The 72089-nt window shown below is 36.8% G+C and overlaps 2 long non-coding RNA genes and 2 other non-coding genes across 4 annotated transcripts in view; all 4 read right to left on the reverse strand.

The window, feature by feature from the left end:
• The window catches only part of LOC145612631 (uncharacterized), an 894-nt gene extending 2 nt beyond the window's left edge, over positions 1-892 (reverse strand). Inside the window, exons 1-2 of the long non-coding RNA XR_014106667.1 lie at positions 663-892; positions 1-190 (exon numbers count right to left, since the gene is read on the reverse strand). The exon at positions 1-190 is cut by the window's left edge and continues 2 nt beyond it. This is a non-coding gene — a long non-coding RNA (uncharacterized LOC145612631). The remainder of the gene's footprint in view (positions 191-662) is intronic.
• Positions 893-2494: 1602 nt separating this feature from the next.
• LOC145625679 (small nucleolar RNA R71) lies at positions 2495-2600 on the reverse strand. Its single transcript, XR_014110588.1, has one exon. It is a non-coding gene; the product is annotated as a small nucleolar RNA R71 (small nucleolar RNA).
• A 14216-nt stretch (positions 2601-16816) lies between these two features.
• LOC145625962 (small nucleolar RNA R71) lies at positions 16817-16923 on the reverse strand. Its single transcript, XR_014110852.1, has one exon. It is a non-coding gene; the product is annotated as a small nucleolar RNA R71 (small nucleolar RNA).
• Positions 16924-41018: 24095 nt separating this feature from the next.
• On the reverse strand, positions 41019-44745 carry LOC145612640 (uncharacterized). Its single transcript, XR_014106671.1, has 4 exons — positions 44496-44745; positions 44296-44382; positions 42302-42343; positions 41019-41358 (listed from the first exon to the last, which is right to left on the reverse strand). It is a non-coding gene; the product is annotated as an uncharacterized LOC145612640 (long non-coding RNA).
• Between the last annotated feature and the right edge of the window lie 27344 nt (positions 44746-72089).

Genomic DNA, 72089 nt, shown 5'->3' on the forward strand with positions numbered 1-72089 from the left:
AGAGCGCAATGAAATATACTCACATTTATATTCAAATAATAGATTGTTATTGTACAATAAAAAAAATTACAATGAAGTATTAAGTACCAAAAAAAATTACAATGAATTATACAGTACAAAAAAAAAATTACAACATTAAAAAATAACAATATTCCAAAATTAAAATCTTGAATCCAGCATCAATTAACACCTGCATCAATTAAAACCCAGAAATTAATAAAACTCAAAAAAAAAATGTGAAAAAAAACCCAGAAACTCATGCATGTATACGGTCACCCGCAAAGGATGAAACAGAAAGAGAAAAGGCTTCAAAAAAAAAAAAGAAAGAGAAAAGGATGAAAACCCAAAATTTTCGCCCAGTGAAACCCAGTAAATTCGAAAATCAAATAACCCAAAAATTTCGAAAATTAAATAAACCCAATAATTTCGATTATCAATTAAAAACAGAAAAATTTCGAAATAAAAAACCCAAAATTAAAACAGAAAAATTTTGAAATCAAAAACCCAAAACAAAAAAAACAGAAAAATCAATTTCGAATTCCACCAAAAATAACAAAAACCCACCCACCATAACCACAAACACCACCAAAAACCACCACAACCCATGAACTCCACCAAAAATAACAACAAACAAAATAAAAGTAAGAAAAAAGAGAAATTACCTCGAATTTCAGCAAAAACCCCCGAAATTATCTTGAATTTGTGTTTTAAAGGTCTAATTCGACCATGAAAACTCTAGATCTAGAGTTCTCATGGTCGAATTAGACCAGAAAACCCATATTTTCATCATGAGGAGAGAGTAAGTGCAACAATAAGCTTGATGGTTAATGGCGGTGGTTGTTGATGCGGCGGTGGTTGTTGTTGCAGCGGTGGACGAGACGAACGAAGGAGAGAGGAAGATACCACAAGAGGGAGAAGATTAGGGTTAAGGAGAGAGAAAGAGAAGAGAGATCAGGAGAGAGGAGGAGGTCGACGAGAGAGATTCAGTGTAGAGAGAGAGAGAGAACAGAGAGGGGGAGTAAGAACGAAGGAGATAGAGAGAAGGAGGAGAGCAGGAGGAGAGGTGATAGAGGAGAGAGAATATTAGTATTAGGTATATAAAGGAAGGGGAAAGAGAATGGTGGGCTTTTTTTTTTTTATTTTATTATTGCCACCGGTTCAAAACCGGTGGCCTTTATCATTTATGCCACCGGTTCGGTTTGAACCGGTGGCAATGTACATATGCCTAATCCCGCCCATTTTTTAAGCCATCGGTTTTCAAAAACCGGTGGCCATTGAGCGGTGCCTTTTTCAATTTTTCTACTAGTGATTGAGTAGTGTATAAAATTTTGCATATATGAATTACATGTATGTATTTTGCTGTAAATGATATAGGAATTGTATATAGTATTTTTTTAATTGAAATTATATATATATTAAAAACGAATAATATTTTTTTCAAGAAAAAAAAAGAGACCATCTATTTGAAATAGGTGGTCTTAGTTTTTGAAAAGTTGAGACCATTTATCTTAAATAGGTGGTCTTAGTTTTTCAAAAACTGAGACCATTTATTTGAAATAGGTGGTCTTAGTTTTTGAAAAAATTGAGACCATTTATTTGAAATAAGTGGCCTCTCTTTCTAAAACAAGAGACCACTTTTGATGAAATGGTCTCTTTGGCCAAAGAGACCTGTGAGCTAGAGACCACCCCTACGGTAGTCTCTTTGGCCATTTTGATATGGTCTCTTTGGCCAATTTTGTAGTAGTGATATACTCATATTAGGTTGGTCAAGTGTTTACAAATTTAGTTTAGCTCTAGGAAAGGGTAGAAAACGCCTACATTTTCCTAGTGTCAAAATGGCGTTGTTGCTGGGGAGTGATATTTGGTGCTTTGTTATAGTTGTTGAGTCTATTTCATCTTTAATTGAAAAAAAAAAAGATTTTTCTTTTTAGGCCGTGCTACTAATCATGTCTTTTGAGATTGTATGTATAAAGCACGTGGTCATTCACTAGTTCCATTTGATCCGGAGATTGAGATGACTATTGGAAGATTAAGGGCTGCTAGACGATCTTTGAGTTCTAGCACCTCAAGTGAAGATGAACCACAACAAGAGTAACAAGCAACAATGGGAGAAAATCCAAGGGTGCCGTTGAATGAATTGGGGATTCCCGACCCGGTGCATATAGATTTGAGAGTGGGATTTCTCCACCTACAACAACGGCAAATGATTTTGATATAAGGCCGACAATGATCATTTTGATAGAGAGGTGACAATTTAGTGGGGCCAAGCATGATATCCCACTAAATCATCTCAAGGAGTTCGAAAAATATTACAATACTATCAAGGTGAATGGAAATTCCCAAGAATTCATCCGCCTCAAGCTATTTTCCTTTTCTCTAATAGGGCGTGCCTTGGAATAGCTAGACAAGGAGGTCAAGTCGAATTCTATAAGGACATTGGACATAGTTACCAAGGATTTTCTATCCTGTTTCTATCCACAAAAGAAAACGGAGGAGGCTAGAGTTTTGATTCAAGGTTTCAAACAAAAGCCAAGTGAGAGCCTCTATGAAGCATGGGAGAGATACAAAGAGTATCAAAGAGAATGTCCTCACCACGGAATTCCTACTTACCAAATTATTCAAATATTCTATGGAGGCCTTAGTCCTCAAGGGAAGTCATGTTTAGATGGAGGAGCCGGAGGTCCCATCATGAATAAAACGGAAGAGGAGATGGTAGACATAACTGAAGACATAGTGAGATACTATAGAGATTGGCAAGATGGAGAGAGAGAGTCGATTAGCTAGAGTAGCTCTTCGATGTACTTGGTTGATTGATAAGTGACTTTTATGTCACTTTTAGGGTGTTTATTGAGTCGTATTCCGGCTTATTTTCCAATAATTTCACCCTTTTTATCCTTTATTTCTTTTATTTACTTATTCTCGTCTTTTATCTTTATTTTTAATATTTTTGTACCTTTTAATAGTTGTTAGTTTATTTTCGTATTTTTAGTTAATAATTCCTAGTTTCTCTCATTTTTCTTATTTTATTTTATTTACATTTTTTGTTTTCTTTATTTTATTTAATTTCTTTTGATTTTATTTTTAAGTTATTTTATTTTATTTTATTTTATTTCGTGGTAATACCCTCGTGTTTTTGGTTGCAGGTGTTCCGGGTTTCAAAGTCATATTCGGGTTCGGAGGTCCAAGGTTCGAGGCACAATTCACAAGCACCATTGCTGCCCTCTTGCTATCACCTTAACCATCACCACCCATTTTCTTAACCTCCACCACCCACACACACCACTCAAGGCACAAACCACACATCTCCCCCGCTTCCATCAGCCACGCATCTCACCTTAACAACCCCAACACCAACAGCAACTGCAACAACAACAAACGCAATCCCCCTGCTACCAGCTCCACCACTGCTGCCCCCTTCACCACACAGCAACAGCAGCAAACACAACCACACTCATAACCTACCACAATCAACCCACGCATCCACCACACCACCAAAACCGCAGCAGCCGCAATTAGCAGCCCCCAAACTCACCAACACCAACTCACACCACCTCTAATAGCGACCGAAACCACCATCTATCTCCACCATCAACCACATACCTCAACCATTGCAGCCTTCACGCAAACCACCCAAAACCCACACCAATTAACCTTCTCCAATCACCGCTGGTGCTTAACCCACATCGCACCACCACAATAACAGCGACACCACCCAACACCAGCAGCAACCCGCAACAATTGCAGCACCTAACCAGAAAAACCGCGTCAATTGAATCCGAATCCGCAACAATTGCATTCCGTAAGCTACCCAGACCTTCGCGGCCGCGCAACCCTGTCAGAAAGCGCACAAAATGGAGTCCAAAATCAGATTCGAGGCAGAAGCTTTGCGCGACCTGTGTGCGTCTTCTGTGCTGGCGCGCAATTTTGGGTCAATCACGAGCTTTTCATGTGATTTTTAATGAGAATTGGACGGCCACGATTTTGGATGCTAGATGACGATGATGCTGATGAACGGTGATGATAGTTGTGTGATGATTGATGATGGAGTTTGGTGTGGCGTGAAGCAGGGGATTACATCTTAAGATTGAAGCAGCCAAAAAAATCGAATAGGAAGAAGATTGTGGGTCTGATGGGATTTGGGGGCTTTTGGGGTTTTATTTTCTTTTAATTTTATTTCTATTTCCTTTTTCTTTTGTTTATTTTATTGTATTTTCTATTTTATTTCTCTTTTCTTTTATTTTCTTAGCTTGTATATAAATACCCCCTTTGGGGTTATTTTCAAGAAAAGTTGTCAATCAACATTTTAATTTAGATAGATTAGATTAGTTTAGCCTTTACTTTCTCTCTCTTAGGGTTATTTTAGGAGTAGTGTAGAGAGAGAAAGCTTGGATTTCCATAGAGTTTTTGAGAGGTTGAAGAAGCAACTTTGTGGAACTTCTTCTCATCTATTCAATGAGCATTTTATAACTTTCTCTCATCTTTATTTCTTGCTTAATTCTTAGTTTTTGCTTTTTGTTTATTGATTTGAGTAGATTAATTAGTTTATTTGTTTAATCTTGTTTTTATTCTTATTTTACCTTGTTTTCCATGTCTTTCTTCATTATGTTAGCTTAGATTTTGTTCTAGGGAAATGGATGAAGGTTATGTTAATAAATTGAATGATTGATTGTGATTAGCATGGAATTGTTTCTTGATTATTGTGTATGGATGATGCTTTTATGTATTAGAATCTTTATAGCTAATTGATTCTATGTTCTTAATTGTGCCTTCAATTGATTGTGCGAGAGTGAGTTGGTTGAGAGCCCTAATTTCTTCCATACCTTTGCTAGGCTAGTTGCACGATATTGAATTAGTTTAGTAGGATAATTAACATGTTTAATTGTGCGAGAGTGAGTTAAATGTGTTGATTGGTCCTAATCAAGGTCATTTTCATCTAATTGTATGATGTTATTGAATGTATTGATGTAATTGGATTCCACTTTCCCTAGTTTTAGTTATTTGTTCTTAGTTGTGTTTAGTTGAACCTCTCTCTATCTCACAAGCTTTCCTAGTAGTCTAACTAGCAAAAATTGATACACTTAGTCCTTTTGGGTTCGACCCTTTACTTGCCACTAACTAGTTTAGTGTAAGTTTAGGTATTATAAATTTTCTAATTTGGTTAGGGTTAGTAGTCCCAACGACCTACTTTTACCCGCGATCATTGATCATCTAAATGAAATCAACAATCTCTCCTCACAATAACAAACTTGGGGAAGGAAATGTCCGCTATCAAGCCAAAGTTGGAAAGTGCTACTTCCCATGTCTCGTGTCTTCCCTCCCAATCATAGGGGAGAGGTATGTTTTCTAATCCTCAACCCTCCCCCTCTTCTAGTAACATGCCTAGTGGATACTTGTTTTGTGATGTTTGTGGATCGCATGACCATGATGCATCTAATTGCCCTTATGCATGTATGGATGTTTGTGATGATCAAAATGGAAATGTCAATGAGCATGTGAACTATGTGTCAAACAATAATGATTCTAGGTTTGGGAATCAAAAAGGCGAATGGAATAGGAATTAAAACAACCATGGAAGTTTTGACAACTACAACCAAGGTGGTGGTAATAGGAAGCATGGGAACCAAAATTCCCAAGGTAACTAGAACAACCAAGGTTATAGTGTCCAAAATCAAAACCAAAATTATGGTAATCATAACCAAGGTTATGGTAACCATAATCAAGGTAGAGGTAATTGGAACAATAAAAATAGGGAAAATTTTGAAAATAACTCTCAAATGGGTCCCCCACCCGGATTTGCTCTAAAGATCCAAAATGAAAATTCCTATGTTCAATTCTCTTCTTGTTCTTCTAGGACTAATTTGGAAGAAATCATTGAAAATCAAACGAAGTTGTTGAACACTTACATGGTCGTAGGTGACAAGAAATTTAATGAAATGATGACTTATAATAAGATGCTTGAAAACCAAATTTCTCAACTTGCTAATTCTTTGAAAGACCAAGCTAGTCTTTCTTCTTTAACTTCAAAAGGCCTAGATCTCAAGAGACCGGTCAATGCTATTGTTATAAGGAGTGGTAAGGTTCTTGAGGAGAGTTTACCTAAGAAGAGTAAGACCAAGGAGGCTACAAATGAGGTTTCGTTAGAAGATGAGAGAGATGGTGCATCTTTAAGTGAGGTTGATATTGAGAAACCTAGTGAGGTGAGAGTGGAGAAAGAAATTGTGAAACCCAAGCTTCCTTATCCACAAAAATTCATGAGACACAAGTTAGATGAACAATTTGGAAGATTTATTGAAATGCTTAAGCAACTTCACCTTTCTCTACCATTTACCGAATTTGTCACCCAAATGCCCAACTATGCTAAATTCCTCAAAGACATTTTGAGCGGTAGGAGGACTTGTGATGTTGTAGAGACGGTGAACTTGACCGAGAATTGTAGTGCAATTATAATGAACAAGATGCCACCTAAGCTTAAAAACCCTGGAAACTTTTCCATCCCTTGTGCCATTTACAAAATGCTATGTGACCTATGTGCTAGTGTTAGCCTTATGCCATATTAGGTATACCAAAGATTTTAGCTAGGGGAACTTATACCTACCAACATCACTTTGCAATTGCCCAATAGGTCAATTAAGATTCCTAAGGGTAAGGTGGAGGATGTTCTTTTGAGGGTTGGGAAATTTGTCATTCCGGTGAATTTTGTGGTGCTTGAGATGGACAAAGATTCTAAAATTCCTATTGTTCTAGGGAGACATTTTCTTGCTACTTTGGGTGCTATGATAGATGTGAAAATTGCTAAAAACTCACTCAAAGTAGGGGATGAGGTCATAAAATTTGACTTGAATGATAGTATGAAGTATCCAAGTTCCTCTTTAGAAAATTGCATGTTGATTGATTCTCTTGATCATGTTGTGTCTTCAATGCATTAGCAATTGCTCACTTCTAACGATGCTCTTGAGAATGTTTTGTTGAATAAGGAAATGATAGGTGCTCCTAGCAAGGAGATGGCTTTGTATGAAGATGTGCTCAACGGAGGCCTTGAGGGGATGTTGAAGAGCAAATGTGTATGGGCATTCTAGCCAAGAAGCATTGGAAGTGGCAACATCAAAGGAAGGTAAAGGTGTTCCAATGGTTGAGCTTAAACCTCTTCCATCACACCTTAGGTATGAATTCTTAGGACCCAACTCTACCTTTCCCGTGATTGTTAGCTCTTCTTTGAGTGAGCGCCAAGCTCAAGAGCAGTGTGGTGTTTTGAGAAAGCATTAAGGTTCTTAGGTTATATACCATTGATGACCTCAAAGGTATAAGCCCTGCTTTATGTACACAATACATAACTCTTGAGGAGGGTGCTCTACCTTCTATTGAGAGGAAATGAAATCTACATCCCCAAATGGGAGAGGTAGTGAAGAATGAGATCACCAAACTTTTGGATACGAGAATTATATTCCCCATCTCAATTTCTAGGTGGGTTTCTCCCGTTCATGTTATCCCAATGAAGGGAGGTAAGACTGTCGAGAATGAGAAAGGTGAGCTCATTCCTACGAGGACGGTCACGGGATGTAGGATGTGTATAGACTATGGACGTCTAAACACATCTACAAAGAAAGATCATTTCCCCCTTCCTTTTATTGATCAAATGCTTGAGAGACTAACAAGTCACAAGTTCTATTATTTTCTTGATGGTTATTCGGGATTTTTCCAAATCCCTATCCACTCAAATAACTTAGAGAAAACAACATTCACTTGTCCATATGGTACATTTTCCTATACGAGAATGTCGTTTGGACTTTGTAATGCTCCCGCAACATTTCAAAGATGCATGATGAGTATATTTGGAGATATGTTGGAGGAGGAGATGGAGGTTTTTATGGACGATTTCTTCGTAGGAGGTATTTCATTTGAGGCATGCCTTAAAAACCTTGAGAAATGTCTTGCAAGGTGTAAGAAGGTGAACTTTGTCTTGAATTGGGAAAAAATGTCATTTCATGGTGGAGGAAGGCATTATTTTAGGCAATAAGATTTCTCACTAGGGGATAGAGCTGGACAAAGCGAAGATTGAGGTTATTGAGAAGCTTCCACCTCCGGTCAATGTGAAAGAAGTGAGATCTTTCTTAGGACATGTCGGGTTTTATAGAAGAGTCATTAAAGATTTCTCGCTTATTGCAAAGCCCCTCAATGGTCTTCTTAAAAAGGATGTCGAGTTTGTATTTGATGATAAGTGTTTGGAGGCATTCAATAAGTTGAAGAAGGCTCTAATATCTACTCTTATTGTTCAAGCCCCAAGATGGGACTTACTTTTGAGTTGATGTGCGATGCGAGTGATTCGGTAATTGGAGGTGTCTTGGGTCAAATAGTGGAAAAGAAATTTCATTTGATATATTATATGTCCAACACTCTAAATGGTGCTCAACGGAATTACACTGCAATGGAAAAAGAATTTTTGGCTATTGTTCATGCTTTTGAGAAGTTCCGTTGTTATTTGTTAGGTTCCAAGACCATTGTCTTCACGGATCATGCAGCTCTCAAGTACCTTTTTGCCAAGAAAGAATCCAAGCCTAGGTTTATCCGGTGGGTACTTGAACTTCAAACCTTTGACACTGAGATTAGGGATAAGTGAGGAGCGGAAAATTTTGTGGCGGACCATCTCTCTCACCTAGAGGATTCTCAAATTCATGATGATGGTTCTCCTATTGAGGATAGGATTTTTGATGACTTCTTATATGCTATTGAGGAAAAGGAGCTCCCATGGTTCGCCAACTTAGTGATCTTTCTTGCATATGACGAGTTTCCACCTTCCTTTGTTAAGAATCAATGAAAGAAGCTCAAGAGAGAGGCAAGACACTATGTGTGGGATGATCCCATCTTATTCAAGCGAGGAGTCGATGGCTTACTTACACGTTGTGTTCCAAATGTAGAGGTGCCTAGTGTTTTGAAAATGTGCCACTCGGATCCGAGTGGTGGCCATATGGGTGTCTCTAAAACCGCCACTAAGATTCTTCAAAGCGGTTTATGGTGGCCATATCTCTTCACGAATTCATGGGGTTTTGTTAAGACATGCGACCGTTGTCAAAGAGTTGGGAATATCTCCAAGCGAAATGAGATGCCTGAACAACCCATACTCGAGTTGGAAGTGTTTTATGTGTGGGGTTGTAGACACCCAAATGTGTCTCCCCAAAACAAATCCCAGTGATGAAAACCTTTCATATCATTTTGATTATCGAACAAAGCGAATGTGTGAAAAGTCTAGTGGTGAGGATGTTTTTATTAAAATATCTCTTCTATAGGTTTTTGGAAATATTTATTTCTTACCCTATTTATGAAAAACATGCATTCTAGTTTAGTTTGGTCCATGATATGGGTCCAATAATGGTGTAGTTGGATAGGGTTGAAAAGACCTTTCCAACGATATATTATAACCCCAATTCCGAAGAATAATGAGGAAGTTATGTCAAAAATACTAAACTAGGCCCAAACCGGATTTTACCTACGACCCAATGCTCATTTGGAGGGTCCAAAGGTTTAATCCTATTCCTTAACTAATTAGGATTTATTAGAAACTTCCATAAGTTTCTAAATGATCATAATTATCCTTTTTGAAAAGATAAAATCAAAGAGTTTGAAATTGAATAAAACTGTCCTTTTTTAAAATCCTAATTCTATTCGAATTTAAAGATGTTCAAAGACAGTCAGATAATATTAATTCTGAGCTATAACGAAAAAGATATGAATGGAATACGAAACTCTATCCAAAACTGACACCCTTCCAATATTTCTGACATATCTTTTTATCTACAAAAGACTTTAATCTAATTCTAATATGGTTGGAAAGTGGAATTCAAGGGATTTCCAACGACATATTATATGACTGATTTGGACTTTTGGATCAAAATATATGATAAAAACATCATTTGCAAAAAAGCTGTCCTAGCGCCAAACGAGAGGTCTGTCGCCTGGAGACAATACCTGTTGCCTGGCGACGAGCTTATTGACTGGCGCTGCTCCTGTCGTTGGCGACAGGAAGTCTTTTATTCCGAATAGGAATCGAACCCTTTTCTATCGTTTTCTTGATATTTTTTCTATAAATAGGGGTCGTATCTCCCCGTTTTTAATAATCTACATCCACAACAATCTCTCTCTCTTTCTCTCTCTAAAAGCTAGAAGCTTTCCCTCTCTCTATTATTTTTCTAAACCTTCCCTCTCTCAAAATTCCTCATACATTAGTTTTAGACACACCTAGCCAAGTTCGAAGTTTCCTTCGCCCTACACGTGAAAGGTTTAATAATTTCTAAGGGTTTGATTCCAAATCCCTATATAAATTATTTAATTTATTTGTTTTATTTATATTTTCCTTGAAGCTACTAACACGTGCATTTTTTAATTAGAAAGAGTTATGAAGCATAAAAGTAAATAATTTAATTGTTTCATTGATCTTTTGATATAAAAATCACGCTTAGATTATTTTGTTGATTCCTAGTATCATGTTATGATGTTTTATTGCTTCCAAGTATCATGTCTAGGGTAATAATTAAGATTTCTAATATCACGTATGTTTCTATGATACTTCCTATTTTTTCCGTTATATCATGTTCGTATCATGTTAGGGCTAAAACTTTGATTTTAAATGTTTAGTGACATGCTAGGGTTTGTTATTAATCTTGTTAGTATCATGCCTCAGATCTTGCTATTGTTATTATGCTTTAACATGATTATTTTAATTATGAATATAATTATGATGATTATAATTAAGTTGCTTGATGTTTATAATTGTTATTGCTTTATCACTCTTTTTATGCATGTTTAAAGGGAATTTGTACTTGTAATCACACTTAATAAGATAATTAATAACCTTGTTTAGGCTAATATGATTATAATTCAAGTGATCGCCAATAATAGATTTGTTTGTGCATTAAATTCAACCAAGATAGATTAAACAAGTTTAGGGTTAATCTATGGATTGTATGTTAGTCAAAAAACGCACATGAATACGAGAAGAATAATGTAGAGGCCTATTATTAGGGAAGGTTCAATCTCTTTAAGGTTGGATTTGTACCTTCATCCCCGAACTTCAAGTCATGGTTCTAGACCAATTGGAGATAACAATCTCCTACATCGTTAAGGTGTGTAACCTTCACCGTGTGAACGGTTTACTAGTCCCTAAAACTTGTTCCTGACTCTTTTGCTCTAGCTTCCTTCCCTTTGGACGCCACCATGCTTAAGTGTATGATCATATAGTGGGGATAAAGTGTGGGATGGCTTGAAATATTCCCTATAGTTTTTTGGCGACTCCACTGGGGAGGATTTCTATTTAAATTCCTAAAATTTATTTTGGCAAATGGCATTGATTTAGAATGAGTGGATGAGACTCGAAAAGTTCTAAGTATTTCATGTGCGTAATTTTGATTGACATTGTTGGCATAAGCATGAAAGGTTCTCATTGGAAAGATCATCCTTATTGATTCAAAAACATAGGATTTTTACATGAAAGAATCTAGGGAAATATCATTCACAACTAAAATCGAAATAATGCTACGAAAAAAACTGGAAAATTCTAGAATAGAAAGCTGCCGAGGCGTGTACGAATTAGCGCTGAGAAAACAGCGTCAGCGCCAAACGATGGCGCTTTTGCCTGGCGATAGTGCCAGCGTCTTGCGACGACGTTATTTTTTCGCGCCGAATTCTTCCACTACCGAGCTAGAAATCTACCTTCTTATTTTGACTAGTTCTCTAGTACTGTTTGCTCGGTTTTACTTCCTGATTGAGTTTTTCCCTTTTTTTTGAAACACATACGTGTTCTACATATGTACATAACCCTTTGGCCTGGGAATTCATGCTCTATCTACCCAATTGAACGCTCCTAGCAACAAAGGGTACATCCAAGATTATTAAATTCACCAAACCATGGAAGCGAGTTTAACTCGCGGGGTCCCATCCACACTCGCCAACCCTTCCAAAGGTAATTCTTCCGCGTGGTGCATCTGGACTCATGACCATGGACCTTATTTGACTAATCCATATCCTGAACTTTAGAGAACTAGAGCCATGGTTAGGTTGCAAACTCATTGCATCATGCTGTGACTATTTGACTACTTGTGCATTATTTGCTTGTGCATACTTACATGTGATTAAACTAACCATTTAGTTTGACTTGTAATTATAAATATGCTTAAATAAACTAATCAAGGAATAAAGGACTTTTCTTGATTAATTGATTAATTAATTTGAGCTAAAAAATATGTCTAAAATCGAGTCATAGTTCCTTTGAGTCAACCCGGATTTTTTTTCCCGTATACTACACAAACGTCAACATGTTTTGGTCATAGCCGGAGTTATAGAGAGAGTTACGAGTCGTACAGCCTATGGATCTGTAGCCCTGAGTTTTAACTTTGATTTGGCGTTGGTTTTGTCCCAATTAAAGTCAGAGATAAAAAGTTACGACTACAATACTACAACCTATCCAGTTTAGTGCACATACATGAGGTCTTAACTTAGTCTTTGTTCGAGTATAGTCACATAGTCTAGTCACATGGTTATGACACAAGTCTTAACATGTCGCCTAAACTCACTAGTCTTAGCACAAATTTTGTACATACTCTTTTCACACCATGACAATGTTTTAGGTTCATGCATGAGTCGTTTTTCCGTCATTTGAGTTGAGGGACCATCCCATTTCTATTTCCTTCCATGTTCTCTTCCCATCCATAACATGTTAAATAGATCTTAAGTAAAAATAATTTAAAAAAAATATCGCTAACTTCCCTTTCCACAGCACTTGGTCAAGGAGAGAAGGGCGATTAATTAAGGGCGATACCTTTGTTTAAATCTCACTTTTAGATAAACTGATAATGGCGTCGCAGGAAGAAGTTAATGAACTCAAGAAGGATGTGGCCATCCTAACTGAATTAATGTAGAGTATAGTTCTTCAAGTCAATGGACCTGTAAGGCAACAACAAATGGAGCTCATGCAAGAAAACTAGAGCAAAATATCAAGTGACGATAGATTTAAGGGCATTAGCTCAAAAGGGGTCTCAGTGGACAAGGAAATTCTTCTGCAGATGTTCAATGCTAGTTACATCCCTAAGTTTAAGCCAACTAACAATCTTTACTTTCACATATGGGTCTTTAAAACTATAATGAACATTAAGGGGATTGATAGAAGTATTTTTCATTCTTTGTTCTCACTATCTTTAGAAAATGTTTGTTAACAATGGTTCTTTTCTCTTGAAAAAGAGAAAACCTTTTCTTGGGATTCCATAACAAACGCTTTCGTAGATAGATATAAATGCAATATCCAAGACGAAATAGACCACAGACAACTTAAGATGTTAAAACAAAAAGAAAACGAAGGGCTCACTTCTTTCTTCAACAAATGGAGGGAAACTTCTTCTAATATGGTTAAGGTTCCTACCGATAAAGAGTCTGTAAGAATGCTAATAAAGAACCTCTAAGAAAAATATGCAAAGCACTTAAAATACCAACACAACTTGAAATACTTTCAAGGCTATGTATAATATAGGCATTAACATTGAAGATGACCTTCCGAAAGATAATAGTGTGACAGGAAAGAAGAATAACCATCCTTCTTCTTCCTCTCCCATTAATGAAGTACATGCTACGAACACCTCTAAACCACAAATCAAAGGTCGAAAACAGTGTTCACTCCACTTGGTATGAGTTATGAAACAACTTTCAAAAAGCTACGCCACAAAGGACTAGTCATATCATAGGACCTATCAAAGACCCAGTTCCAAAAGCCAAGCCACCTAAGTAGGATCCTATTAAACACTGCAAATATCATCAAGAAAGGGTCATGACACTGAGGAGTGTTGGAAACTCAAAGAAGCTATTCAAGACCTTATCGATGACAATAAAACTTCCGAGATTCTAGCCATCGCAGAAGATCAAACATCCTTCGATCCTTCACTCCTTATCACACCTGTAGGTGAGCCCATGATCGAGATAGCTTATATAACCTCTATTGAAGAAGTGGCCGTGATTGAGGAGGATGAAAAAATTTTCTTAGATAATAACGGGGGAAATTTGTTAAGTCTAAAATAAGATGTTCGAAAACTGCAAGATATCATTGCCATGCTCATGAATGTGGTAGAAGGACTAGGAAATCGAATGATGGTTATCGAACAAAATTCCCACTAGGGATTTAATGAAGAACTCAATGCTTCTAAGCCACGGGCAAAACAGACCATTGAAGATTACACACCAATAGGGATGACTTATGATGAAGCTATTGACTATCTTTATGATGAAGGTCTCATTCATCCCGTTGGCCCCCAGTCAAGACCCACCACCTAAGAAACGATCTCCCAATTAAGATCCAAACTCTTATTGTAAATATCACAGAGGCCATGGTCACACCACCGAAAAGTGTTTTACCCTCAAGGATCGCATTCAAGACCTCACTGATTCAAATCACCTTAATGTTCCTCTTAGCAAAAGGAAGGCCTAGAGTAGTGATGTGTCTATTTTATATAGTATTTTACCCCCGTCCCTTGGTCATAATTAGTAGTGTTTTTGGCTCTTTAGAGCCACTTTTATGACTAATTGGTGTTTTCTAGTGTTTTCGTAGATTTGGTTGACTTTTGCAGGGATTTATACTTTTGGAGTATTTTCCCGAGATATTTTGGAGCAATCACGAACATTGGAGAAGCACGACAAGATTTTATAGCCCAGGGTCGGTTAGAGCCATCGAACCGTTGATTAAGGGATCGGTATAGGAGATACCGGGGCATTTGGATCGATTATTCAAGACCGGAAGAGGAAACCCAGAATGACCCGAAGAATTGGAGCCCAATCATAGTCCAAATAGTGGCCCAAGAGAGCCGCCCGGCTAAAGAGGCTGGCGCCCGGAGGTGCGCCCGGCCGGGCGGGAGAAGCTAAGGCTGGCGCCCGGTAACGCGCCCGGCCGAGCTCGAGATTGGTATTGACGAGCAAAAAGGCGCGCCCGATCAGGCGCGTGTATTTATTAGGAGACGATTAGCGTCGTTTTAGTTTGTTTTAGTTTAGGATTTGTACGGAGTATAAATACTCCTCCGTAATACGATTTTAGATCTCTCTCTCACTCTCTCTCTTCTTTTTTTCTTTTTACTCTTTCTTTACTCTCTGAATTGTTTTCTTAGATTCTCTCCCTCTTAAACTTTGTTCTTAATCCATTCTGAATTCCAGATTTGTTTGGTAACTATTTCTCTTCTCTTAATCTTAGTTGTTATTTTGTTCCTTTAATCATGTCTTGCTTATTTGCTTTGATTAGTTTAGTTTCTATTATGTGTGAGTAGTTTAATTCTAGGGTTTATGGGGATCCATAAATAATATGAAGGGGTAATTTATTGTTGTTAATTATCCATGCTATATTAATTTCCTATTGATTGATTTAATGCTCTGTGACTAGATTAGGCCTGATCTTTTATGCATGAGTTTGACAATATTGATTCGAGATTCGAGAGATGAGAATTGATGTTTAGGTCTAGTTTCAATAGGCGGATTAATTTATAAATGGTTAAGTCGAGATTCGAGAGATGACATTTAATACCGGTAGATTAATTCTGTGATTGTAATACGTAGAGAAAGCCCTTTACGATCTGGTTATTTGATGCATTTATGATTGACTATTATTGATTTTTGATATTGTATGATAATTTCCTATTGAATTGTTTTAACGCTTTACAATTATGGCAAGTAAAAGTATAGCAATATTGAATTGATGAATCGAGCAAATGTTAATTCGATATTAAAGACTATTTTCAATAGGAACTTAGATCTAGTAAATTGCGAGAGCCTGTTAGATCTTTATTGATTAATAAATTGCGAGAGCATGTTAATCATGTTATTTATGCAATGTCAATGATTGATTATTATGTTTTACCCTGGAGTATTATTTATTGGTGAACCTGTGCCCTAGATCCTTTTATATATTATTTTCCCCCTATTCTCAATCTTCGTAGTTTAGTTTATTATTCAAATATAAATATTGGTTACTTCATAATCTAGATTATATTAGTTAATTAGGAATAAAAAGACTTGTTTCCCTGTGGAGTTCGACCCACTTCCCTATCTAGTTTAGTTAGAGGACTTAGGTATTTACTTTTGATTAGGGGATACGACTTTACCATGTAAAAATTTGGCGCCGTTGCCGGGGAAACGGTTTTATTTTTATTTCTGATTATTTTTGTAGTCTAGGTTATTTTCTTTTTTGTCTCAGAGAACATTAGTTCTCTGAGGCAGATCTCATATTTGCTTATAGTTTTTGTTTATGCCCAGGTGTTCCAGATCAGGGTACATCCCATTCGATCTTGAGATCGAACGTTCCTTCCATAGACAGAAAAATCTCTACAAGCAAATCCTGGCGGATTCTGGGGATAATAATAATCACCGAGACCCTCCAACTGGTTCTAGCGATTCTGAGGTATCATCAGATCCAGAATCAGAGATGATGGCTCCAAAGAAGCTTAGTGATTACTCACAACCAAAGCTTACAGATTTTCCACATCTCATCCCCACTCCGGCTCTTGATGGTGTTCAATTCGAAATTAAACCTCAATTTATTACGATGATAGAGAGAAAGCAATTCAGTGGAGCTAAGGGTGAAGACTCGAATCGTCACATTGCCGACTATTGTCAATATTGCAATACCATCAGGCAAGCCGGGGTCACTCAAGACCAAATCAGGGAGATTCTCTTTCCTTTCTCTTTAACTGGAAAAGCTAAATTGTGGTTTAATGTCTTAAATAGAACTGCACTTGGTATAACTGACTTGGAAACTCTGGTTTTGAATTTTTATAATAAGTATTATCCTACAGAGAGAACAGCCGTACTACGGAGTGCGATTCAGAACTTTGCCCAAGAAGCCGATGAATCTTTATATGAGGCTTGGGAGAGGTTCAAGGACCTACAAAGAGACTGCCCCCACCATAATTTAGCACAATGGCAGTTAATCCAAGCCTTTTATAATGGCATTGGAAATTCTTCTAGAATAATTTTAGATTTTGCAGGTAGTGGGAGATTTATGAACCATAATGTTGATGATGCAGGTCAAGTTATTGAAGATATGGCGATACACAATTCCCAATATGGGAATCCTAGAGGATTTGCCAACAAGGGCAAACATAGTGTGGACTCTATATCCTTTTTGCAAGCTCAACTTACCTTTATATGCCAAAAATTAGATAATCTGAGCACTGCTAATGTAGCTAATGTTTTCGCGATTGATAATAATTCTAATGAGGCTTTCTGTGAAAATTGTGGTATTATAGGTCATTGGGAACAAGATTGTAGGAGTTCCGTGGAGCAAGTTAATGCCTTTCAAGCTTATAGGCAGAATAACCCATACTCCAACACCTACAATCCTGGGTATCGGAATCATCCGTACCTTTCCTACCGGAGTACTAATGTTCAAAATCCACCACCACAAGAACCACAGGCGCCACAGCAACAGCAGCAGAAATATTATCATCCCAATGCTGGCCAGAAGAACCAACCACAACAACCCTCCTCATCTTCTGACCCTTCTTTGGTGGAAATTAAAGCAATGTTGGTTAATATGCAAAAGCACATGGAGAGTAGAGATGCGACAATTGATCAAATTCTAGCACATAATAAAATTGTAGATAATCAAATTGCGCAACTTTTCGCCACTTTACAAGCCCGCCAACAGGGAGCTCTGCCGCCGTAGCCGACCAGGCCTACGGATCAAGCATATGCAATTACTCTAAGGAGTGGTTCAAACTATGAAGGGCCCCTATGCCCAGAGATGATGAACCTGATTTATTAAATAATGCTAATCTTGATTCCGTTAAACCAAACAATGTAGTTAATAGCCCTGCAGGGCTAAAGGATAATACTAACATATCTAATTCTACATTGCAGGGTACGACTCCAGAGAAGGTGGCTACTCCAGATAAGAGCAATAATGCTCCAAAGCCAATTATCAAACTTCCATTCCCCAATCGTCACTTGAAGACAAACTTGGATAAGAAGTTTGGTAAGTTCTTGGAGATGGTGAAAGATCTGAAGGTGTCAGTTTCCTTCACTGAACTAATCACACAAATTCCTTCGTAAGAAAAATTTATGAAAAAAATATTGACAAGGAAAAGGTCTATTAGTGAGGTAGAGACAGTAGCTTTCACTGTAGAGTGTAGTGCCGTACTTCAAAATAAGTCTCCACTTAAATTAAAAGATCCGGGTAGTTTTTCTATCCCTAGTCATATAGGCAATCTAATGATTGATAATGCATTGTGTGATTTGGGTGCTAGCGTTAGCGTCATGCCATTATCTGTGTGTTCCAAGTTAAATATGGGTAAATTAAAAGCTACCAATATAACTCTACAAATGGCCGACCGTTCTTTCAAATACCCCTTAGTTGTTTTAGAGGATGTACCCGTTAGAGTAGGTAAATTTTATATACCTGTTGATTTTGTTGTTCTTGATATGGCTGAGGATGTGCAAACCCCAATTATTTTGGGTAGACCATTCCTTAACACTGCAGGAGCAATCATAGATGTGAGAAGTGGTAAGTTAACACTATCAGTAGGGGATGATAAAATTGTTTCTAACCTGAATAATGCCCCTAAAAGCTCTATGACTGAGGAGAAATGTTTCAGTGTCAATGTGGTTGAGAATTATTCTAACAAGCCCCAAGCTCTTGAAAAAGATCCGTTGGAGGCGGTATCTTGTGTTGCATCCCTTTCATATGAGATAAACAAATGGCAGAAGGAAATCGATGCAATAGAAAGAGCACTTTACACTGTTGGTCTTGGTTTCGAGGATGAAAAGGTGGAACCGATCAAGCAAGTTGTGCGATTAGAGCCTACGGTAAGTGTTCCGCCAGATCGAGTTGCAAGTGTTAAAAGCAATGACAATTTGAAGCAATCCTCGATCAGAGAAGGATCTTTAGTGCGTAGCATTGAAGATCTCTCAATCCAAGTCAAGGAGGATCCACCAGATAAGGTGATTTGGCGTCCCACAGGGCATGTCAAGAAGCCGCGTCGCAGCCAAAACACCGTTAGACCGGGTGAGAAACCACCCGATCAAGTGTTAGGCCAAGGGTCCTAGTTATTATACTTGGTAAGAAGGTCGTGCGGGACCTAGATAAACCAGCGCTTTGCGGGAGGCATTCCTTATTTTTAATGCCTTTAAAACTAGTTTTTTCTTTCCTTTTTCTTAAGAGAGGAGAGATGAGGGAATTTAATGAGTTTTATGAGTGTTTGTACAGGTTTGAAGGAAAAGAGTTAGCCAAATTTTGGAGAAAAGACGAAAATACAAATTCGACGATTTAGCCTCGGGCCCGACTGGGCGAAGCTCGCCCGATCGGGCACGAGAGCAAGGCTTCAAAATCAAGCAATTTCGCCCGACCGGGCGATGGGCACCCAATCGAGCGCGAAACTCGTCGTATACGGACTAAATTGTCCGCCCTATCGGGCAAGCCTCGCCCGATCGGGCGCGAGAAGGGGCGAAATTTGGAGCGATAGATCGCCCGACCGAGCGAAGGGCGCCCGACCGGGCGCGAGAATTGAAGAATATCGGGCATTTAGATCGCCCGACCGGGCGCGAGAGCACAGCGTAATATACAAATTAGATCGCCCGACCGGGCGAGCCCCCGCCCGACCGGGCGCGAGGCCCCGACTTCCACTTCTTCTTCTTCTTTCTTCGTCCCTTTTTCTCATTCTTTCTTCTCTCTCCATTACTTTCTCTCTCTAAAACTCAAATTCTCTCTACCTTCTCTCTAAGATTTCTTTTTTATCTCTCACCCAAATTCAAAACTTTTTACATATTTGTAATCCCCTCTTCATACTCTACATTTCCATATAAAAATTTTCAGATTTTATTCAAAAAAATTTCATACCCATTTTCTACCATGGCTTCAAAGAGGGCTAGGTCTATTTTCGGTAGGAGCTTCAGCTCGAGGGAGGAATACAACCCGGATTTGCAACTTCCGTATTGGCCGACGATCCGTATTGCGAGCCGATAGCAAAAGGAGCGGGTAGAACACTTAATCGGGCATGAGGTAATTCCTTCTCAGTGGTTACACCGCCCTACTTTTGAATCATTTGGTTTGTATGATTTTGTAAAACGATTTTTAAATGACATTGGCATGAGAAAATTTGTTGATATGCACTATCCTACATTCCGAGAACTTACTTGTGAATTCTTGTCTTCTTTACAAGTTATTAGTAGTAGAAATGGGCCGAATTTAATTTTTAGGTTGCACAATAGATATATTAGTTTAACTATTGTAGAATTTTGTAAATTATTTGAATTAAATTCTGAGTTACCTCACCAATGGCATGCGGACTATAAAATGGATGACATATATCATGCTTTGACTGGTTTGCCTACTTTAGTTGCCAACGCTAGGGGGGAAGCACTACCACCACTAGTTCCACCACCTCAGCCTCAACCCAAGGTGGCATTCTCTGCACCTCTCATGTCTCACTCCATCCCTCATGTTGACTCTGACCTAGTTTGGGACCTTCAGAGTATAGGTCAGGCCTTAGGACCCATCGAGAATTCCCATACTGACCTTATGAGGGTGGTAGGCTCCATAGACCAGAGGTTAGGGTACTTAGAGAGGAACCAGGGTAGAGCCCTCTACCCTATGTACGATGATTATGCTCGTCGGGGCAACATTCCCGACGACGCTATTCACCCTGATTGGTTTCAGCCTCCACCCCAGGGATACGATAGGGATCCCACTGCCCATGGTATTTATACTGACTATTCCTCCTTCCATGGGTACGGCAAGGACATTCCTTTCGGGGGACCGGCAGGGGGCAGTTTTTATGCTAATTATTTTGGTGGTAGTTCTTCTGGTGCAGGTGGTGCAGGTGGCAGTAGAGGTGCAGGTTTTGGCTCTATGGATGGGGATGATCAAGATTAGCTATGCTGGGCTAGTTCCCAAGCCAATGAGGACATTGTCTGATTCTTGCTTGGGGGAGATTTTTGATTTGGTATATTTCTTTTTCTTTTTTCTTTTATTTTTGGTGTGTTTTCTTAGGGTAGATTTATTGCTATCTAGGTTAGTTCTATTTCTTTCTTATATATGACAAATACAAAAAAATTGAAAAATAAAAAAATCCAAAAATATGTTCCAATGAATTGTAAATTATGCTTCCATGTGCCCTTTAGTTGAGAAAAATTATTTTGATTCCTGGTATTTGATGATAAGCATTGTGAATTAAATGATGATGATTTGAAGTTTGATTGCCCTGAAACCTTAACATGCGTCAATTTTGTCCAACTACTTGTGAATATAGTGCTTGACTAGTTGATTTGGTTAGGAATGTGTGATAGTTCCATAGTTCCTGGTATGTCAATGAATTTTAGTATTGGTTTGCAACTATTAGTAATTTTTATATAATTCATTATTATGCACAATGAGGAGGACGAAGGCATTTGTTCTTTTAGGTAGCCTCCAGATGATTGTAGATACATTTTTTCCCTTCTTGCTACCCATGTTGTTGCCTTGACTTTTTTGTTGTTTATTAGCCACATTACAAGCCTATTTTTCCCCATTGGTTACTAGTCCCAAGCTTGGCTTGGGGGATCTATTAATGAGTGAGGTGAGGGAGTTTGTAGTGTGCTTATTATTTGCACAATTTGGGTGGGTTTTTGAGAAGTTGTTTGGTTTTTTATCATGTTTTTTTTTTGTATGAGTTTGAAAGTTTTATTTTCTTGGAAAAATAAAGCATAATGTTATGGAAAAACAGAGAGAAGTTCAAGAAAAAAAAAATGTAAAAAAATAAGTGAACTTCAAAAGAAAAGAAAAAAATTGCTCAATGTTCAAATGTTCTAGTTGGAGGTTGAGGAAAAATTGAGCTTCAATGAAAAATTCAAGTTTGGAACTAAAGTTTGTTTATTCACTCTACTTCTTCATAATTATTTTTTTATGAGGGAAATTGTAAGTGTTGGGATTGTTTATTATGATTGGAGTATATTTGGTTGATGTTAGAGTTGGTTATGTAGGAGATGTTGATCATTATTTATTTTGATCATGGGCTTTATTAGGATTTGCTCCCTTAAGCATAGCTTTGCTCTCACTTGTTCCCAAATGATTCTTACCCTTTACCCTATCCTTATATTACAAGCTTTGAAGACCTTCCGACCTTTGTGCATAGAATTTTATGAATGTGAAAGTGTTGTTTATCAATGCAAGTTATGATTTGACATATTTCGAGTTGACTAGTAGTCTTGTTTTATACACACGAGAGTGTGAGTTGGGAGGGCATTGTTCACATAAAGGGGTTGGATGGAGAGCGATCGAGTACATCTTTTACTCGCCACAAAAAGGAGAGTCGAGTGTGTGAGCACCAGTCTTGAATTCTATATGCTCTTGTGGTTTGCTCTATTTGACAATTGTTAGGGAAGATTCGTAATTAGATGGATTTGATTGGTTGACTTTGAAGCATGTTTATTTGATTTACCCTGGATCGTTTGTGCTTGATTTTTACTTTTTGGGGTGAAGCATATTTATTGATTCATTGATGAGATCTTTGCTTAGGGACAAACAAAGGTTTGGCTTGGGGGAGTTTGATGTGTCTATTTTATATAGTATTTCACCCCCGTCCCTTGGTCATAATTAGTAGTGTTTTTGGCTCTTTAGAGCCACTTTTATTACTAATTGGTGTTATATCGTGTTTTCGTAGATTTGGTTGACTTTTGCACGGATTTATACTTTTGGAGTATTTTCCCGAGATATTTTGGAGCAATCACGAACATTGGAGAAGCACGACCAGATTTTATAGCCCAAGGCCGGTTAGAGCCATCGAACCGTTGATTAAGGGCTCGGTATAGGTGATACCGCGGCATTTGGATCGATTATTCAAGATCGGAAGAGGAAACCCAGAATGGCAAGAAGAATTGGAGCCAAATCGTAGTTCAAATAGTGGCCCAAGAGAGCCGCCCGGCAAAAGAGGCTGGCGCCCGGCCGGGCCGGAGAAGCTTAGGCTGGCGCCCGGTGACGCGCTTGGCCGGGCGCGAGATTGGTATTGACGAGAAAAAAGGCGCACCCGATCGGGCGCGTGTATTTATTAGGAGACGATTAGCGTCGTTTTAGTTTGTATTAGTTTAGGATTTGTACGGAGTATAAATACTCCTCCGTAATACGATTTTAGATCTCTCTCTCACTCTCTCTCTTCTTTTTTTCTTTTTACTCTTTCTTTACTCTCTTAATTGTTTTCTTAGATTCTCTCCCTCTTAAACTTTTGTTCTTAATCCATTCTTATTCCAAATTTGTTTGGTAACTATTTCTCTTCTCTTAATCTTAGGTTTTATTTTGTTCCTTTAATCATGTCTTTCTTATTTGCTTTGATTAGTTTAGTTTCTATTATGTGTGAGTAGTTTAATTCTAGGGTTTATGGGGAACCATAAGTAATATGAAGGGGTGATTTATTGTTGTTAATTATCCATGCTAGATTAATTTACTATTGATTAATTTAATGCTCTATGACTAGATTAGGCCTGATCTTTTATGCATGAGTTTGACAATATTGATTCGAGATTCGAGAGATGAGAATTGATGTTTAGGTCTAGTTTCAATAGGCGGATTAATTTATAAATGGTTAAGTCGAGATTCGAGAGATGAGATTTAATACCGGTAGATTAATTATGTGATTATAATACGTAGAGAAAGCCCTTTTCGATCTGGTTATTTGATGCATTGATGATTGACTATTATTGATTTTTGATATTGCATGATAATTTCCTATTGAATTGTTTTAACGCTTTACAATTATGGCTTGTAAAAGTATAGCAATATTGAATTGATGAATCGAGCAGATATTAATTTGATATTAAAGGCTATTTTCAACATGAACTTAGATCCAGTAAATTGCGAGAGCCTGTTAGATCTTTGTTGATTAATAAATTGCGAGAGCCTGCTAATCATGTTATTTATGCAATGTCAATGATTGATTATTATGTTTTACCCTGGAGTATTATTTATTGGTGAATCTGTGCCCTAGATCCTTTTATATATTATTTTCCCCATATTCTCAATCTTCGTAGTTTAGTTTATTATTCAAATATAAATATTGGTTACTTCATAATCTAGATTATATTAGTTAATTAGGAATAAAAAGACTTGTTTTCCTGTGGAGTTCGACCCTACTTCCCTATCTACTTTAGTTAGAGGACTTAGGTATTTACTTTTGATTAGGTGATACGACTTTACCCTGACAAGTAGTAACAATAATAACATAGGCTGAAAAGGAAAGAAGAATGGCAATCCTTCTTCTTCCAAAACTACCCACTTAAACAACGTTAGCACGTTTAACTTGGATGAGGTCCTTGCCATGAACAAAAGAGAGCAAAAGAGAACCTTTAAACTTATTGCCATAAGTTATGACACATCATTCGATCGCCTTCATGCTAAAGGTCTCATAACTCCTATTGGATCTATTTAAGATCCCGCACCTAAGAAGAGGTTACCTAATTTGAATTAAGATGCACACTGCAAATACCATCAAGGTAGGATACATACTACTGAGGGCTGTTAGAAGCTAAAAGAAGTCATCCAATATCTAAACTAAAATAACAAGCTTCCCATACCTCTAAACGGCAAGAAGTCCGAGTGATGATAAAGCATAAGACACGAGGCGAGCTTCAACAACAAGATTTTGTGACCTCTTTTTCTTTTTATTTTTCATTTTTCCTTTCCCCAATAAGTCTAGCAGTAGGCACCTTTTATTTTCCATAGATTTTTATTTTGTATGTTTCTTTTCTCCCTTTAATAAAATGAGAATTTTTTTTCTTGCATATGATCATTGCATTGCATTGCCCAAAAAAAATTTATATATATAAAAAAAATAAAAAAATCCATTTCGAACTAAGCACAAGGTATAGACATGATTAGAGGCACCTCTTGTAGCCATGTTATACCTTTTACCCTTCCAATATACAATCTTTTCTAGATAAACCACTTTAAGCCTCGTCCAACATAGACCTTTCTTTCTTCAACCCACATCTACCTAACCTTGGGATGGGATAGTGTGTAACTTATGCAATTTTAAAAGAACAAAATCTTGAGTGAATAAAAAGATTAAAATAGCAAAAACAATAAAAGTGTACAAAAGGGAAAGTGTTCCAATGTCTTTGACATGTCTTTGATATGAACACGTCTCATATTGCCTCTCTTATCGAGTGCTCGGTACCGTGCCTAAGAAACATGAATGCCAAGTGAGTGATAGACCACATGATCGGGATTGCCCACACCTATAGAAAAGATTCAAATATGAAAAATGCAAAAGCAAAGAAGAGATAAAAATGTAAAAAAAGAGATTTTAAAAGTGAGAAAAACACAAGCAAAAAAATTCAAGGATTCAAATGAAAGGTTGCACACCTTGAGGGTTTATCTAGGGGCTTTAGCCTTTATCCCTTTTATAACCTTTAGCCTAACCACGTTACAAACCTTAAAAGGCCTTTTTAAGGTATATACACAATTATGCGAGGTTCGGCTAGAGCTACTTTCTGCCTGATTCCTAACGGATACGAAGGCAACCTAACATCGAGGTGCAGCCGTAAAAAAAATGCATAATTGATCATATCAAGGGAATCTCCAATGCTCATCCCTATTCATGTAAAGCTAGACTTCAGGGCTTGATCCCTACATTATTAGCCTACCCAACCTAAGTGTCACCACCATTGGACTCTTTTCAATATATTTTTTAACACACTTAGCCCTTGCGGCCTAACTTTAGTATCACTATCACACACATCACGGATACATGACCAAATATACTTCCCTAGGAACCCTTTGTCATGAAATCTTAACACAACGCTGAAGCATGCCTTGTCATATCAACATCACTCATCAATCATAATCATCATGGCATCATAAAGTATGAAGTACTTAGCCTCCACGCCTAAGTTACCTAAATACTTTCATTATCGAGACGACTAGGATAGTCTAAGATGTTGCAATCCTTGTACTATGACAGATAATGTTAACGGATTAAGCTCATTCAACATGCACCATCAAACACTTCGATTCTTTTTTGCGTCCTTATCTTTTGGGAGAAAGTCGGTACCCTCCACAAAAATGACAGAAATTTTTGCTTTTTTGCATTTTGAGTCAAGCACATCATGATACAATGCACACACGAGTCATGAGTCACATGTGCCAATTCATCTTAGGTCAACATCAAGTAAGTCAATCACCTTTGGTCAACCCTAAGAAAACATCAAGTCTTAGGTTAATCCTAAGAAAAACACTAGCAAAGTCTTTTGGCAATCTTTTGATTTTTATAGGATACAACCATTCAGCAAAGCTCTTGTTCACAGCCAACCGCACGATAGCAACAAACATTCAAGTATGAAAGCTCTATTGTTCAAAGACGCGTGGACAATCCTTTCAATCTCTTTTGTTTTGAGACGCGTGGACATATCAAAAATCTCTTTAACTCAAAGACGCGTGGGCATATCATTCAAACCTCTTTGTTTAGAGACGCGTGGACATTTCTTTCAAGCTCTTTTGCTCAGAGACGCGTGGGTATATCATTAAAAGCTCTTTGTTTAGAGACGTGTGGCTATATCTTTCAAGCTCTTTTTTTCAGAGACGCGTGGACATATCAAAAATCTCTTTTGTTCAGAGACGCGTGGACATATCAAAAAAATCTTATTCTTAGAGACGTGTGGGCATATCATTCAAAGTTCTTTTGTTTAGAGACGAGTGGTCATTTCTTACAAAAGCTCCATTGTTCAGAGACAAGTGAACAATCCTAAAAAAGAAGCTCTTTTGTTCAGAGACGAGTGAACATCAACAGCGGCAAAGCACGACCACAAAATTAAAACAACAGGATGACGTTCCCTAGCTTGTGGAAGGTTGTCACAATAACAAATGCAGCAACAAATCGATTACCCTCAGAGACGTGTACTCGACGGTGCAAGATACACGTTTCTTAACTATCTTATCTGTTTGAATAACTAATGCTAGTTAGCAGGATTGCAGAATGTTCTGAATCATTCTCCGTCCATATCATTACTTTGACTTTTGTTTTAGAAACTTGCATTTCTCCAAACTCAGTCAAAGTGGGGGCTTTTGTAGAGACCCATATGTGTCTCCCCAAAACCAAACCCATTGATGAATACCTTTCATGTGATTTGATTATCGAACAAAGCAAAAATGTGAAAATTCTAGTGACGAGGATGTTTTTATTAAAATATCTCTTCTTTCTGTTTTTTGAAGTATTTATTTTCTTACCCTATTTATGAAAAATGTGCATTCCAGTTTTGTTTTGTCTATGATATAGGTCCAATAACAGTGTAGTTGGACGGAGATTGAAAAGACCTTTCCAACGATATATTATAAGCCCAATTCTGATAAATAATGAGGAAGTTATGGCCAAAATACTAAAATGGGCCCAAACCGGGTTTTACCTACGACCCAATGATCATGTGGAGGGTCCATAAGTTTCTAAAATATCTTAATTATCCTTTTTGAAAAGATAAAATCAAAGAGTTTGAAATTGAATAAAACTTTCCTTTTTTAAAATCCTAATTCGATTCGAATTTAAAGATGTGCAAAGACAGTTACATATTGTTTTTGTGCCTCCTAATATTTATCCAAATATGTTATAATTGGATAGATCTTGAAATTATCTTTCCAATAATATAATATAATATTAATTTCGAGCGATAACAAAAAAGATATGAATGGAATACGAAACTCTATCCTAAAATAACACCCTTCCACTATTTCGGCCATATATTTTTATATAAAAGCTATTTTAATCTGATTCTAATTGGGTAAGAAAGTACACTTCAAGATTTTTCCAACGACATATTACATGACTTATTTTGACTTTGGGATCAAGAGATATGATAAAAACAAAATCCCTAAAAAAGTTGTCCCAGCGACAAACGACATGTATGTCACCTGGCGATGAGCATATCGTCTGGCGTTGCTACTGTCGAGGTATTTTATTCCAAATAGGACTCGAACTCATTTCTGTGCTATTTTCTCTGTAAATAAGGGTCATATCTCCCCGTTTTTAATAATCTACATCTACAACAATCTCGCTCTCTTACTCTCTCTAAAAGCTAGATGCTTTTTCTCTCTCTATTATTTTTCTAAACCCTCCCTCTCTCAAAACTCCTCATATATTAGCTTTAGACACACCTAGCCAAGTTCGAAGTTGCCTTCGCCCTAGACGTGAAAGGTTTGATAATTTCTGAGGGTTTGGTCCCAAATCATTATTTCAATTATTTAATTTAATTGTTTTGTTTATATTTTCCTTGAAGATACTAACGCATTTATTTTGATATTAGGAGGAGGTACGAGAAATTGAAGTAAGTAATTTAATTGTTTCATTGATCTTTTGATATTAAAATCATGCTTAGATTATTTTATTGATTCCTAATATCATGTTTGGATGTTTTATTGCTTCCTAGTATCATGTTTAGGGAAAAATTAAAATTTCTAATATCACGTATGTTTCTATGATTCTTCCTATTCTCTCTTTATATCATGTTAGTATCATGTTAGGGCTAAAGCTTTGATCTTTAATGTTTATTAGTGACATGCTAGGGTTTGTTATTAATCTTGTTAGTATCATGCCTAGGATCTTGCTATTATTATTATGCTTTAAGATGATTATTTTAATTATGATTATAATTATGTTGCTTGATGCTTATTATTGTTATTGCTTGATCACACTTTTTATGCATGTTTAAAGGGAATTTGTACTTGTAATCACACTTAATAAGATAATTAAAAACCTTGTTTAGGCTAATATGATTATAATTCAAGTGATAGCCAATAATAAATTAGTTTGTGCATTAAATTCAACCGACATAGATTAAACATGTTTAGGGTTAATTTATTGATTGTATGTTAGTCAGAAAACGCACATTAATACGAGAAGAATAAAGTAGAGGCTTATTATTAGGGCAGGTTCAATCTCTTTTAGGTTGGATTTTTACCTTCATCCCCGTTATTCCAGTCATGGTTCCAAACCTATTGGAGTTAACGATCTCCTGGATCACTAAGGGGTTTAACCTTCACCCTGTGAATGGTTTACAAGTTCCTAAAAATTGTTGGCGACTCTTTTGCTTTAGCTTCCTTCCATTTGGACGTCACCATGCTTAAGTGTATGATCACAGTGGAGCTGAAGTGTGGGATGGGCTGAAGTATTCCCTACAGGGGTATCGATTTTATGGGGTCGTTTACCTCGTCCTTTAGAAATCAATATATCCTTGTGGCAGTTGATTACATGTCTAAATGGGTTTATATTATTGCCTCTTTAGCTAATGACCACAAGGTGGTAAAGAAGTTGTTCAAGAAGGTAATTTTTCCAAGGTTTGGTGTACCAAAGGCGGTGATAAGCGATAATGGTTCTCATTTTATTCAAAATGGCTTTCAAAAGATGTTTCGAAAGCATGGAGTTCATCAACGATTTGGCCTCCCATATCATCCCCAATAAAGCGGCCAAGTGGAGGTTTTCAATCGTCAAATGATGTTAATCCTTTAAAAGACGGTTGCAAGAAATCGTAAGGATTGGTCGAAAAAGTTGGATGATGCTTTTTGGGCCTATAGAATAGCTTTCAAGACACCCATAGGTACCACTCCATAGCTCCTAGTCTATGGAAAATCATGCCATCTCTTGGTTTAGCTTGAACACCGTGCTTTGTGGACAATTAAGAATATAAACTTTGATTTGGCAAGTGCAGGGGAGAAAAGGTTGTTAGATCTTCATGAGCTAGAGGAGCTTCAACTTGATGATTACGATTGTGCTAGTATTTACAAAGCTCGTTCCAAGGAAACTCATGACAAGCTTATTGAGAAGAAAGAGTTTTGTGTGGTCAAAAAGTTCTTCTCTACAATTCAAAAATGAATTTGTTTCCCGGAAAGCTCATGTCAAGATGGAGCGGTCCTTATTTGGTTAAGATTGTCTTTCATAATGGTGTTGTAGAGGTTTTAATAATGGATTCTTTGTCTCCATTTAAGGTCAATAGCCATCGACTCAAGAATTATTTCGATGGTGCTTTTGTTGCCCTTATTCACATATTGCTTCTTTGACAACCACCTTAATAGGTGGAATACGTCAAGCTATGATGTTAAACAAGCGCTACCTAGGAGGCAACCCGGTTTTCTAACATTTTTCTTTTGATTTTTCAATTCTCTATATTTTTTTATTTTTGAGAACTTTTCTTACTCATCTTTGTCTTCTTGATTTTAGATACCATGAGATTGGATTGAGGAAAATTTCCAACAATTTCGGTGTTAATTCAAGGTTTCATGAGGTTTGGTTAAACTTAGGTGAAGGAGTTTGTTGGGGATTATATGCTCTCGTGTTTGCATTTTCATTGATTTTCTACTCATTTTCGAGTGATTTTTGAACTATTTTTGTGTAATTTTTAAAGCACTCGGTCATGACACTCGTTAGCGCCGATGAGAGCGCAGGCAAGAGAGCATGTTCAAGGCCAAAAATTTCTCCCCCTAGCCTTTATTTGGTGCGCACGCATCACCAATTGCGCGCACGCACCAAAGGGGTCAGAAATTTTGCCCCCTTTATGATGAATTTTGATGATTTTTGAACCCCCCCCCCCACGAGGGTTAGAGTTTTGGGTGCTTTTTGGTGCGTTGCAAGCCCGAGAAAAGCCCCCCTACGTACCAGCCACAGTAACTATCCGCCTTTTTTTTTCGCGTGCCCCTTCTTTCTCAAAACCCCCTTATTCACTCCTTTTGTCTCTCCCCGACTTCCCCCTCATTCCTCTACTCTCTTGTCTCTCTTCAAACCCTTTCAAATCCTTGGAAAATTCAAGCAATTTCATCCTTTTATTTTCAATTCTTCACAAAATTACATTAAACCATAATCAAATCTTTCAAAAACAACAAAAAAATCAAAAATATTTTGATTTAAATTTGAAAATTTGGGCTCATATTCGAATTTTTGAGGGTTTATGTTGGTGCTTGGACCTTGTATTTGGGTGTTCTAATTGTTCTTTATTCTTCAAATTGAGCAATTTGCAAGTAATTCAAAGCTTCATTGAGGTATAAATTCTCACTTTCTATTCATCTTCTTCCTCATTTATAAAGCTTGAAACCCTTGTTTTTGCTTTTATGGTAGAACTCCATTGTTAGTTCTTTTGACTTGTAATTTGTGTTGAATGATGTTATCGAATGTTGAATTGAAGCATTTTCATGTTGAATTTGTTTACCTTGCTTGAATACTTGAATCACCATTGTTGGCCATTTTCTCTCTCATGGGTATTCTTTATGATAGCTTTATTTCTTTGATGATTCAATGTTTTGGGATTAATTTACTCAAATTGATTCATGATTGGGTCTCTTGTGTTCAATTTTGCCTTTAACTGATTCCTAGTTGCTTCAAACTTATGTTTCTATGGCTTTGTTCATATGTGACCATTTTTTGCATCATTTTTTAGTAAATTACATTTGTGCTTGATTCTTGAGAAATTTATTATGCATATTCTTGAATAATCATAATTATAAATGAATTGCTTTGCTTTTTCCCGAGGTGGTAGAAACATACGGCATTGAATTCTCTAAGAAATTACATTGGGATCGGTTCAAGCAACTATCCAAGAGGAAGCTCAAGTCAACAAGATTCTAGAATAAAAAAACAACCAAGCTACTCGAAATTGATTATGACGTTTGCTACCTCGCCAAGAACCTCGGTCTCTTAGAGTTCTTGGATTTGAGAGCCCCTACCTATGCTAGGGTGACCTTTGAATTTCTATTATCCCATGAAGTGGTCCAAGAAACAAGTGGTTACTCCTCAAGGACTTTGACCTTCCAACTTTTCAATAATGATCATAAATTGACGAAGTCACAACTATGTTCTTACTTACGGTTTCCATAGTGTAGACACCCAAATGTATCTCCCTAAAACCAAACCCAGTGATGAATACCTTTCACATCATTTGATTATCGAACAAAGTGAAAGTGTGAAAATTCTAATGATGAGGATGTTTTTTTTAAAATATTTCTCTTTCTGTTTTCAATAATATTTCTTTTCTTACTCTATTTTATGAAAAATAGCCAATCTAATTTCGTTTGATCCACTATAAGGGTCCAATAATAGGGTAGTTGGATTAAGCTTGAAAAGATCTTTCCAATGATATATTATAAGCCCAATTCCGATGAATTATGAGGAAGTTATGGATTAAATTAAATTAGGCCCTATTGTTTTTAATGTGGCCCAATGATCTAGAGGAGGGCCTATTAATTAATTATTCCTAAAGTGATTAGGATTTATTTTAGTCTTCTAGGAATATCTAGAATGTTCTTTTTAATTCTAATGAGATTAGGATTGATAATTAAATTGTTAAAAGATGTTTAGAATAAAATATATTAAATCTGATTTTTAAATCTATTTGGACGCAGAATTACCTGTAACTAGTTTTTAAGGTAATAACGCGTGTAAAAGGGCGTTATACTTTTGAACCATCGCGAGACGACAAAGTCGTTGCCTTGCGCTGACTTTCGTCGCCTTGCGTTGGCCTTCGTCGTCTGGCGCCGACACCTGTCGTTTGCGACAGGAGGTATATTATTCCGAATATGATTTTCCTGATCCCGTGCTATTTTTCCTATAAATAGGGGTCGTATCTCCCCTTTTCACAATGAATATCCACAATCGACATCATCAATCTACAATTTCTCTCTCTCTAAAAGCTAGAAGCTTTCCTTCTCTCTCTCTTCTTTTTCTAAACCTTCCCTCTAACAACATTCCTCACTCATTAGTTCTATAAAAACCCTGCCAAGTTCGAACTTGCCTTCGCCCTAGACGTGAAAGGTTTTATATTTCTGAGGGTTTGGTCCCAAATCTCTATTTTAATTATTTAATTTAATAGTTTGTTTATTATTTTCCTTGAAGTTACTAACGTGTGTATTTTGTTATTAGAAAGAGGTACGAGGCATCGAAGTAAGTACTTTCATTGTTTTATTATTCTTTTGATATAGAAATCATGCTTAGATTATTTTGTTGATTCCTAGTATCATGTTACGATGTTTGATTGCTTCCTAGTATCATGTTTAGGGATACGTAAAATTTCTAATATCAAATATGTATGTTAATTATGTTTCCTATTTATTTTTCTAATATCATGTTAGTATCAGGTTAGGGATAAATCTTTGATTTTTATTGTTTAGTTATATGCTAGGGTTTGTTATTAATCTTGCTAGTATCATGCCTAGGATCTTGCTATTAATACTATGCTTTAACATGATTGTGATAATTATTATTATTATGTTGATTATTATGTTGCTTGATATATATTATTGTTATTGCTTGATCACACCTTTTATGCCTGTTTAAAGGGAATTTGTACTTGTAATCACGTTAAATACGATAATTAATAATCTTGTATAGGCTAATATGATTATAATTTAAGTGATCGTTAATAATAATTTTGTTTGTGCATTAATATTCAACCAACATATATTTAACAGGTTTAGGGTAAACCTATTAATTGTATGTTAGTCAGAAAGCGCACATGAATATGAGAAGCATAAAGTAGAGGCCTATTATTAAAGTAGGTTCAATCTCTTTTAGGTTGGATTTGTACTTTCATCCCCGAATTTCCAGTCATGGTTCCAGACCTATTGGAGTTAATGATCTCCTGGATCGTTAAGGGGTGTCACCATTTGAACGGTTTACAAGTTCCTAAAACATGTTGGCGACTCTTTTACTCTAGCTTCTTTCCCTTAAGACGCCACCATGCTTAAGTGTATGATCACAGTGGGGCTCAAGTGTGGGATGACTTAAAATATTCCCTACAATTTTTTGGCGACTCCACTAGGGAGGATTTTTATTTTAATTCCTAAAATTTATTTTGGCAATAATTTAGAATGAGTGGATGAGACTCGAAAAGTTCTAAGTATTTCATGTGCGTAATTTTGATTGACATTATTGGCATAAGCATAAAAAGGTTCTCATTGGAAAGACCATCTTTAATGAGTCAAAAACATAGGATTTTTACACGTAGGAATCTAGGGGAATATCTTTCACAACTAAATTCGAAATAATGATACAAAAAACTAGAAAATTCAAGGACGAAAAGCTGCCGAGGCATGTAGGAATTAGCGCTGAGAAAACAACATATGCGCCTAACGAGGGTGCTGCCGTCTGGCGACAGTGCCAGCATCTGGCGGCGACGCTTTTTTCTCGCGCCAAATTCTTTTACTACCGAGCCAGAAATCTACCTTCTTGTTTCGACTAGTTTTCTAGTACTGTTTGCTCGATTTTACATCTTGATTGAGTTTTCCCTTTTTTCTTAAACCCATATGTGTTCTACATATGGCCATAACCCTCTGAGAATTCATGCTCCATATACCCAATCGAACGCTCCTGGCAACGAAGGGTACATCCGAGATTGTTTAATTCACCAAACCATGGAAGCAAGTTTAACTCGCAGGGTCCCATCCATATGTGCCAACCCTTCCAAAGGTAAGGATTCCGCGCAGTGCATCCGGACTCATAACCATGGACCCATTTTTACAGACCCATATCCTGAACTTTAAAGAACTAGAGACATGGTTAGGTTGCAAAATCATTACATCATATCGTGACTATATGACTACTTGTGCATTATTTGTTGTGCATATTTTATGTGTTTTTCCTAACCGTTTGTTTTACTTGTGAATGAGTTAAATAAATTAATTAATGACTAAAGGACTTTGCTAATTTAATGAATGAATGAATTAATTAATTAATTAATTAAATTCTAATAAATTGATCAAACTTGACTTAATACAACATTTAGGCTAATCCCTTTAAAGCAAAATACTGGAAACAATCCTAGGTCGATGTTCCATAACGGCGCAAATATTTGGACTGTGACGCTACATGCTAGTGACCGGCGCTAGGAGACGATCTTGTCTTCTGGTGTTGGCCCTTGGCGTCTGGCGACGGTATTGTCGCCTGACAACAGCCTATATTTTTGCTTGAGTCTTCACGACGAATCGGTCTAATCAATTTGCTAATACAGTTTAATCGATTTATTAATGGCAGTAATCATGTTCATTGCTTAATTGAGTGTAGGTACATAGTCCCATGGTCTCACACAAGAGTCAGAGTATGTCACTCACATTCACCACTAAAGCACACACATAATATGTTACCATGACCATGTCTTAAGTTCATGCATGAGTCATCTTTTCCGTCATTTGAGTCGGGGTCCACTTTATTCCTAAATTCTTCTATATATTCCCATATACATCATTTTTCTATTTTATATATACTTTGTCCATACCTATCAACTCCCCTTTCTTTCATGATCTCGTCCCATCCATCGCATGTTGAATAGAGCTTGAATCGAAAAATGAAAAACTTACCCCTAATTTCCCTTTCCACAACACATGGTGAAGGAGGGAAGGGCGATTAATTAAGGAAAACACCTTTGTTCAAGTGCTACATTTTTGACAAACCAATTAGTCGGAAAAGAAAGGCTAAGAAAATAATGGCATCTCAAGATGAATTTAATGAACTCAAGAACGATGTGGCCAACCTAACTGAATTAATGAAGAGTACAGCTCTTGAAGTCAATGACCCTGCAAGGAACCAACAAATGGAGCTCATGCAAGAAAGCTTGAGAAAAAAATCCAGTGACTATAGATTTCAGGGCATTAGCTCACAAGGGGTCTTAGTGGACAAGGAACTTCTTTCGTAGAAGATCAATGCCAACAGAAGTTCAATGCCAGTGACATCCCTAAATTCAAGGCAACAGATAATCCTTACTTCCACTTAAGAGCATTCGAGACAATAATGAATATTAAGGGGATAGATAAGAAAATTTTCTATACACTGTTTCCTTTATCACTTGAAACTGTTTGCCAACAATGGTTCTTTTTCCTTGACAAATAGAAAACCTCTACTTTGGATGCCATTATAAATGCTTTTATTGATAGGTAAAAGTGCAATATTCAAGTTGAAACTGATCATAGGGAACTTGAGATACTTAAAAAAAAAAAAGAGAATGTGTAGACACCTACTTTTGGCCTCTTGTCCCGAAAGGAAGTGCGATGATGTTACAAAAATCCGTTCTTCATGTTAGAAAAAAATTGAAGTGTGTATGGACTACGAAAAGAATTATGAAGTAAGTTAAAACCCATATTTGAGACCAAGTTATCTTAAATCCTTGTCCAATTACTAATTCGGCCAATTACTAGTTATGATAAAAAAAAAACTAAACCGGGCCCTAAAACCGACACCCTTGCACTCCAATGGCCATAACCTTTGATCCATAACATATGTTAACCTAATTTGAATGGTATTAGAAAGTAGACATTAAGAGTTTTCCAATGATATCTCACACGCCTTAATCTGACTCCGCAATAAAAAGTTATGGATGTTTTAAAAACGTGTTTTCATATAAGGCAAACCGTAGACCAAAGCAACTCAATCCGTGCACGCGCGACTCATTGAGATACGTGCGGCACCCAGCGCGACTCTGAGAGTTGTGCGCGACACCTGACTGCGCGGCTCTAAAACCCTAAACCTTGATCCCTACGCCTATAAATAGGGGTCTTCGTTCAGCATTGCGGGGATCGAAAAATTCAGAATTAAAACCCTAGTATTCTCAACTTCTCTTACTATCATACTACTTTTTCTTCTCTCTTCCCACATACTTTCCAATCCTTATTGAATCCATTGAAGCTCTTGAAGGTAAAAATAAGAAATAAAGTCCATACACACATTAAACGGAGATTTAACATAAAAGAAGGACGGTTAGTTTCCTGAGCACTTAGATAAATCACTTTTCCTTTATTGTTTAAATAACTTTAATTGAATAAATAGTGTTGTTTAATCACTTTAAACAAACTTTTAATTAATTAATTCACATATTATTCATTCGTTAATCAAAACAAGAATTTGAAAAATAAATTATTGTTTTACCACTTAAGACAAGGCGAATATTATTTATTTATTGTCCATTCACGAATATTGATTAAATAAGAATAACGACTTTTGCAATGTAATTCCTACGTGATTAATGCTTGTAAATAAAATCAACTAACTTAGTCTTTAGGTATCACGTTGCATATATTGTTTGGTAATGAAATTGTGAAAAAGGAAGAGCTAGTAGAGGCCGTACTAGGGCTAGAATAGCAATTCCTCCCTAAAAGGAACGTTATTTTAGTACCCTCGCTCCCGAACTCATTTCTGGTTTCTGTAGACCAATTTGGGCATGGGTAAACTTTTGATTCGTGCTAAATATTCCATGAATTCCACATGGAAGAAAGGCATGAACGAGGTTTATGAGTTTTCCTAAAACTCATTGGCGGCTCCTACTTGTTTCTTACAAAAAAGCGTGATGAGAGTATCATTTCTAATTCAAGGTCTCCCAAACAGTCAGGAATTCAAATCCTACTACACCCTAACAAGAATAAATTACTAGGCTTTTAAATGGCCATGGGCATCTAAGGAAGGACCCCCTACGATGGGATCACCCTCCTTACAGTGGCGACTCTGCTGGGGGATTAAAGGTTACAGGATTAGTTCGTAGTTATGGTTTAAGGCTTCCAACACTAGGTTGCCTATGGATTGTAACGAGAACTAACTTGGATAATCTCTGGTTAGAGAGAGAGACTCGAACGCATAATATCTTCCTTTTTCACAAAAGTAAATATCAAACAAGCAACATTGCATCATGCATAATCATAGCACAGTTTAACCATTGGGGATTGGCTCATTGACTAGGGGTTGCCAACACTAGGCTTCTATCCCAAAATCAATAACAATTATCCCACTCATATCGCCAAGAAAATGTTGGGAGGGCTATGTTTTGGGTCAACACGTTGAGTGATTGATTCGTGCATTGTCCCTTAAGATATTGTACCTTTGGATACCAAAACCTTGACCTTAGAATGACATTTTATGCTTTGAGGGTTCCTTTTATGTGCTTATGTGACTACATGAATATGTGCTTCGTGTCTAATCTAACTAATTCCAACTTTTTACCTAGAGATATAATGAAAAAAAAATCGCAAAAATTATGGTTCGACAAAAAAAAAAAAAAATATTGTCGAACCTACCAGGTGGCACGCGCAACTGTCAAAGTTGCGCGCGCCCCCCTAGCGCAAGTTTAGAAGTTGCGCGCGGCACCTCCGGGCAACACTGTGTCTTGCGCGCGCCCACTGTTCAACGTTGACTTGGACTCGTTACGAGCAATATCATACGGAGAAAACGATAATTGAGCTTGACGGTAAATTGCGCGCGATACTATTTTTGATTACGATGATTCGTTTACATACTTGATAATCGAGCTAATGACATTACTTCTTATGAGGTTCGTCATTAGAAGTTCGCATCTCTTAATAAGACGTGATCAATATGTTTATTTTAAACGTGCCTATTTTCGTGTTCATCATTTTTTTAGTTGTAAATGGTCAACCTTGATTCAAGAGTATAATTTATTTACCTCTTATATGGTTTAAAAAGAAAATCCCGAGAACTTTACTTGGGATGATTGCCTCACACAAAAAAAAGAGAGAAAAATTGAACAAAAAAAAAAAGGAAATGTCATTCTTAAAAAAAAAAAAAAAAAAAAGAGAGTATAATATAAAAAAATAATATATATTATTCTTTAAAAAAAAAAAAAGAGAAGATAATGAATGATAAAACCGAGAAAATGATTTCATTATTTCTTGGATTTTACATTCGGAGGCCATCATTCTTTTTAAACAAATAGTAATATATTGTCCTTTAAAGATAAGAAATATGAGAATCATAAATAAAAAAAACGATATTGATCTCTATTTTAATCTAAATGATCAACAAATACTATATAGTATATTGATCATTTTAAGGAGTAGTTCGGGTGGATTAATATTACTAAAAATTTGATGCGCATTTTCAGTCCAACTTTCTTTTCTTTCTCTTCTACCTTTTTCGAAAACAATTCATTTAAAGTAAAATCCTTAGATGATTACCTTGTTGAAGTCAACACAAATCATGACATTCCATTAATGGTTGTTCGTGAATATTTTGATATTCTTCATCAACAAACTTGCTTAAAGTGAATTCGTATTACAAGGATAAAAAAAAATTAAAAAAAAAATTAAAAAAAAAAACAATCATTTTCTCGTGAAACAATCATTTTGACTTTGGTTCATTGTTTGAATGCTTGGCAGAAAAGGTTTAAGTGAACACGCTCAATTTCTCGTGACACACATTACTAGGTCATATTCCACATTCGCATACTCATCCAATCATGGGTGACAAAGCGACATTAGAGAAACTTATATAGGAGCTCCAAAACCTAAAGGCCCTACGAGAAGAAGAAGCCCAAAAGAAGGCTCATAAAAAAACAGAAAAGGCTAAAATAAAAGCAGAAAAAGAAAAAGAAAACATTCTGCAAGAAAAAGCAAGAGCTGAAATGTAGAGGCCTTGGAGAAACTTGTCCTTCGAGCTAACTCAGGGAATAAATACTTCAATTATGAGCTTGCACCACAACCTAGTGGCAAGACTCTCCCTGAAAAATTCTTGACTATGGATTTGCCAACCTTTAAGGTTAAAGACAATCATAAAACTCACTTAATGATCTTTATTGGAATTATGGCATTGAAAGGGGTTGAGCCAAGCCTATATGCATGTACTTTTACTCTTTCATTGGACCCAACTGCTAGATCATGTTTTATAACCTCGATGCAAAACAAACTTCCACTTGGAGTGACATTGTAAAAGCGTTTTTAACCCAATATGGAGATTACATCGAGCTCACAACTACCTTGCGCGATCTCGAATTGCTTAATCAAGGGGAAGAAAAGGGCTTCATTGACTTCTTTTCCAAGTGGCGATCAAAGGTGGCTCTTATTCCACAAAGACCTCCGGATCATGAACTCGTCCCAAAGTTCATAAACAATATGTCTTCACCATACAAGTGCCATTTACAATACCTTGGTTTAGACACATTTCAAAAGGTCTATACTGTGGGAACAATAATTGAAAGGGACTTGATAAATGAAACCATGAATCATATAGATGGACTAGATTTTTAGAGAAGATTTCACCTACGTCGGAAACGGACAAAGCTCGAAGACGCAAAACATTGGGGGCTTCAATATTCGATAACATAAAATGGGGGCTCAAAAGCCCGAAGTATAGTCAAACTACTCTAGTTCGATGATGTCTTCAAGAGTTCCCTAAACTAACTAGTTTTGTGCAAATCTTGAGATCACAGTTTTATAAGTGAATAATAATAACCGTTGGTTTTTTTTATCATTGATAAAACCAATTTTGAAACTTACGCTTGAAAAAATAAACATGAGTCGCAAGAACAAATTCATGCTATTATTAAAGTTTAAAATTTTCATTTTTAATTTTAATGCATAATTGTTGTTCTAAACACTTCAATTTACATTAAAATTAAAAAGTATTGTCTATGTGAGAAAAACAAAAGAGAAATAAAGTTCAAGCACAAAGTCAAAATTAGAACAAAAAAAACACATATATGCTTGATATGCTCATACAGGATCAATACTTTATCACTTCACATGAAATTTGTTGCAATATATTGCTTAAACATGTCACAATGACCAACAAACAAATTCATGAAAACAAGTCAAATAAAAAACCCCCAAATTCAAAATTTGGGGTTTAACGGTTTGAAAATCGCCCAAATTCAGCCAAGAATCACTAGTGGAAAAAAGCTTATGTGTAACGGGCAAAAACAGCCCATCCGTAACGGGCAACGACCATTACGTATGCGGCCGTTACGGATAGCAAGAGTTATTTGTAACGGGCACTTGCCTGTTACAAATAAGTAGTTATTCGTAACGGGCAAACAAGTGCCCGTTACGAATAATGGGGTTTTTTGTAACGGACATTTGAAATGCCTGTTATGAATAACGGGGTTATTTGTAACAGGCACCCAAATATCCGTTACGAATAACGGGGTTATTTGTAACGGGCACCCAAATGTCCGTTACGATTAACAGTTATTTGTAACGGAACATGTTTTTCCCGTTACGAATACCTACTTATTTGTAACGGGCCTATTTAAAATCTGCCCGTTACAAATAGTGTATGATCTAATTAAAAAAAAAATCCAGCAAATGTTGGATTGCTTTGCACTGTTTTATCTTTTAATGAGAGATATTTATATTTTATACAAATATAGTATATAATTAATATACAATCAACTTTTTTTTTTTGAAGACAAATATACAATCACCTAATAACTAAAACTTAAAAGAACCACTAAAGAAAATCTCAATTGTATAAGAGTTAAATGATGATCCTCTAAATCTAATCTTCTTCTTCAGCCTCATTCATCATCAATATTGAAGTACCTTTACTCGTACACATTACGGTCCTTGTTAGAAGCAATGACACGAAGCCAATCCCTAACATTGTGCTTCTTAAAGTATTTCTTTGTCAAAAATACTTCAAGTACCTTAAATTTAAAAAAGAAAATTTTGTTTAACCAGGAATCACCGAATAATCGACGTCGTCCCCCAAAAAGAAAATTCATACAATTCACTAATCCATAAGAGAATAATCACACAATTATAATTCATTTTCAATCTTTTAAAATTTCAATACTCAAACACAAGCAGTACACCGTAATAAACTGAATTTAGCTCATTATTATCAGCTCCATTTTTATGAATAAAATGCTAAATTCCTCAATTCCTGCTTCAAATATAATCCTATATAAGTCCCACTCCGAAGATTCTCTAAGATTCAACCATTACACATAACAATTTCTACTCCTACGAACACCCAATACACACAACAATAAACAATGAGTAGCCAATTCAAATACCCAACTTTTAAAGGCAAAAAACACAAATTTGAAGAAAACCCAGAACAAAAAAATGCCTTTTATAACTCAAAAATCAATTAAAGGTGCAAACCAATATGAAGAACATAAACAATTACCAGAAAGAGCAAGGCTAAGGATGGTATCAATATCAAGGTCAGCAGCCTCTTTAGGGTTGAATAAAACAGAGGGTCGAGTAATAACAAGAAAAAGAACAAATTAACGCATCGGGAGGAGGATGGTTCTACTATTTGTTCAGTCTTCCACATTATTCATCAAAATATTTCAAGACACGCCATGAAAACACAGCGACAAATTGAGATATAATAAAATATGTAGCTGACATACACCCCAAAACAAATAACAATCAATCATGAGTAAACAAATAAACCTCAAAGAATTAATTCCTTTTACACAGATTAAATTAACAATACTAGCTAAAACCCCAGAAAAACATTCAATCCCTTCCACCCAAAACATCAAAATTAGCTTCAACTTAGCAAATCTAGGTAAATCAAACTCCAACAACCCAAAGGCGTAGAAAAAGAGGAAAGTACAAAAGTTTGAAAAATACCATCATATTTGATTCCAACAAGCACCTGAGATTCCTCCCCAGCTGGCACAACATCAAAACAAACAAACCCGTTTCAGATTAGGTCAACAATCCCAAAAAAAAACACAATGCAGACATTACGAAGCTGAAATTAAAACAATTAAGACCAGACATTACTAAGCGTACTTTCTGACTCAACCAACTCATAAAAACTTTGAATAACATTAAAAACAAGCTTTGCTGGATCTGGTGACAATTGAAGAGAATCAGAAATCTCATCACGCATATTATATATTTCCTTGCAGTGTAGTTTAATCAGGTAAGATATGAGGCCATTTGTGTCCATATTCATGCACAACGATTGAACCTCATAGCACGCCACTAGCTTAGGTTCTCTGGTCTTCGCAAGTCAAGAACTTGTAAGCTCTATGCAGGTGTTGAAAGAACACCAGTAAGCATTTAAAACTATACAACATTCGCTAAAAAAGAAAGATATTAATGTGCTAGTGGGAAGGCCATTGGAAGTGATGATAAAGTAACAATAAGTGCATAATGTTCTACTAAAGTTACACACACACACAATCCAGCAAAGCCATATTAAATCAATAAGATTATCAACAAATGAGACACACACAGTCACACACACACACCATGCTCAATGTTTTAACAATAGAGCAGTTTAGATCAAGAACAAGGTTTTTACTCAAACCACACAATTTGAAATCCATAAGTCATCAATACCTCATAATCTGATGTGTGTAAGCACTATACAATCGGAACAAATAAACTAATGAAACTTTTTGACATGAACATGATCCGATGTATAAACAAATCAGGCAAGTTAGGCACTGAAACACATACAGAGAGTGTGCTGCACAAACCCCAGGACACAGGTTGATTTGAGTAGATCAACATGTAAAATGTAATTTTAAATGGGGTCATAAAAAATGCCATATTGATAGGTTTAAACTTCAAGTTTAATCAACAAAATAGCGAACAAACTTCAAGTTTAATCAACAAAATAGCGAACAAACTTCAAGTTCAAGTTTAATTTTAAATGGGGTCATGAATGCAACAAATGACAAGGCATCACAAGGCACTGGGCACCCCCTTGCTCCAGAAACACCCTTTTGCGCTTCAATTTCTCTTTAATCAGAGTATGATCAAAATTAGAGGGCCACACTTTAAACAAGGTCCTATATGCAGTAAGATCAACATTGCCTTATATTGTACAACTAACACTTTCATAATCAAGTACATACAATTCTTGTAATTGTAATCAGAATCAAGCATTAAAACCACAATAAAGTCATGTATACTGAGATATCATTCCCTCTCTATAGGTGAAATATCAGTTGAAAGGTTAAAATAACGGAAAGAGATAAATGCACTTTCAATAAAAGATATGAAGTATGATTCCTTTCATCTTTGTATCTTAACTCCTTTCATCTATATCTTAACTCCTTTTACACATGATTTTCAGGTTAAGAAAAATGATTCCTTAACTCCTTTTTACATAGTATCCAACTGATAGTGGAAAAAAAAATTTCATGCACATAGTCTAAAGAAACAAGCAGCATTGAGTTTCCATTAAACAAAGAAGGGAAAAAAATATTAGGTGGTTCTCTTTATTTTATCACTTTTTAAAAACAAGATTAAATTAAGAGGAAGACTCTAAGCAACTTTAACTCCAAAATTCTTATAAACATACTTCAAATACAACTAAAATGAAGCGGGTACATATTAAGATGGAACAGTACTGACCTTGAAACCTCCCCTCACATCCCATTAAATTAAATAAAATTAACTATTGCCCAATTATGTATCATCAATCTTCCATTAACATCTCAGTGTATATAGGAGAAAAATCAGATAATAAATTCAAAATAACAAATACAAATAAAATTTTATCTTTTAGATCGAAATCAATTCGGACATATCTCTTCAAAATCGTGCACCTAAACCCTAAAAAACAACACAAAAACAAAAAAAAAAATTAAAGAAAACACACAAACCTGCAGAATACAAGCAGTAGGAGTGAGATGAAATTTTAGAAGCTTCCGAATACAAGTAGAAAGCTCATATTCAACTTCCCTTCTCACCTAATCAACTCCAAACAATAAAAAAAATAATAAATAAAAAAAATCTCAAAAACACAAAAAATTAAAATAAAAAATCTAATCTAATCAAAAATCCAAAAAAAGGGGGAAATTACCAAGAAAACTTCGTTGAGGAAAACACCAGATCCGCCGCTGCATCATCTTCTTCCCAGAATAGTACACCTGAGTGCAGCGATTCGGCTACAAAAACTTAGAGCGGCGATTCAGCCCGCCACTGCCGCCGTTGCTAGGACCGACCGATGCGCCGTGAACATGACTAGAGGAAGAAGGGAAAGAAGATAAGGAAGGAGGAGAGAGAGAGATATTGAGAAAGAAGATAAGAGAAAGGATGAAAGAGAGAGGAGAGCGTTGAGGTACAAAAGCAGCTGAGAAAGAGATTTAGGAGAATAAAACCCTAGCACTTGACTGGCAAACGGTGTAACCACGTAACAGAATTAATATTTGTCCGTTACAAATATTAATTATTCGTAACGTGCATTTATATGCCCGTTACGATTATTAACTATTCGTATCGAACAATTATTTGCCCGTTACAAATGACTTTTTCCGTAACGTTTATATATTTTGCCTGTTACAATTACATTTTTGTAACGAAATTTATCAAGCCCGTTACAAATAGGGTGTTACAAATGACAATTTTTTCAGTAGTGAATGAACAAATTATGGAAAATATGAATTAAGAGCGAGATCTACTTCCCTTAGCTTCGAAAACCGCAAGAAAACAAGCTTTCTAGAGATAGAAAAGTTTGAAAATGGCGAAAAAGGGAGGCGAGAGAATGCGAAATGAAAATCGAGTTCAGCGATTTCTTTTTGCTCAATTAAATGTTGCGCGCAACTGAATCAGTTGCACGTGACATAACAGCGCAACTCAGAACGATGCGCGCGCCTGGCCAGCGCGACATACTGAGTTGCGCGACCGGTATCAGAATTTTGATCCGTTTGATCATTTTTCAACGGTTTTTGCTCGTCATTAGACGTAATGGCGCGCAAATTGTCAAAATCTTTTAAATTGCTTTGCATTCTATAGTTTATTTCTATCTTTGTTAGTTTTTTGCATCATATTGCATGCACACCGTGCTTTGTGCCTTCCCGAAGCATAAGTTTTGAACGTTTTTCGTAAGAGTGCCTTGAGACGTTCTGTGGTTGTGCTTTACGTAAAAGCACCCATAGACAGGTTTGTCATTTTACTGTATTAACGTTACAAATGTCCGAGTTTTCTTTTTTTTTTTCATGTCCGAAGCAAAAAGGAAGGCGTTTTCATGCAGCGTAAAAATGAAAATGGCGTATCGTACGGTGCAAAATTTTACGGCGTAGGTGTTGCGTAAAATTTTACTTCAGCCCAAGCTTTGCGAGATCTACCGCTCGAAACTAAAAGGTAGATAATTACTGTAGGCGTTAGCTCACGAGTCGACACGCGCGTCGAACCATCAGGAACAGGCACTTCTTGAATGGGAGCAAATACGGTAGTTAGTGCGCTTACTAACTTACCGGATAGTTAGGGTGTCGAATCATCCCCTTTATAAAGAAGCGGCGAGACGATGTCGCGCCTATGTAGTCACGTGCCCCCAGTACTAAGACACGTGTACTCATCTTGTGGACAAAACTGCTGAGAGAGTTGCTGACTTTCTACGATCTCCGCCGTATGTTGTACCCAACCGCCTAGCTCGACTCGCTGAAAATACAATAAAAGAGTCAAAGTTGCAATAAAAAAAAAAAAAAAAATAGTGAGTAAAGATACTAACCGAAACAAAAACTAGAAAATGATTCAGCCTAGATACAACGAATGTCAGGTAAGATGCATCCCGTAGCACCAGCTGCTCCGCTGGGTAACCAAGGATCGCCTAAGCTCGATCCTCGGTAGACAACAGGTCTAGACGCAGCATCCCGGACTGGAGGGTCCGCATGAAATAAAGGCTCCTCGGACGAAGCCGGCCAGAGAACACGTTAACCTAAAAACCAAGCGTTTGTCCTCTAGAGCACCAAAAGTCCCTGATAAAGGGCCTAGAAATTGCAACAAACCATGCCAGATCGAACAGCCTCAAGGACTTCGACGATCAAACTCCAAGGGCGGAGATCGATCTACACGACCACGTGAAAAATCATCAAAAAATAATAATAACAAAAAATATATACATGTGTTGTTAAGATACTCGCCGACGCACGAGTCGCCGACAGAATCCTCTAGAGAAAGTCGCTGGCTGAAGTCACTTGCTTCTTCTTAATCGTGACCAGACAATGGCCGATAAGAAAGCAAGCCTCCCCAAGCATCCTAGGGGCTAAGAAAGGCATGTACGAGTACCCCCAAGAAATAAGAAAGAAAATGAGATCAAAAGGCGAAAATGGTGATTAAAAAGATAACAAAAGTTAAAAATGAACACGCACCTCGAGGATATGACCATGCCACGAAATAGAGATCCGAGGCACCTCTGTAGCCGCGCGCAGAATCCATCACCTGGGTCGCCTTGCATATAGTTGTAAGCATACGGGCATACAACACCTCAGCCCAACTCTTGTTAACTACTTGCCCCAAATCACTAAGGCAAATTAGTAACCCAATAGCGAAATGCTCTCCCCAGTCACTCAAGATGGTGACCAAAAGAACGTGAGCAATGTATATCCGAGCCAGCTGCTCAGGTGTACACTGCCGATCAACCTCATCAGCTGACAACTCATCGGCAAGAACCGAGTACAAATAAAATTGCGCATACAAGTGGAGGGCTGCTGCAAGGCGGTCCCCCATAAGGTCACGTAGTCTCTCGTCTAACCCCTTAACGAATTTCATAACTACAGGCTCGCCTCCAAAAGGAAAACCCGTAATCATAAAGAAGTTGTAAGGGGTAACCGTCATCTCACCCCATGGGAAATGGAAAGTGTTGGTGGAATCACACCAAAACACCTGTAACCCAAGAAGGAAAGCTGACGACGCATGCTGAGTCGATTAATCCCGAAGAGCCGCCAGCTGGGGGCTGATCCCCGAAAGCTCCACTACTTCCTTTACCACGTCAGGTAAACTCTCAAAACGGCCCCTCAAGTCACCCAATCCGTACAAATGCATGCTAGGCTCGCTCTAAAACAAACATATGAAAAATAATACGGTTAAAGCTTATTTTAAGAAAAAAAAAGGAAAGAGAAGCAAAAAACGGAGACGCAAAAAAACTCACTATGCCACGCCAACTCCTAATCGAGACGTGATGGTCTGGGTCCCACATAAGGACCCGAGGGTCCCAGTTTGGACGGGCCTCCCAGACCACATCCTCTTGGAGACGTCGATCTGCTGCGACGCGTCGCACCCAAACCTCCTCACGAGGACGTGTCACCCTCTTTTGAGGGCGAACTGCCTCGTGAAGAACAAGAACTCCCAAGTTCTCCTTGGCATCGACAAACGGAGGGGTGTCCATGCTATAAACAGACGAAGTTCCCTATTAGTTTATTTCCTAAAAACTGGAACTAAGCTAAATATACATGTTCTAAATCCATTTTGGCAGCATAACGGCTAACAAAAGGACAGAACACAAAAATTGAATGTCACCAATACTTGGGGGCTACAATACCTGCAGTTAAACTCAGCAAACGGGGGCTTTTAACACCCACATAAGCCATCCTATACCAGTTTCAACCAAAGCATTAAAGAGATTATAGTCCTAAATTTCAAAGAATCAACTACTTTTAGGCGAATAATAATAACACAAACATAATTACTGTCTACCAATAAATTTTGAGGTTCAAACATGGCAAAAACAAGCTAAGAGTATACTTCGCACCATTTTCTGGATTGAAATTTTCAAAAACATGGTTGATGAAAGTAATACTAGTTCTACTTCGATAATTTACTTCATAATCAACAAGTATAACCAACATGAGCAAGCATAACAGCATAAATCGAACTAAAATCCAAGAAAAAATGCAAGAACATACTTGAACGAAGAAATGCTTATACAAGGTTCAATACTTAACCATTTTTGATGAAATTTGTTGCAAAATACTCCTTAAACATAGCATAAAAAAATGAAACAAACAACTTCAAGAAAAAGGAACCGAATAAAAAAACCCCCCAAATTCAAAATTTGGGGTTTTGCGATTCGAAAATCGTCCCAATTAAGCCAAAAACAAACAATTTTTAGCAAAAATCTTACATTGGATTATGGCAAATGTGAATAGAAGACAAGATCGACTTCCTTTAGCTTCGAAAAAAAAAAAATCCAAGCTTTTTAGAGAGAGAAAGGCTCGAAAAATGGCAAAGGAAGGAAAGAGAAGAAGTGAAATGAAAATCGCGCTCCGCGATTTTTTTACTGATTTAAATGTCGCGCGCAAATGCGCATGCCTGGCCAGCGCGATCCACTGAGTTGCGCGTGGATACTGGTCGCTAAAAGACCGTTGTTTGAATTTCAATCCGTTTGATTAATTTTTAATAATTTTTGCTTGTTGTAAGACATAATGGCGTGCAAATTATCGAGATTTATTTTAATTGCTTTAGATTTTGTAGTTTGTTTTCTTCTTTGATAGTTTTTTGCATCATCCTGCTTTGTGCCTTCCCTAAGCATAAGTTTTGGATGTTTTTTGTAAGAGTGTCTTAAGACGTTCCGTAGAGGTGCTTTACGTAAAAGCTCCCATAGACAGGTTTTTCATTTTACTATAATGACTTTATAAACGTCAGGTCTTTTCTTCCTATTTCACGTCCACAACAAAAAGGAAGGCGTTATCATACAGCGTAAAATTGTAAGGCGTTATCATACACCGTAAAAATGTATGGCATAGGTGTTGCAAAAATTTTCACCTCTTCCCAGCTTACATGGGATCTACCTCTCATAGCTAAAAGGTAGAATTAATTTACATAACTTTAGGCGTTAGATCACGAGTCGACAGGCACGGCCGAACCATTCGAGAATAGACACTTATTGATTGGAAGCAATTACGGTAGTTAGTGAGCTTACTTTCTTACCGGATAGTTAAGGTGTCGTCCACCCCCTGTATAAACAGCGATGTGTAATGTCGCATCTATGTAGGCACGTGCCCCCAGTCCTGAGACACGTATACTTATCTTGTGGACAAAACTGCTTAGAGAGTTGCCAATTTTCTTCCCTCTCAATAGATTTGGATATATGCCTCCAGTCCCGAGACATGTATCTCTATCCTGTGCACACCAAGTATTGCGTTTTAACAAGCGAATTGTCGAGAACTTTATTCAGGCAGCGAAAGCCGAAACACACATGCTACGAAAGCCGAAACACTCAGGCTGAAAATTCCAAAACACTCTTTTATCATCCTTGTTAAAATAGGCTAAAGTTTAAATGACATATCGAGGGACTTTAGACCAACAATGACGTGATTGAGAGGACATCATCCCCTTTTAATCCTTTTTAAACCGATTTCTTATCATGATGTGACATCACACATAATACTTTTACTTTAAAAGTATTCTACAATTGCAAAGGATTAATCTAGATTCTTTAGCGCGTTATGACTAGAAAATACTCTTTTCTGGCCTTTATAGCTATTTATCTCAAGCGAATTGTCGAGAAATTTATTCAGGTTGCGAAAGCCGAAACACACAGGCTGCGAAAGCCGAAACACTCAGGTTGCAAAATCCGAAACACTCTTTTATCATCCTTATTATAATAGGCTAAAGTTTAAATGACATATCGAGGGACTTTAGACCAACAATGACGTGGTTGAGAGGACATCGTCCCCTTTTATTCCTTTTTAAACCAATTTCTTATCATGACATGACATCACCCAGAATACTTTTACTTTTAAAGCGTTCTAAAATTACAAAGGACCAATCTAGATTCTTTAGCGCGTTAAGACTAGAAAATACTCTTTTCTGGCCTTAATAGCTATTTATCTCAAGCATTTAGCGATTCAAGGACTGTTTTGACATCCTTAAATATTTCTGAAAGATTCTCTTATTCTTTGAGAACTTCGTAGAAAAGTCTCGGATATATTTCCTTGACTAATTTGATCCTCGTCTATCCTAGACTCGATCAAAGTGGGGGCTAAATGTAGACATCTACTTTTGTAATATTTTGATTATCTTCAGTTTAATCAAGTTTAAGCTCAATTTTTAATTTTCATTTTTTCTTGTTTGGGTGAGAAGGTCGGATACCCTCCATTGATAATAAAAATGACGGAAATTTTTTGCACAAAAATTAGTCATAATTTTTCACACTTGCATGCACAATAATATGAAAAATAAAAAATGCAAAGCCAATAGTAAACATATATATATGTACAAAGTGATGAGTAAAATGAGCAAAGTCCTAAAAAGTCAAAATAAATCTAAGTATAGGTACATCTATGACGGCGGAGGACGCAAATGAAAAGGAACTCTAAAAGTATCAAAGAATTATACAGTCCGTGGAGTATGCTCCTCGCCTGCAGCCTGATCTGAAGGAGCCGGAATCGTGAGAGTAGGGTCGATCCGTCTAGGCTCACCCTACTGCTACACTCCCAAATGCTGAGATTTATGTGTATGCTGCGACGACGAGCCAACCTCGTATGTCCCACCACCCACTAAAGGAGCTGACGTCATTCCTCATTGACCGGTCGGCCCCTTTGATTCACCCTCTGACAAAGAGACAGAACCCTCTAGTCTAGAAGTACGGTCCGAACAGGATTCGGCGACGCCTCGAGTCAAGCCTTGATCTCTCCCTCCTAGCCGCGAACCTCGTACGAGTACGCGTCGAAGGAATAGGCTGAAACAAAAAAAAGCAAACTAAGTCATGTACAAAACGACAAATATATAAATAAGAGGAGTCAAGAGAAATAGTTCTATGCCGTCATCGCCATGAAGACACATAGCTCGGTGGCACAACCTCACGAGATGGTAGCGGAATGCGTCCATGCCCCTCGCCATCCTCGTCTGCACCTCACTAGAAAACTTTCAAGTCACAAAGTCAGAAGTAATCAAGGCATTTACACTAATGAGAAAACAAATAAAGTGACTCATTGAAGTGTGGTGTCGAGGTATCGACTCCTTTATGAAACGCCATGGCTCAGGAGCCAGATGAATCATCACCTCAACACGACCAAAAGGAGGCATGAAATCTCTAATCGAAGCCTGTCAAGTTAAACCTGAATAATTAGGACTGGCTCGAGGGCTATCAGCTCAAATAAACAAATGTAAAATACAAAATATACCTCTGTCGGCTCTAGCAATAGAGGTGATGGACCAAACGCGACAAAAGCCTATCTCCATAACTACGGTTCGGATGGATATGGATTCGCCAATCCAAACCCGCTGCCGCCCAAGCCCTCAGCCTCGTCTAATCGAAAATATGACGAGGAGGCCACAAGAAGGAACAACAAGGGACTCTGAAGAGTGCTGAATCGCAACTCTCTCACCCAGGTATACCACAACGTCGTATGTCCCCTAAAAATACTGACGCTGGGTAATGTATTACACGTCCAATGTAGGAAAGATGAAATAATCCCACGATCGAAATTTAACCTCAGGCTCCTACAAAGCGAACGTCCATAAGCTCAAGTCCTGCTAAGGGTAATAAAAACACAAAAAGTTAAGAAAACATACCGAGAGAATCAACTCTCAAACACGAGTAGTAACAGTCTGGTCGTTATAACGGCTTCTCCAACTATCAGCAATGGGGAGCCCTCAAGGAGAAAGCCTTGCCAGTGAAAAAGTAAGGAAATACTCGTGGAACCAGACCTATAAGACAGTAAAGTGTCAGCAAATGCTAGCACAAAACCTAAAACAAGCTTTAGTTAAAATAAATAAGTTATACCTCTACGAGCCCCATAAATTGGAAAGTGTGACATCACCGTCAAAACTGCGATGGCGACAAGCGAGTCGTGATCCAAGCAAGAAGTCCGCATAGGCCAAGCTGGCCCAGTTTTATGATCCAACCATACAAAGGTTATGAAGAGAAGGCAGATAGTATAGCAGCACATGGCTACTCTTGTCAGGGGAGAAGGTCCCCGACAAAAGAATCAAGGCAAAGATACGCACCCGCTGCTCTAGGGTAGTCACACCATCCTGAAAGGCCTCCATCATCATGGTCTGGCGAATGCACCCAGCGCTGATCTGCATCAACCGAGCCTCGCCACAAGCTCGAACAGCTAAAGGGCCGATCAACTGTTCTACCTCTAGAGAGAAAATAGTAATGTCGTTGCCAAATGGAACCACAACCTCCTAGAACTCTAAACCGGTGATGGGAGAGAATTCAAGAGGAGTGATGGTCATCTTACCCAAAGGAAAGTGATGTCCCAAAAGAAATCCACCACAGCTCGAACAAAAGAGCGGCTCGACAGGAAGGATTATATGGCCCGAGTAGCCTGAAGTAGAGGAGTCGGACCACAAGACTCCCATAGCTCGCGCAACTCGTTGTTGTCGCAAAAGTGGAGGTCGTACAGCTGACCAATAGCCCCATTACCTGAGCCATGGCAACGAACACGGTCACCGGTCGACACAAGCCGCACCTACTCCAAGATATGAAACCCGGGCGCGAAGTAAAGAGTGCGCTCGTCCCACTCGGGGAACTCCCCTAGGCTAGTAGAAGCTCCATCGCCTGCGTCAACGGGCTCGTCCTCCCGGTGAGCCTCGCGAGACAAGAACCAGACCCACGTCGTCGGTACATGCTAAATTATGAAATACAATAGTAAATCAAAGGCTCTATAATGTCTAAGGTTTTCCTAGCCGCATGATACTATGTTTGAATAAAAACAGAGTACGTAGTACTAAAAACAGAGCATGATTTTTATTCAAGCATAAAATAGCATTTTCAAGCAATCAAAAAATTTATTACAATACTATGCCACAAAAATGTGACAAATTAAGCATGAATAGCTAGCAAGAACATCAAGAACGAGCCACATTGTTCTCATTAACTCGTAAGGCTCAACAATGGCAAAACGTTCGTTTCTTCACCAAATTGAGTCAAACAAGTCTTAAAACACTCCCAAGGCAATATACAAGCATAAACAAACAATTTCATGGCATAAGATTCAACAAACAAGGCGAATTAAGCAACATAAGCTTCAAAATATTCATAAATTTTTGAACAATAGCATGCAAAAATCAGTATAACCAAGGTGAGTTTAGAGAAAACCTACATAGATCGGGAAACTAAAGATCAAAAGCTTTAATTTGCATTAAACTTAAGCAAATTAAGTTAAGAAACGAGTGCGAATGAGTGATTCGATCTTTCGAGCGAAAACCAAACAAAATGAAGCAGCCACGGCAAATAGAGAAGAAAGGGGCTTTTATTTTGAAATGCCGACACGAGTTCCAACAAGTGATTCCAGTCGCATCACGACAGCGTCTTCGCGTGGTAATAGCAAGTTTCCGAGCGCTTTGGCTTAGCGACAAGGCATGTTGCCCCCATAATCATTTATGCAGACCTAATGGAGCAGTTTGGGTTCCTTGGTACGCTAGTTAGCCTATATAAGCATATTGACATGATTAGTTGTCGGCTCGATTATAATCAGACTAGGTGATCGGCCTAACAATGATCGTCTCACTTAGCTTAAAGCGCCTAAGCATTAGCTCATCACAAGCACCAAGGTAATGGTTCACAATCTAGCACAAGCACCAAGATACCGGCCAATTTACAAAATGCGCCGAGGTACTGGCACAACAAGCAATCACAGCAAGCAAACGCAACAACTCATCAACACAATGAGCATTTATGCTAGGATCAACAAGCGGTGGTCTTCGATAATTTTTCTCGGAAGATTAACACTATAAAACTGAAGATAGCTACAAGTAGCGGTCTTCGACGATATCCCAGGTAAAGAGTAGATTATCAATAGCGACGAGGCACAACAGTGGCGAGGTACTGCCAAAACCCTGAAGATTCCTACAAGCAGTCACCTTCGACGATTTTTCCCTAGGATGTGGAGGATTGTCATAAGTAGTTGAATATGGTTATAAGCAACGGTCTTCGACGATGGAATTCACGAGGCATTGTTGAGGTTGTCACAACAAAAGCAGCAACGAAATCAGCTACTCTAGAGACGTGTGCTTAACGGTGCAAGATACACGTTTCTTAACTCTTTATCTGTTTAACTAACGGTAGTTTGCAGGTATCGGCGTTACAAGAATGGTTTAGGATTGTCAAACGTTTTGAATCATTCTCCGTCCCTATCGCTACTTTGACTTTTGTTTTCGAAACATGCGTTTCTTAAAACTTAGTCAAAGTAGGGGCTTCTGTAGACACCCAAATGTGTCTCCCCAAAAACCAAACTCAATGATGCATAATTTTCACGTTGCTTAATTATCGAATAGGTGGAAGTGTGAAAAGTCTTGTGGTGCGGTCCTTTTAATAAAATCTCTCTTTCTGTTTTTGAAAATCTTCTCTATTTATGAAAATAGCTCTTCCAATTCATCTTTGTCCGTTACAAGGGTCCAATAATAGTATAGTTGGGTCAAGCTCTTAAAGAGCTTTCCAATAATATATTATAAGCCCAGTTTCGATGAATAATGGAGAATTTATGGATGGTTTTGTGGCCCAATGATCTAGTGGAGGGCCCATTAATTATTATTCCTAAAATTATTAGGATTAACTCTAATCTTCTAAAATAGTTCAAAAGGTTATTTCGAGTTCTAATAACATTAGGATTGATGATTATTCTTTTTAGAAAAATAATGATTTTTTTTGAAAAAAAAAACAAGTGTTTTATTATGATAAAATTTTATTTAAAATTAATTAATACGGAGATTAATTGGTTAATTTTGTTGAGAAGAGGATTCCGTACAAAAGCGTGTTTTGTCTTTTAATTAGCGCCAAACGACAAAGTCGTCGCCATGCGTGATGCTTGTCGTTTTGCGCTGGGCTCTGTCGCTGGCGACAAGAGTCAGTTTTATTCCGGTTCAAATTTTGATTCTTTTCTATCGTTTCCAGACTATTTTCTTATAAATAGGGGTCGTATTTCCATATTTTTATTCATTCACAATCATCAATAGTCATCCTTAATTCTCTCAAGCAATAGCTTATTCTTCTCCCTCTTTCTAAACCTTCCCAAAATACAATACCTCATTCACGAGTTCTAGACACACCTAGCCAAATTTGAAGTTTCCTTCGCCCTAGACGTGAAAGGATGACAATTTCTTAGGGTTTGGTCCCAAATTTCTATTTTAATTTTTTAAATTAATTGCTTGATTTAATATTTTCCTTGAAGTTACTAACGTGTGTATTGTTTTGATAGAAAGAGATACGAGGCATCGAAGTAAGTAATTACTTTAATTATTCTTTTGATAAATAAAGCATGTTTATATTATATTAATTCCTAGTATCATGTTAGGATGCTTTTATTGTTTTCTAGTATCATGTTTAGGTTGCTTTCTATTCTTTCTTCTATCAAGTTAGTATCTGTAGACACCCATATGTGTCTACCAAAACCAAACCCAGTGATGAGTACCTTTCACGTCAAATCATAATCGAATGAAGTGAAAGTGTGGAAAGTTTAGTGTTGCAGTTAGTTTTATTTCTTCTCTTTCTCTCTGTTTTTGAAAACCTATTTTAAGAAAAAAGTCAAACCAGTTTGGTTTGGTCCATGGAAAGGGTCCAAAAATGGTGTAGTTGGGTCGAGTTCGAAAAGACCTTTCCAACGATATATTATAAGCCCAATTCCGATGAATAATGAGGAAGTTATGGCCAAATTACTAAACTAGGTTTGGTTTGATCTTTATATGCGGCCCAATGATCTAGAGGAGGGCCTATTATTGACTTATCAATCCTAATGCGATTAGAATTGATTATAGTCTTCTAGAATCTTCTAGAAGGTTCTTTTCATTCCTAATTTGATTAACATTGATAAATTGACTTTAGTTGACTTTTAGGATTTTTAATTAGAATAGAAGAAGTGTTTTTAAGGAAAATACAATTTTACCCTCTCGTACGCTCAAATTTTATTAAAATAAGAAAACGCATGGAAAATTGTTTGTAGCGCCATACGACAACTATGTTGCTTGGCGACAGACCTGGCGTCTGGCGACAGACGCGTGTTTTGCGCTGCAGTCGTGTTTTATTCTTTTTTAAACTCCAATTCTTTTTTATCATATTAGGCTGATTTTCTCTATAAATAGCCTCCTAAAATCTCCGTTTTCAATCATCAATTCTCGATTCTTCCCATCTAATTCTTCTCACCAACTCTCATCAAGAAATTCTTAATTACTCTCTCTCTCTTTTCTAAACTAGTTATTCTCAAACAAAATTCCGCATTAACAAGATCTAGACACACCTAGCCAAGTTTGAAGTTGCCTTCGCCTTAGACGTGAAAGGTTTGATTTCTGAGGGTTGGGTCCCAAATCTAGTCTAAACTTTCTTTAGCTTCTCTCTTTCAATTATTTAATTTAATTGTTTTATATTTTCCTTGAAGTTACTAACGCGTGTATTTTGTTATTAGAAAGAGATACGACACATCCAAGTAAGTGCTTTAATTGTTTTATTGATATTATGATATAGAAATCATATCTAGGTTGTTATTATGATTCCTAGTGTCATGTTAGGGGGTTTTAATCTTCTTAGTATCATGTTTAGGGTAAAGAATAAGTTCCTTAGATAAATTATGATTTCTGTGATGCCTTTTATTGTCTTTCCTAATAGCATTTTAGTATAATGTTAGGGTTAAAGCTTTGATTTTTATTGTTTAGTGACATGCTAGGGTTTGTTATTAATCTTGTTAGTATCATGCCTAGGATCTTGCTATTATTATTATTATGCTTTAACATGATTATTTTTATTCTAATTATTATTATGATGATTATTATTATGTTGCTTGATTATGTTTATTGTTATTGCTTGATCACACCTTTTATGCATGTTTAAAGGGAATTGGTACTTGTAATCAGCTTAATAAGATAATTAATAATCTTGTTTAGGGTTAATTTGATTATAATTCAAGTGATCGCCAATATTAGATTTATTTGTGCATTAATAGTCAACCAACATAGATAAAAAGGTTTTGGGTTAATCTTATTGATTCCATGTTAGTTAGAAAGCGCACATGAATACGAGAAGAATAAAGTAGAGGCCTATTATTAGGACAGGTTCAATCTCTTTTATTTTTGATTTGTACCTTCATCCCCGAAGTTCCAGTCATGGTTCCAAACCTATTGGAGTTAACGATCTATTGGATCGTTAAGGGGTGTAACCTTCACCTTGTGAACGGTTTACAAGTTCCTAAAACTTGTTGGCGACTCTTTTGCTCTAGCTTCCTTCCCTTTGAACGCCACCATGCTTTAGTGTATGATCACAGTGGGGTTCAAGTTTGGGGAAATGCTTGAAAGATTCCCTACAATGTTAGGATTAAAGCTTTTATCTTTATTGTTTAGTGACATGCTAGGATTTGTTATTAATCTAGTTAGTATCATGCCTAGGACCTTGCTAATATTATTATGCTTTATTTAAAATACTATTATTTTGATGATGATGCTTGTTGTTGTATTGCTGTATATTGTTGTTATTGCTTGATCACGCCCTCCTATGCAGGTTTAAAGAGAATTTGTATTTTTAAATACGCTTAATAAGCTAATTAATAATCTATTTTAGGCTAATATGTTTATAATTCAAGTGATCGCCAATAATAGATTTGTTTGTGGATTAATACTCAACTTACATAGATTTAACAGGTTTAGGATTAATATATTGATTGTATATTAGTCAGAATGCGCACATGAATATCATAAGAATAAAGTTGAGGCCTATTTTAGGGCAGGTTTAATCTCTTTTAGGTTGAATTTGTACCTACATCCCCGAATATCCTGTCATGGTTCCAGACTACTATGGAGTTAGCGATCTTATGGATCGTGAAGGGGTGTAACCTTCATCCTGTGAACGGTTTACTAGTTCCTAAACATTTGTTGGAGACTCTTTTTCTCTAGCTTCCTTCCCTTTGGATGCCACCATGCTTTAGTGTATGATCATAGTGGGGCTCAAGCGTGGGATGCTTGAAATATTTCCTACACCCGGGGATCCCTTCAAATATCTAACAACCCGCAAAGCTGCTTCCCAATACTCCACTTTGAGATTGTTGTAAAAACTAAGACAAAATGTGCACTGAATATGCAAGATCCGAACGAGTCACAGCAAGATACACAAGTTGTCCAACTAGATGACAATACATTTATTGGTCTGAAAGTACGACACCCTATACATGACCTAGACGATGATTTTGCTCCATGGGAAACCCAAACGGTTTTGCACCCGTCCAACCGGCCTATGAAATAATGTCAAGAGTATAATTTCTCTGACAAAGAAACAATCCGGTTGCACTTCGAGCAACCTGAATCCCAAGAAAATATTCCAAATTGCCTAGTGTAGACACCTAAAAATGTCTCCCCAAAACCAAACCCGATGATGAACAACCTTTCACCGCCATTATTGGTCTGATTGAGTATTTAATCTTTAGTGTGCTTAAATCCATATTTCCATTTCATAAACCAACCCAATTTCTAGCCCATTTCCTCAAACCATAACTTATTTTCCTCTTTTCGTGCCTTTAAACCCAAAATAATTCATTTCGTGTCCTTTAAAATCATTCATTTCGTGTCCTTTTTATAAAAACGTTTAATCCAGTTTATTTTGGTCCATAATCTGGGTCCAATGATTGAATAGTTTGATGGGGCTTTAAAATAGCTTTCCAACGATATATTATAAGCCCAAATTCGAGTTATAACAAATAAATTATGACCAAAATATTAAACGGAGCCCAAACCGAACCTAAGCCCACCTTACCTACGACCCAATGATCATGTGGAGGGTCCAAATTATTTAATCCCATTCCTAAAACAATTAGAATTCATTGGAAACTTCTATAAGTTTCTAAAAGATTTTAATTATCCGTTTTGAAAATATAAGATTAAAGAATTTGAAATTGAATAAAACTTTTCTTTTTGAAAATCCTAATTCTATCCGAATTGAAAGACGTTCAAAGATAGACAGATATTATTTTCCTGCCTCATAGTTTTTATCCAAATTTTATATGGTTGGATAGCCCTTGAAATTATATTTCCAATGATATATTATAATATCAATTCCGAGTTATAACGGAAAAGATATGAATAAAATGTCAAACTCTATTCAAAACTGACACCGTCTCACTATTTCGGCTATATCTTTTGTTCTACAAAATATTTTAATCTAATTCTAATTGGGTTAGAAAGTAGACTTCAAGAGCTTTCCAATTATATCTTATTCATCTTATTCCAATTTCTGGATAAAAATATATGATAAAAACAAAAACCGCAAAAACTGCTGTCTATCGCAAGAGTTTTATCCGATTCGAATTCTTATCTTTTCTTAATTCTTCGACCTTCTTTTTTCTCTATAAATAGAGGTCATATCTCCCTTTTTCCAATCATCAACAAGCTTGATCATAAAATAATTCTCTTCTCCCTTTTTAGCCTAAATACTAGCCACCCTATTCTCTCAAAATACTTCCCTTAATTAAGCACTCCAAGGAGTTCATACAATACCCAAAGTTCTATACTTAAACCAAGGTGTGAAAGGTATAATTAACTGAGGGTTTGGACCAAATCAAATCAAATCTTTATTTAATTTAATTTTCATTTGATTTATATTTTTATTGAAGTTACTAACAGTTTATTCATGATGTAGCAATTCAAGGAAGCGCGGAAAGTGAGTAGTTAATCACTTAATTACTCTTATTTTTATTCTTGTTGCTAGAATCATGATTAGGTTTATTATTTGATTTGACTAACGATATTATTGTTGAATTGCTTTCAATATTAATGTTTATTCTATTGTTATTTATTGATCACTATATTGCATGTTTAAAGGGAATATGTAATTGAAAATCCGCCTAGTAAGATAATTTGGACAACCGGTTTAGGTTCCTTTTTAACCTTGTTATTAAATCAAGTGATCACCAATATTTTAGAATAATATGTTGCATTAATATTCAACCAATTTAGCTTAATAATAGATTGGAGCAAATTGAATCTTTGTTTGTATGCCTTTGAGATCGTAGGAATCACTTTTCACTATAAGAATCGAGTAGAGGCCAATACGGGCAAATGTGACTCCATGAATCACTTCGTACGATCATCCCCAATCCTCCTTTCGTGGTTCCGAACCATATGGAGTTAGTAATCTCATGGATTATGAATGGGGTGTAACCTTCACGGGTGAATCGTTGTTGCCTTCGTTGTCCCTTATTCGTGGTTGCCTTTTATGATCCGTGAACGGTTTACAAGTTCCTTAAAAACTTGTTGGCGGCTCCCTACTTTATTTGTTCCTAATCGTTGTCCCTAATCGTAATGTCAATTCCCACTTCCTATGAGTGTCAAGCATATTTACAACATGCTTTAACGTAGGCGCACTTCGAGCGACGCCTACAATTTGGCGACTCCACTGGGGAGGATTCTTGGTTATTTATCGATTTGAGTGATCAGTATTTAATTAAGATGAGTGGATGAGACTTGAAATATTCTTGAATTGTGTTCCTGCGATTTAATTGACATTGTCACATATGCATATGCTATTTAGGTTACCTATTTTGCCAAAATAGTACGTGTTCTACGTATGTGGCTAGGCCGGGGGATTTTAGCTCTATCAACCCAAAAACGCTCATGGCAATAAGGGTTCATCCGAGTTTTTAAATCCACCCAAACCATGGAGTCGAGTTCGATTTCATCATGAACTCGCGGAGCCGCCCGTTGGCATACACCCTAAAGGGAGGCTGGCTTGCTAACGCGTCCAAACTCTTAACCATGGTACCCTTTGACACCCAAAAGCTTGACCATAGTGGAACATAGATCTTGACTTTAGGTTGCGAACTTCATTGCATCATTCGTGACAATGTGATTATATGTGCATTTTTTGACTTTTTATTTATTTATTTTTTATCAAACCCTTTTTTATTATTAGAGTCGAGCCATAGATTTTTTTTAAAAAAAATTTGAGTCACCCGGATTTTTATTCCCGTATACTACACAAGAGTCAACTTGTTTTGGTCATATCCGGAGTTCTAGAAAGAGTTACGTGTCGTGTCACATATGGATCTGTAGCCCCGAGTTTTATGTTTCATTTGGAATTGGTTTCGTCATTTTTTGACTTTTTATTTATTTATTTTTTATCAAACCCTTTTTTATTATTAGAGTCGAGCCATAGATTTTTTTTAAAAAAAATTTGAGTCACCCGGATTTTTATTCCCGTATACTGCACAAGAATCAACTTGTTTTGGTCATATCCGGATTTCTAGAAAGAGTTACGTGTCGTGTCACATATGGATCTGTAGCCCCGAGTTTTATGTTTCATTTGGAATTGGTTTTGTCCCAATCAGAGTCACAGATTAAAAGTTATAACCGATATACTACAGCTTGTCCAGTTTAGGTGTCTTTTTAGCGTCAATTTTCTTATTTATTTATTTTTTTTAAAAAACTTTTCGTGTCAAGCTAGTCTTAGCCAAGTCCTTTAATCCGTGTCAACTCGTATAACATAGGATTATAGATTTTTGTTTTAATTATTTATTTTTTTATACCCATGAATCCTAACTCTTCTAGAATTCTAGTCCTTTTCCTAGTGTCTTGTGATTTTTTGTGCTAACCTTAACATGTGTTCTTTGTCTTTGATTGTGGTTAATCTTATTTATGACTAACGATTGCCAATGGACCGTTTTCACCTAGTATATAGCATAAACATTAAAATTGGACAAAATTAATCAAGTTAGTTTGTCTTTTAGTCTTCCGTGCTATTTGGCCATTGGGTCCTTTGTTTTTCACAGTGTCCTCATGTCTAGCCATGCGATCATACCACGAGTCTTAATAAACTCACCTAATCACACATGTTGAGTCGTTGCACACGTTTTGTCTTTGAGTAATGCACTATATTGTTTATGATCGTATACTACGACCATGCATGTGTCGTTTTCCGTCGTAATAGGAATGGGTGGAGTATTCCCCATTGGTTTTCAAAATTCTTTCATACATTCTTCCTTTCCAATCCGAGTATTGAGTCAATGCATTAAGTGAGCTCATTTTGTTCCATAGTACTTGAGTGCAAGAATCACTAGGCAAGAGTTGGAAGAATAAGGGGAAAGTCATTCCTTCCTTCTTTTCTTCCAATCAAAGCATCAGCAATAACAAACTTCTTGTTTCTCTTGGCGGTAATAAGTAATTCATAAGCAACCATGAAGACGAAGCACAAGACAAGTTTCCATACAAGATTTCATGTTTTTTCTTTCGTTTTAACCCTTTTCCTCGAATAAGTCTAGCATAGGTTCTCCTTATCCTTATGTCTATATGTCATGTTCCATCAATGATCATTTCTTTCTTTCGCATTCGATCATGTCAATCGCCGAAAAAAAAAATCAATTGCCGAACTAAACACAAGGTACACCAATGATTTGAGGCACCTTTCCGACCCTGTCATTTCCCATTAACCATTCAAGCACACATTCCATTAATTCATCAACCACTTTGAGCCTCATCTAGCGGTTGACCTTTTTTATTCAACCCACATTCACTTAACCCTAGGATGGGAAGGTGTGTAATTGTATAAAATTCAAAACGCAAGTAAAAAAAAAAGTAGCAAAGCAACAATAAAAGAATGTCTAAGGGCAAGTGTTCCAATGTCTTTGATATGAACATGTCTCAAATTTCGTCTCTCATCGAGTGCTTGGTACCGTGCCTGAGAAACATGAATGCTAAGTGAGTGATGGACCGCATGATCTGATATTGCCTACATTGATTCAAAAGAATGGAAAAAAAAAGAAAAAAAAAAAGAAATTCAAAACAAAAAAATATAAAAAATATTTATATGAAAAATAAAACTTGCAAAGCCTAATACATAATTGCATATCTTGGGGGCTTTTCTCGGGTCTTGAGCCTTTTACCCCTTTCTTCCTTAAACCTTCAGCTTAACCACATTACAACCCTTGAAAGACCTCTTTGAGGTGTACACACACTCGTGCAAAGTTCGGTTAGAGCTACGTTCGGCCTGATTCCTAACGGATACGTAGGCAACCTCACATCGAGGTGCGACCACATTCATATTCATATCTATGCATGATCGAGTCAAAGAATATCCAATGCTTATCTCTATATCCCTACCCATTTTAGAGCTAGACTTGGGGGGCTTGAACCCACATCACATTAGCTTACCCAGCCTAAAGAGTCATCATCTTTGACTCTTCACACATATATTTCCATCACCATAACCTTTGCAGCCTCACCTTAGTATCACTTTCACACACTTCTTTCACACATACATATCCATATCATCTTTCCCTTAGGAACCCTTTATCATGAAATCTTGTTTCCCTATCGCGCATGCTTCATCATCTTTATGACAACATTCATCAGAAGAAACTTTGTATACTTGCTTAGCTTCTTGACCTGAGCAATGTTCATTATTTCATGCATCGCATAATGTGCTGAGTAACATTTCTATATCAATCACTTATAATCATACAAAGAATATCGTTCTAAGCTCCTTGACCAAAGCAACATTCATTATGCAATAATCACTTCATTTATATACGTGCTTAGCTTCAAGACCTAAGTGACTTTCGAATTTATCACCCTTTGTTTTCTGATTATGAGCAAAACACAAACAACTGAAAGTCCGAATAGCATTATATGATGGAGGATGACCAAATAAAATCTTAAAAGGAGTTTTGTTATCTAATAAAGGAGTCAGAGTGCGATTAATCAATTGAGCTGCGACTAAAACGCAATCCCCCCAAAAAATAAATTGGCAATTTTGTTTGAAATCGCAGGGCCCTTGCAACATTTAAAATATGCTTATGTTTCTGTTCGACCCAACCATTTTGTTGAGGAGTCCCAACACAAGAAGTATAAAACAAAACCCCAGTAGCATCAAAATAATCACGCAAGCAATTAAATTATGTGCCATGATCACTTTGTATAATCTGAATAGTTTGAGAAAATTGACGATCAACCATTGCAATGAAATTAATAAACACACGGAAAGCCTCGATTTTATCATCCAACAAATAAATCCAAACAACACGGGAATAGTCATCTACTATTGTTAAAAAATAACGAGCTCCAAAAGAAGAAGCATGTCTATATGAGCCCCACAAATCACAATGTATCTTTTCAAATATGCGACTTGCTCTATTATCTCTAGAGGGAAAATTTTTCCCTAGGGTATTGAGCCCGAAAACAAACTTCACAATGCTTATCTAAGGTACCCGTGAGGCTATCAAGAGGAATAATTTCACTACCTTTTCCGAAGGATGACCAAGTCAATTATGCCATAACTCTAATTGTGACGTTGTTCCATTAACCATAACATGTCACACAGAGTCACCTCCAAAGTAGTAAAATCCATATCATCTAGAGTTAAGCTAAAATACGGTCCCTCAACTTTAGTATTTTTAGCGTTTTTGTCCCTCATCTTTCAAACGAAGCAAATTGGTCCCTCAACCACCCATAACTTACTTTTCCGGTGGAAAAAAGATGAGTCACCAAACTTTAAGGACCAAAATGCCCATGGGGAAAAAAATAAAATAATATTTTTTAAAAAAAAAAGTTTAGGGACCTATCCTAGTTAGCAAAAGTTTAGAGACAATGATTCATTAATATTTTTTTTTTGTAAGTTTTTATTTAAAAAGGAATCTTTCAATTGACATTAATTTTTTTTCATCAACATTAATATTTTGGTTATGATTTGCATTAATAAAACTATAGAATTTCCAGGGAAAATAAAAACCTATAGGATTTTCCACCTTTTCTCAACCCACATCACCAACAACCTACCACAAACACACAACCCCATGTCCACCAGTCTGCAGCCTCACTACCATCATTAATCAACCACGCAACCCAAACCTCCGGTTCTGCCGAACTATACTGCGCATGAGCTTGTATAGAATTAATAAAATCAGGAGGCCAAGATTAAATCACAAAATAAATCAAAGGCTGAAATTAAAAGATGGTGAATGCTGATGGTCGTTAATGAGGTGCAAAGTAGGGGATTGTTACCCCATTAGAGCGACCAAACCAAGAGTGAAAAAGAGATGGCTGACATTTTTTTTTAAATTTTAATTTTCTTTGTTTTTTCTTTTCCGATTCCCTTTTTCTTTATTTTTCTTTTTCCTATTTCTGTAATTTGAAGTATTTAATTTTTTTTTTTTAAAAGTCAAAGTATTTAATTTTTTTTAAAAAAAGTCAAGGTATTTAATTTTTTTTAAGTCATATTTAATTTTCTTCTTTATTAATCCTTTAAGACATTTTTTTTAAAAAAAAGTCATTTAATTTATAAAAAAGCAAAAAATTTGGGTATGTTTTTTTCATTTTAATCAAAGTTTGTACATAATAAATAATAAATATTAGTAGTTGATAAAAAAAATTAATGATTTATAATCCCTACACAAATGCTTATTAGGAAAAGTCCCTTAACTATTGCTTAGTTGGCAGCACACATTCCCAAACTTTGCTGACTCATAAGTTTCTCCACTAAAAATGGTGAGGCAAGGGTGGTAGAGGGACCAATTTTCCTCATTTGAAAGATGAGGGACCAAATATGCAACTAATGCCATATTTCAAGGATCGCATTATAGCTTATCTCATCTCATCTAGCTCTCGTTCCAATCAGCGTCCCTTTTTTGTCTTGTATAGCACACATAAAGGAATTAAAATTGACAATACAATGTATATCGTCATTTAATTGAGAGACAGAAATCAAATTACAACTCAATTTGGGAACATATAGAACATGCTTAAGCACGACTAAGTCCGATAAACGAACCAAACCCTCGTTTTCTGCAAGAACAGTCTCACCGTTTGGTAAACCAATCAGACAATCAAATATGGGAGTTGTATCAAACAACCAAATGTCAATGCCGGTTACATGATGTGTGGCACCCGTATCAATTATCCACAAATTAGTATTGAATTTTTCATTCATCTTATTATCTGACACCGTAGTGTTACCAACCATAGTTGCAATAGCTTTCCATTGATCGGCTATGAATATTTGAGAAGAAGATGACAGTGGTGATGTTATGTGATGTGAGGCCAAAAGCTTGCATTGTATTAATATTAGCTGCCAATATATAGGCATAAAACGTACAAGAAGGATAGAATTTAGGAAACAATCTAATATTGCTATATTCCATCTTATGCCAACTATTATGCCAACTATACTAAACAAATCAAATCTTATTAATATCATATAATCTCCTAATATATCTTAACAATATATATTAAAAAAAAAAAATCTAATAGTACCCTAGATAGTAGCATGCCAATCCATAAAGACACTTAAATACTTTCTTACTAGAATTGGCAAACATCAGTAACTTAAATCACCCAACAACAACCTTAGGGTGGATGTAGACAAGAACATTGCCATACTTCTTTTTCCAAATACATTAAGCTAGCAAGGAAACACAGTAAACATTTTCATGCTGAGATAAACTTTCTTTAGATATACTTAACAATTTCATTAATTAATAAAACAAAGATCAAAGAGTGTGAACTCTGTAAATTACATTAAAAGAGAAAAAAGTTAGTATCCCCGATCATACTTAACACCTAACAGAGACTTGTAAGAGATACTCATGTGCATGAAGCATAGCAAAGCTAAAGCATTGTCATTTGCCATAAGCTTAAATTTCTTGACTAGAAACTAATCTGGAGATCCTATATATATCTTTTTGCAGCCAAAGAACCTGTAAGATTAATGTCAGTGAAAGCCCACATAAACGACCCACATAAACATTCAATCCCTTCCACCCAAAAACATCAAAATTAGCTTCAACTTAGCAAATCTAGGTAAATCAAACTCCAACAACCCAAAGGCGAAGACACAGAGGAAAGTACGAAAGTTCGAAAAATACTATCATATTTGATTCCAACAAGCACTTGAGATTCCTCCCCAGCTGTCACAACTGCAAAACAAACAAACTCGTTTCAGATTAGGTCAACAATCCCAAAAAAAAACACAATGCAAACATTATGAAGCTGAAATTTAAACAAATAAGACCAGACATTACTAAGCGTACTTTCTGACTCAACTAACTCATAAAAACTTTGAATCACATTAAAAACAACCTATGCTGGATCTGGTGACAATTGAAGAGAATCAGAAATCTCATCACGCATATTATATATTTCCTTGTAGTGTAGCTTAATCAGGTAAGATATGAGGCCATTTGTATCCATATTCATGCACAACGATTGAACCTCACAGCACGCCACTGGCTTAGGTTCTCTGGTCTTTGCAAGTGCAGAACTTGTAAGCTCTATGCAGGTGTTGAAAGAACACCAGTAAGCATTTAAAACTATACAACATTCGCTAAAAAAGAAAGATATTAATGTGCTAGTGGGAAGGCCATTGGAAGTGATGATAAAGTAACAATAAGTGCATAATGGTCTACTAAAGTCACACACACACACACAATCCAGCAAAGCCATACTAAATCAGTAAGATTATCAACAAATGAGACACACACAGTCACACACACACACAATGTTCAATGTTTTAACAATAGAGCAGTTTGGATCTAGAACAAGGTTTTTAGTCAAACCACACAATTTGAAATCCATAAGTCACCAATACCTCAAAATCTGGTGTGTGTAAGCAGTATACAATCGGAACAAATAAACTAATGAAACTTTTTGACATGAACATGATCCTATGTATAAACAAATCAGGCAAGTTAGGCAATGAAACACATACATAGAGTGTGCTGGACAAACCCCAGGACACAGGTTGATTTGAGTAGATCAACATGTAAAACGTATTTTTAAATGGGGTCATAAAAAATGCCAGATTGATAGGTTTAAACTTCAAGTTTATCAACATAATAGCGAAGAAATGACAAAATAGCGAACAAACTTCAAGTTTAATCAACAAAATAGCGAACAGACTTCAAGTTCAAGTTTAATTTTAAATGGGGTCATGAATGCAACAAATGACAAGGCATCACAAGGCACTGGGCACCCCCTTGCTCCAGAAACGCCCTTTTGCGCTTCAATTTCTCTACAATCAGAGTATGATCAAAATTAGAGGGCCTCACTTTAAACAAGGCCCTATATGTAGTAAGATCAACATTGCCCTATATTGTACAACGAATACTTTCATAATCAAGTAAAGACAATTCTTGTAATTGTAATCAGAATCAAGCATTAAAACCACAATAAAATCATGTATACTGTGATATAATTCCCTCTGTAAAGGTGAAATATCAGTTGAAAGTTTAAAATAACGGAAATAGACAAATGCACTTTCAATAAAAGATATGAAGTATGATTCCTTTCATCTTTGTATCTTAACTCCTTTCATCTACATCTTAACTTCTTTTACACATGATTTTCAGAAAAGGTTAAGAAAAATGATTCCTTAACTCCTTTTTACATAGTATCCAACTAATAGTGGTAAAAAATTGTTCATGCACATAGTCTAAAGAAACAAGCAGCATTGAGTTTCAATTGAACAAAGAAGGGAAAAAAATATCAGGTGGTTCTCTTTATTTTATCACTTTTTAAAAACAAGATTAAATTAAGAGGAAGACTCTAAGCAACTTTAACTCCAAAATTCGTATAAACATACTTCAAATACAACTAAAATGAAGCGGCTACATATGAAAATGGAACAGTACTGACCTTGAAACCTCCCCTCACATCCCATTAAATTAAATAAAATTAACAATTGCCCAATTATGTATCATCAATCTTCCATTAACATCTCAGTGTATATAGGAGAAAAATCAGATAATAAATTCAAAATAACAAATACAAATCAAATTTTATCTTTTAGATCGAAATCAATTCGGACAGATCTATGCAAAATCGTGCACTTAAACCCAAAAAAACAACACAAAAACAAAAACAAAAATCAAAGAAAACACACAAACCTGCAGAATACAAGCAGTAGGAGTGAGATGAAATTCGAGAAGCTTCAGAATACAAGTAGAAAGCTCATATTCAACTTCCCTTCTCACCTAATCAACTCCAAACAATAAAAAAAAAATTAAAATCTCAAAAACACAAAAATTTAAAAATTAAAAAAAAATCAAATCTAATCAAAAATCCAAAAAAGAGGGAAATTACCAAGAAAACTTCGTTGAGGAAAACACCAGATCCGCTGCTGCATCATCTTCTTCACCAAAATAGTACACCTAAGAGCAGCGATTCGGCTACAAAAACTTAGAGTGGCGATTCAGCCCGCCACTGCCGCCGTTGCTAGGACCGATCGATGCGCCGTGAACATGAATAGAGGAAGAAGGGAAAAAAGATCAGGAAGGAGGAGAGAGAGAGAGATTGAGAAAAAAGATAAGAGAAAGGATGAGAGAGAGAGGAGAGCGTTGAGGTACAAAAGCGGCTAAGAAAGATATTTAGGAGAATAAAACCCTAGCACTTGACTGGCAAACGGTGTAACCGCGTAACGGACTTAATATTTGTCTGTTACAAATATTAATTATTCGTAACGTGCATTTATTTGCCCGTTACGATTATTAACTATTCGTATCAAACAATTATTTGCCCGTTACAAATGACTTTTTCAGAAACGTTTATATATTTTGCCTGTTACAATTACTTTTTTGTAACGAAATTTATCATGCTCGTTACAAATAGGGTGTTACAAATGACAATTTTTCCACTAGTGAATGAACGAATTATGGAAAATATGAATTAAGAGCGATATCTACTTCCCTTAGCTTCGAAAATCGCAAGAAAACAAGATTTCTAGAGATAGAAAGGTTCGAAAATGGCGAAAAGGAACGCGAGAGAATGCAAAATGAAAATCGCGTTCAGAGATTTCTTTTTGCTGAATTAAATGTTGCGCGCAACTGAATCAGTTACATGTGACATACCAACGTAACTCAGAACGATGCGCGCGCCTGGCCAGCGCAACCTACTGAGTTGCGGGCGGATACTGGTCACTAAAATGACCGGTATCCGAATTTTGATCCGTTTGATCATTTTTCAACGGTTTTTGCTCGTCATTAGACGTAATGGCGCGCAAATTGTCAAAATCTTTTAAATTGCTTTGCATTCTATAGTTTATTTCTTTCTTTGTTAGTTTTTTGCATCATATTGCATGCACACCGTGCTTTGTGCCTTCCCTAAGCATAAGTTTTGAACGTTTTTCGTACGAGTGCCTTAAGACGTTCCGTGGTGGTGCTTTACGTAAAAGCACCCATAGACAAGTTTGTCATTTTACTGTACTGACGTTACAAATGTCCGGGTTTTCTTTTTTTTTTCACGTCCGAAGCAAAAAGGAAGGCATTTTCATGCAGCGTAAAAATACAAATGGCTTATCGTACGGCGCAAAATTTTACGGCGTAGGTGTTGCGTAAAACTTCACTTCAGCCCAAGCTTTGCGAGATCTACCTCTCGGAACTAAAAGGTAGATAATTACTGTAGGCGTTAGCTCACGAATCGACAGGCGCGTCAAACCATCAGGAATAGGCACCTCCTCAATAGGAGCAAATACGATAGTTAGTGCGCTTACTAACTTACCGGACATTTAGGGTGTCGAATCATCCCCTGTATAAAGAAGCGACAAGACGATGTCGCGCTTATGTAGTAACGTGCCCCTAGTACTGAGACACGTGTACTCATCTTGTGGATAAAACTGCTGAGAGAGTTGCTGACTTTCTACGATCTCCGCCGTATGTTGTACCCAACCGCCTAGCTCGACTCGCTGAAGATACAATAAAAGAGTCAGAGTTCCGAAAATAAAAAATAATAAAAAATAAAAAAATAGTGAGTAAAGATACTAACCGAAACAAAAGCTAGAAAAGGAGTCAGCCTAGATACAACGAATGTCAAGTAAGATGCATCTCGTATCACCAGCTGCTCCCCTGGGTAACCAAGGATCGCCTAAGCTCGATCCTCGGTAGACAACAGGTCCAGACGCAGCATCCCGGACTGGACGGTTCGCATGAAACAAAGGCTCCTCAGACAAAGCCGGGCATAGAACACATTAACCTAAAAACCAAGTGTCTGTCCTCTAGAGCACCAAAAGTACCTGATAAAGGGCCCAGAAATTGCAAAAAACCATGCCAGATCAAACAGCCTCAAGGACTTCGACGATTCGACTCCAAGGGCGGAGATCGATCTACACGACCACTTGAAAAATCATCAAAAAATAATAATAACAAAAAATATATACATGTGTTATTAAGATACTCGTCAACGCACTAGTCGCCGACAGAATCCTCTAGAGAAAGTCGCTGGCTGAAGTCACTTGCTTCTACTTAATCGTCACCATACAATGGCCGATAAGAAAGCGAGCCGCCCCAAGCATCTTGGGGGCTAAGAAAGGCATGTACGAGTACCCCCAAGAAATAAGAAAGAAAAAGAGATCAAAAGGCGAAAATGGTTATTAAAAAGATAACAAAAGTTAAAAATGAACAAGCACCTCGAGGATATGACCATGCCACGAAATGGAGATCCGAGGAACCTTAGTAGCCACCGCGGAATCCATCACCTGGGTCGCCTTGCTTATAGTTGTAAGAATACGGGCATACAACACCTCAGCCCAACTCATGTTAACTACTTGCCCCAAATCACTAAGGCAAATTAGTAACCTAATAGCGAAATGCTCTCCCCGATCACTCAAGATGGTGACCAAAAGAACGTGAGCAATGTATATCCGAGCCAGCTGCTCAGGTGTACAATGCCGATCAACCTCATCAGCTGATAACTCATCGGCAAGAACCTAGTACAAATAAAACTGCGCATACAAGTGGAGGGCTGCTGCAAGGCGGTCCCCCATAAGGTCACGTAGTCT

The sequence above is a fragment of the Chenopodium album genome, chromosome 3, assembly GCF_948465745.1.
Source record: "Chenopodium album chromosome 3, dcCheAlbu1.1, whole genome shotgun sequence".
In the NCBI taxonomy this organism is placed as follows: Eukaryota; Viridiplantae; Streptophyta; class Magnoliopsida; order Caryophyllales; family Amaranthaceae; genus Chenopodium; species Chenopodium album.